This window comes from Rutidosis leptorrhynchoides, chromosome 6 (assembly GCF_046630445.1).
Source record: "Rutidosis leptorrhynchoides isolate AG116_Rl617_1_P2 chromosome 6, CSIRO_AGI_Rlap_v1, whole genome shotgun sequence".
Taxonomy (NCBI): domain Eukaryota; kingdom Viridiplantae; phylum Streptophyta; class Magnoliopsida; order Asterales; family Asteraceae; genus Rutidosis; species Rutidosis leptorrhynchoides.
The window spans coordinates 378,178,144-378,250,232 of record NC_092338.1 but is presented as its reverse complement, the minus strand read 5'-3'; the positions used below and the strand labels follow the sequence as shown (position 1 = coordinate 378,250,232).

General features: G+C 34.7%; 3 protein-coding genes across 4 annotated transcripts; all 3 read left to right on the top strand.

The window, feature by feature from the left end:
* Positions 1-38,674: 38,674 nt before the first annotated feature.
* LOC139852804 (zinc finger CCCH domain-containing protein 12) lies at positions 38,675-41,454 on the top strand. 2 transcript variants are annotated; one of them, XM_071842137.1, is made up of 3 exons: positions 38,675-38,766; positions 39,139-40,042; positions 40,973-41,454. In XM_071842137.1, the coding sequence occupies exons 2-3, from the start codon at positions 39,166-39,168 to the stop codon at positions 41,236-41,238; spliced, it is 1,143 nt and encodes a 380-aa protein (XP_071698238.1). In that variant the 5' UTR covers positions 38,675-38,766; positions 39,139-39,165; the 3' UTR covers positions 41,239-41,454. The 2 variants fall into 2 exon arrangements, with proteins under 2 accessions (XP_071698238.1, XP_071698237.1); XM_071842136.1 differs by lacking the exon at positions 38,675-38,766 and having other exon boundaries at positions 38,817-40,042.
* Positions 41,455-42,184: 730 nt separating this feature from the next.
* On the top strand, positions 42,185-43,084 carry LOC139854926 (RING-H2 finger protein ATL29-like). Its single transcript, XM_071844198.1, has one exon. The coding sequence runs from the start codon at positions 42,185-42,187 to the stop codon at positions 43,082-43,084; it is 900 nt and encodes a 299-aa protein (XP_071700299.1).
* An 839-nt stretch (positions 43,085-43,923) lies between these two features.
* LOC139852904 (uncharacterized protein At4g17910) lies at positions 43,924-49,009 on the top strand. Its single transcript, XM_071842246.1, has 16 exons — positions 43,924-44,070; positions 44,229-44,292; positions 45,588-45,630; positions 46,018-46,151; positions 46,257-46,330; positions 46,516-46,591; positions 46,708-46,797; positions 46,904-46,977; positions 47,141-47,228; positions 47,372-47,498; positions 47,598-47,702; positions 48,090-48,201; positions 48,318-48,369; positions 48,442-48,486; positions 48,575-48,673; positions 48,776-49,009. The coding sequence occupies exons 1-16, from the start codon at positions 44,021-44,023 to the stop codon at positions 48,926-48,928; spliced, it is 1,386 nt and encodes a 461-aa protein (XP_071698347.1). The 5' UTR covers positions 43,924-44,020; the 3' UTR covers positions 48,929-49,009.
* The last annotated feature ends 23,080 nt before the right edge of the window (positions 49,010-72,089 follow it).

Here is a 72,089-nt window from a genome sequence, read left to right as displayed (position 1 = left end):
AACCGTAAAGATATATAACTTGTAAACTTTTGTCGTGGGTAATGATAGATGTAACAACCGAGATTGTCTCTACCTAGTTGATAGGAAACAAAGTTTTAAGTTTGAAAATTAGTTGGTTCGAAAGTATATAATTATATATATATATATAAAATAGAGTGTATTTTAAATTCACGTAATTTTTATTTTTCATGTACTTGTTCTAAATTTTTAAAGCGTTAATCTTTTAATTAAAAAGTTGAAAAATTTAGAAAACAAAAAAAATAGAGTGTTTTGTTTTTAAGTTGTTTTCGTAAAATATTAAAAACTTTAACTTTTAAAGTATTAAATTTTATAAATTGAAATTTAAAATTTATAAACGGATAAAGACTAGGTATACCAACCGAAATTTCTGTTACAACAAATATAAATTTAAAATTGATATTTTAAAATTTAAGTACTTATAAAGTTGAAAAAAAAATAAATAATAAAAATAAATAAATAAATAGAATGTTTTTTTTTTATTTTTGTTTTCGTAAAATTTTAAAAACTTTACCTTTTAATAAATTAAATTTTATAAATTGATTTGAAAATTTATAAACGGATAAAGACTAGGTATAACAAACCGAAATTTCCGTAACAACAAATATAAATTTATAAAAGATATTTTAAAATTTTAATTACTTATAAAGTTGAAAAAAAAGGACCTAAAGCTTACGCGAAACGTGTGACAATCCACACGGAACGCGTAGAATTAAAAGCTACGCGTAACGCGTAATGCTACGCGAAATGCGTAAAGTGTAAAACCAGAGAGGATATCAGTCGACCAGCAGCTTCACCTTCACACTCTTTTATTTTTTTATTTTTATTTTTTTTGCTGTGAATGAGAGGAAGGAGCAAAAACCCCAAAAATCACACCCAAAAACTAAATTAACACTCCAAATCTTCCCCAATTCCTCCACCTTTCAACATGTCAAGATTGGTAAGGGTCCTAAACCCATTTTACCACTTGTTCTTCAAATTTTTGATTATTTATTTGTTTAGCTTTAATCCGAATTTAGAGCTTGTTATTGTTAAATTTTTCTTGATTATTGCTATGGCTATGTTGGTAGTATGTTATTAAACCCGATTAGCATGAAAATTTGATGTTCAATTGATTATTGAAAAGTTAGGGTTTGTAGAAATTGGGGAAATTGAGGAATTGCTATTGAATTGTGTTATTTTGGTTATAATTAGATGTTTTTAGATGTTTTGATAGTAGTAGAAGCTTTGAATATAAGTTTGATTGTTTGATTTGTGATTTTAATTTTCGTCTAAATTTCATAATTTTTTGTAATTGTCATGAATCAAGTATGAATTATAATGATGATTAGGAGCTGGATTATACGCAATGTGATTGAATTTGCTTAGCTCATTGCGTGTTTCCACTTATGAATTAGACTTTGTTTTTGAAACTTGATTTATGATTATGAATTTTTGATTTATTGTTGTTTGTTTTTAATTTTTAGAAGTAAACTGTTGTTGAAATATTGGTTCTTGTGGTATTGAAACAAGCTTGTATGTAAAGGATGAATTCTTTGCTAACATTAACATACCCAATTGGGACGATTCTCTTGTTTTAAAATGTTATGCAGGGATTATTTAGAATGAGAGCTGTAAACCAACAGCAAGGGGAAGAACAAGTAACACCGGAAATGGAACAACAACTTCAGAACCTGCACCCGAACCTGAGATTTCCTTATGATTTACCTAACCGATTACAAAAGGTTAAGGACTTACTTTCTCTGGTCAATAGAAACATCTCTCCAGTATACGTTGTGGATTGGGCTCCCTTCGGACACCCAGTCAACTTAGATGAACAAATAAGGAGAATTTTAAACCAAAGTTTCACAAATGAATTCGGAATGACTTTGGTTTTTAATGATTTTGAGAGGTTGTTTAATTTAAATAGCCCTGTATATAGAGATGGTGTTTAGAGTTCTATTCTACCGTTAGAATGAGTTTACACCCAGAAACTATAAATGACCCTAATTTTCTACAATTTCGACTGGGTGGGGTAGATAGAAGTATGTCCCTAAGCAACGTGACTGACGCATTAGGGATTTACATAGTTGAGGAGATGTTGGCTCCCAGTTTTAGGGAGTATATTTTTACAGGGGCTAGATATACAGAAAATTATGATTCTTCGAGAGTCTGGCAATCTTTTACTCGAAGGAATACATATGAGCCGGGCCAAGAATCATACCTAAAGATCACTGATGTTCGCTTTAGAATAATTCATAAATTTATAGCGAACACAATAAACCAAAGGTCATTTAGTAATATAGATAAAATTAATTATATCGACCTTTGGTATTTAGATGCGATCAGAGATAGGGATACATTTGTTAGTATACCCTATGGAGTTGCTTACTTTTTAGCCCATGTAGGTAAAGGGGCTAGAGGGACAAGTGACATGTCGGGGGGTCACTACATCACGTGTCTAGGAAACTGGTTCGAACGCGACCCGAGTGAATCAGAACCTCCAATCCAACCGGTAGATCAAGCTGTTAAAACTTTAGGATTGGAGGTGTATAGGACGGCAAAGGCTATACACGTGAGGGGCGGGGTAATTAGTTTAAGACGACAGGAAGTTGTTGCTTCCGCTCCTATGGAGGAGGATGAGGAACCCGCGAGGGAAACTAGGAGGAGACGCAGACAGCCATATCAGGCTAGTTCGTCTAATGCAGATATGTCTGATTTCGATATGCTACAAAATTCGTTTAATTCATTGAGTTTAGACATAAGAAACTCATATGAAACATGGGGACGGAGATCAGAAGACCAATACACTAGTTTGTCTCGACAATTAGGGGATGTAAGGGCAACCCAATTAGATCATGGTAATATTCTAGAAAACATCTGCTACGATCAGAGGGGCCAGGGAGCACAGTTAGAGTGGGCGCATCATCAGGCATATTTATACGCTGCTAACCCACAGGCTTACATACCCTCAGCCTTTCCTTCATACCCCCAATGGCAAGCACACGGTGACCCTCTACCTCCACCTTATGACCCCAACGCTGCCCTAGCCGCAAGTCAGGAAGCCTATAGGAGTTTTTACGAGGAACAACGCCTAAATGAACAGCGGCAGCAACAACAACGGGAACAGGAAGATCAGGGAGGCCTTCTAGTTTTCTTTTTAGTTTTAGAACAATTTATTTTGTATTTGTTTTTATAAAATAATTTTTATGGTGTGTTAATTTACTTTTACTTTTATATATTTTATACAAAAACTTTTAGTGTGGGGTAAAATTTTTTGTACTACTAAAGTACAACCCCATATCATTTGTGATTGACATATTTGTTGACAGGTACTTACGATGATGAGATTCGACATAGCGAAACACGAAAGTATTATTGTGATAAAAAGGATTGGATATGTTCATACAATAAGCATTTTACAATCTCCAATTGCTTAACAAAGGAAGTTCTAAATACTTTACACTTTTTGTCCTCTCAAATTTATACATTTTAATCTGATTTTATGTAATGAGGGCATTACATAATCTTAAGTGTAGGGTGGGAGTATATAAATTCTCGAGAACTTATAATTTAGTGGTTTTTACGAAAAATTTTGAAAATTTTTAAACAAATATATCTAGCCAATTTTTAAGGTAATTACGAGCAATTAAAGATTAGGTGTCAAAAACTGAAATTATTGTTTCCATAAATTAAAAATACATAAGTTTATTTGATTAAAACCTATAAAAGAAAACCAAGTATAACAGAATTTATAAACCCATATGTTTAAAACCATTTATCACATGTTTCTATGAAGTTTATTGCAGATATCATTGCTTTGGAATGTATAAACCTGAATATCCCATTGATACGAGTAATAAAGGATGAATCAAGTCCATCCTTTAAGGAAGTAAAGTCTTCCAAAATGACACGCTTGCTAACTTATGTTAGAAGATGTAGTCCAGAACAGTTGTAAGTTGATGAAAAATCTTGAAAAGTCATCCCTAAAATCGGCTGGAAATCCACTTCACCTCAGCATCAAACAGAGTTTTTGGTGGTCAGACTAATCCTAACCATGAGATGGATATGTCTCGTACAATGGGGGGCACATTGCAAATTAGCTTTTAAGACTAATGAATCTAATCCCCAGATGGATGATCTCCGTAACGATCAAACGCATCTATGTTTGATCGCGGTCAACATACATATGCCATAACAAATTGAGGTGTGCAAACTCATGGTTCACCGATGATATTTGGACACGATATAATTTTATTCTAAAACTTATGCTATTTTATGAATTATATTGTGTAAAACCATTTTTAGGACATTCAGTTTCAAGTTCCATGATACTTCAATTATGGGGGCGGATAGCTTGCTAATCGCCGACTGAGACTACGGTTTTCAGTTACCCTCAACCGAAATTTGAGGTTAAAACCGGAAAACGTGTCTAGTGTAAAAACTAGCATGCCATTTTATAAAATCATAAAACGTTTTCACAAGGTCCAATTTTCCCTAAGGATCCAAATTTTTAAACCTTAATCAAGAGTTTCTATTTTGTTTCTGTTGTCAGAATTTCATTTCATGTGGTGTGCGTGTGATCCAATAAATATTGTGTAGTGTTTCCAACTTATTCCATATAGCGTGTGTTTCATTTCGTGTAGCGTGTGTTGAGTGATTTAATGTTCGATATGGAAAAATATGTAATGTTCCGATTCTATCTAAAAAATGTAATTTCTTGAGGACAAGCAACGTTCAAGTGTGGGGTATTTTGATATTGCTTTAAACATACATATATTTCGACGCAATATCATTTATATTTCATCGGCTTTTACCGAAACGAAGACATTCAAATGCATAATTCACGAGAAAAACGACAAAAGTGAACGCGAGCTTGAAGTTTGAAGAAATGATAATAAACGACGAATTTAAACCAAATATATATCAAGATAACGTTACTCGAATGCAAGCCCAAGATGATCGAAGAGAAAGAGTTCAAATGAAAAGTTCCAAGTCGATATACGTCAACACGGGATTAACAAAGAACAAACGAAAAAAGAAAAAAAATAATAAAAATTAGAAAACTGTCGATTACTCTTACGCGGATCGTGTGGTTTTCTACGCGAAACGCGTAGGATTTTAGCTCTACGCGGAACGTGTAACATCTTACGCGAAACGCGTAATTTTGAGACCAGATTCAGATTCAATTTCACATGGGATGGTTGCTTTTGAGTATATTACTACTACTTTTTCAGGCTTTACAGATGAATGTTATAGATTAAGAGTACTTTTGACCTACTACTTGAATGTCAAGGCTATAATACGGAGTACACTAGTTATACAGAGAGCAGAAGAGAACACAATTTACACAGTAGTCAGGAGTACACAGCTCCAAAATTATATACAACAACATTTACATCATTCAATTATTTTTAGCTACTGTATTTTATTTTCAAGTACCAGTATTACTTTCAGTTCAAGGTTCAATTTTTAGGATAGTTTCAGATTTAAGGGTGTATTGTTCGTGATTAAGGGTATTATTGTACGAGTGCAAAGGGGTGTTGTTATTGTAATTTTCTACCGTTTAAAGTAAATGAGAGTGAAGATTTTCATAAGTATATCCTATTAAAATTATCGTTATCAATTTTTATCGTTATTATTATGTTTGTATATTTATATTTTTATGTTTACCCTAGCATAATGAGTAACTAATTTCCCTAGTGTTTGCTTAGATGTAGAGCCCCTAGTGAAATGGATTGTTATCATTTGTAAAAATTAAAATGTAACTTTAGTATTTTTAACATTGAGCCTAATTAAAAGAACCATTATTATGTATTTGGATATTTAACCCCTGTCACTTAATTTGTTAGATATAAATAGCGAAGGTTATTTCTCTTGATATAAATTAAGCTTCAACACTACAAGTGATTTAGACCAACTTATGAATAAGTTATTAACACTAATTTAGAAATAAGGTTCGGTGGTTTGGGTAATATCATTAGTTATATAATAGTGAAAATTGTAAAAAGGGAAACCGTTATGATTTGAGTTTTGGCGAAAGTCAAAACTAGGTTGGGTCTCAATTTAAATACTTGAGGAATAGTAAACTATCTAAATAAGATCAAATGAAAATTAGATTTAATTTAGTTAGTTGAAACTTTATATATTCGAAAGAAAATATAAAGTTGTATACTAAAACATTTTAATAGGACTTAAATTTAAAACAATCCATGGATCTAGAGGTGAAATATTTAAGTAAACACTCCCAATTATATATTGCAAATTATTATTATTATTTTTACGTATTATTATTCAGAAAAATTAAAATATAAATCAATCTCCTTCAGTCTTAATACGTACTGTTTTGTCACATCGAATACAACATACGCGGAACGCGTATACATACACGCGGAACGCGTAAGTGTAGATACAGTACTGTATGATTTTAGTTTAAATTTTAAGTTTTAATTAAATCTTTTAATATTACTTTAAATTCGTTTAATCCATAATTATTATAATACTGAAATCTCATTTGATTCATTATTACACTTAATGAATTAATCTTGTAATGTTGTAATTTTTATTAATAAGTAGTTTAATTAATTTAAGATTAAGTTATATTTTATTATTATTTTGCTAAATATAAATTCCTAATTCAAAACCCCCACTTTTTAGTATAATTAATTGTTGTTATATTCTTGAATACGCTTCTCTCTGTGGAATGAACTTGACTTGCCAGTATCTATTGCTGCACGATCGGGACCAGTTGCCCGTAGTGTGATAATATTTATTAGTTAGTTTAGTTGTAAAATTTAAAGGTCGGTTTTATCACATCAACTTATAACTAAAATATTAAATTATACATCATTATATTTCAGTTTAAACAGTACTGATTTGTCACATCATTTATTACATACGCGGATCGTGTAGATCATCACACGAAATGCGTACCTTTAAAATTATACTCGGAACGCGTATAAATCTACGCGAAACGCGTAGGTATAAAAATACCACTGTTACGAATTTTATTTGAATTCTAAGTTTTAAATTAAATCTTTTATTATTATCCTAAAGTAATTAATTTATAATTAGTTTAATTATTATAATTTCCTATAAATCATTTTTATTATTCAGTTAATTTAAATAAATTTGTATTATAATTTATTGCTCAAAACGAAATTCTAATCAATTAGTTTTATTAAAAGTTGTTATTTTATTAATTATCATTTAGTAATAAACTTATTTAGATCACAATTAGTATAATTTCAATTAATTCACTTTTAAGTTAATAATTATAAATAATATATTCGTATAAATTAATAAGTAATATAATTAAGTTAAGATTAAGTTATATTTTATTATTATTATGTAGTATTATAAATTCCTAATCCAAAACCCCATTTAAATAAGTTTAACTTCAAAGACTATTAAAAATAATTTAAACACTGTCTCCCTGTGGAACGAACCGGATTTACCTATAAAACTAAACTATGCGAATAGGACTAGTTTCCTATATGTGTGAAATCAACCTGAATTCATTAAAACACCACATATACAATAAATCAATTCGAGTAACAAAACAATTCAAATCCGTTCATAAATAAAGGTACTGTTTCAACGCATCAAACTCGAAGGTAAAATTTCATGCGACCGTATGAAGTGATCTGACACGTCCTATGTGACCTGGTACTGCATTAATTACGGGGTAATTATTATTATTATTATTTAATTAAAACCCTAATTAGGGTTAATGTTTTTAATTATTTATTTTTAGGTTTTAATTAATTTGTATTATTTAGTTTAATTAGTTTTAATAAATTATAAAATTAATACTTTTATAAAATAATAAATATAAAAATAATATTTTTATAAAAATAAGTAATTTTATCACTTTTTATATCTTTTTATATTTCGTAACTTTTTAATCGTTTATTCGTAATATTTGTATTTTTTTCGTTCGTATTTAGTTTTAAGTCATAGTTTTTGCCATAGTTATTTTTATTTCTAAACTCTTAGGCTTTGCCGTAAAATCCCTTAAGTGCTTTTTCTTTAGACTAAGATTTAGGTGCTTTAGAATTTTGCGACGCCGTTTTTATATTTTAGTACTTTTTTAAGTAATTACCGTTTTGGATATAGTATTTCTTTTAAGCATTAATATTTTTAGACGCAACTTTTAATTCTTAGTTTTTAGTTCCTTTTTAAGTTTCGACGCGCTACTTTCTTATTTTTATTTTTCGACGCCTATTATTTTTCGACCTTTTATTTTTCGACTTTTTTTTTTTGACGCGCTCTTTTTCTTTCTTATTTTTCGTCACTCTAGTTTTTAGGACATAGAATTTTCTATTTATTCTCTAAAATTTCAACGAAAAATTATTTTAAGCGGTTAAATTGATAGACATCCAAAATTTTCTGCTTCGTAGTAATAGTTGGATTTGTTAGTGGCTGAGTTGTGAGCTTCCGATTTAAAGGGTTCTGGCTCCCTGCTACATCTATTGGCTATTCGAAACGTGGGCAAAAGCAGAAAAGTCTATTATTTTGATAACTTATATAATTTTTAATTTTATAACTAATAGGATATTCAGTGAATGCACCGAGCAAAACGTTCACCACCTTTTGTACGTTCACCACCTGTAACCAGATCAAGACATCTAGCCAATATTGTCGCCGTTGATTTTTCTTTAGAATCGTCATCTAGTCGACCAAGTACTCCAATTCAAATTTCCGATAATCCATTTTTTGAACCCGACCTCACAATTGAGAATTCGGAGGATATTCAGGGACAATTCAGAGATCCTGAACCACTAATCTTACCTCCGGAACCACCAATCATTCAAACAGAGATTGTTGAGGAACAACCCATTAAATCCGAATCCTATAGTGATTCAGATTCAACAAATTCAATCATGGAAAATCTGGAACCTCTAAGTATGGAAGACCGAATGCGAGCTAAACGCACTGGCCAAGGTCACGCAATTACTCGACCTGACATTAATGCGCCAGATTATGAAATCAAAGGACAAATTCTACACATGATGACTAATCAATGCCAATTTAGTGGTGCACCGAAGGAAGATCCAAATGAACATCTTCGTACCTTTAATAGGATCTGTACACTATTTAAAATAAGAGAAGTGGAGGATGAACAGATATATCTCATGTTATTTCCCTTGACTTTAAAGGGAGAAGCTAAAGATTGGTTAGAATCGTTACCTGAAGGGGCGATTGATACATGGGATGTTTTAGTTGAAAATTTTCTTAAACAATTCTTTCTGGCATCTAAAGCCGTAAGACTTCAAGGAGAAATTATTACATTCACACAAAAGCCAAATGAAACTCTATATGAGGCGTGGACAAGATTTGGAAAGTTATTGAGAGGATGTCCGCAACATGGCTTAGACACCTGTCAAATAGTACAAATATTCTACCAAGGATGCGACCTCACTACACGAAAAGACATCGATATAGCAGCTGGTGGTTCCATTATGAAGAAAACCGCAACTGATGCTTACAAAATTATTGATAACACTGCTTCCCACTCACATGAGTGGCATCAAGAAAAAGATATCGTTAGATCATCTAAAGCAGCTAGAGCCGATTCTAGCCATGACTTTGATTCCATTTCTGCAAAGATAGATGCTGTCGAGAGACGAATGGAAAAGATGACTAAAGATATTCACTCAATAAGAATTAGTTGTGAGCAGTGTGGAGGACCACATTTGACAAAAGATTGTCTCAGTATTGAACTAACAATGGAACAAAGAGAGAATGTTTCATACATAAACCAAAGGCCTGGAAATAATTATCAGAATAATTATCAACCGCCAAGACCAATCTACAATCAAAACCAGAATTATAACCGAAATGTTCCATACAACAACCAACAAGGTCCTAGCAATCAACAAGTATCCAATAATACTTACAACCAGCAAAGACCTATTTTTCAAAACAAACCACCACAAACCGATGATAAAAAGCCAAATTTAGAAGATATGATGTCGAAGCTAGTATAGAGGATGAGAGTGTTAGAAATCAACAATGAACAAACCAATGAACCAAACCAATGGTTCACATCTCAGAAACAAACCAATGAACAAAATGCTCAAGCATTTAGAAATCAACAAGCTTCTATTCAAAATCTAGAACAAGAAGTAAGTAACCTAGCAAGGTTGATAGGTGAAAGAAAATCGGGAAGTCTACCTAGTGGTACAAATGCTAACCCCCGGAATGACACAGCTAAATCCATTACCACAAGAAGTGGTATTACACTTAAACCACCTGAAATGCCTGTAATTTCTGATGATGCTATTCCTACTCCACAAGAACCACAACCTGAGCAAGATAAGGAAACAGAACCGGTAGTTGAAAAGGTTAATGAAGATAACACAGTTAAGGCTAAATCTTATGTTAAACCATACCAACCACCACTTCCTTACCCGAGTAAAATGAGAAAAGAGAGACTTAAAGCCGAGCAATCCAAATTCTTGGATATGTTTAAACAGATAAATGTAAATCTTCCTTTCATTGATGTAATTTCAGGAATGCCAAGATATGCTAAATTTCTGAAAGATCTAATCACAAATAGAAAGAAAATGGAAGAACTCTCGGCTGTTACTATGAATGCTAATTGTTCTGCAGTGCTGTTGAATAAGATACTAGAAAAATTATCAGATCCAGGAAGTTTCACAATTCCATGTTTTCTGGGTAGTCTTAGTTCAATAGAAGCATTGGCAGACTTAGGTGCTAGTATAAATTTAATGCCGTATTCACTATACGCTAAACTAGACCTTAACCAACACGAATAAGTATACAACTAGCTGATCGATCAGTAAAATATCCTAGAGGGATAATGGAGAACATGCTAGTTAAAGTTGGTACTTTAGTATTTCCAGTAGATTTTTTTATTTTGGACATGGAAGAAGATTCTCGAGTTCTTCTTATATTAGGAAGACCATTCTTAAACATGGCCAAAGCAATAATAGACGTGTTCGGTAAGAAATTGACCCTAAGTATAGAGGATGAGAGTGTTACCTTTTCTGTTGATAGAGCCATGCAACAACCGCAATCTGCAGATGATACATGTTATTATATTCAAACTATAGATTCACATGCAGAATTGTTAGAAGAATTTCCAGAATTACAAGGAACAGGGGAATGTTCTTTAGGAGAAGGAACTGAACCAATTGATGAAACTGAAATGTTAGCTACACTTATGACTAATGGATATGAACTAACAACAGAAGAAATTCAAATGCTAAAATAAGATGACAAATATCGATACAAATCATCGATAGAAGAACCACCGATATTAGAGTTAAAGCCACTTCTAAACCATTTGGAATATGCTTATTTACATGGTGAATCTGAATTACCTGTAATAATATCGTCTTCTCTTACTGAAAATGAAAAATCTCAACTTATTTCTGTGTTAAAAGCTCATAAACCAGCTATTGCATGGAAGATTCATGATATTAAAGGAATAAGTCCTTCGTATTGCACACATAAAATCCTTATGGAAGAAGGTCATAAAACGTATGTGCAACGCCAACGAAGACTAAATCCTAATATGCAAGATGTTGTTAAGAAAGAAATTATTAAACTGCTTGATACAGGTTTAATTTATCCAATCTCTGATAGTCCATGGGTAAGCCCAGTTCAATGCGTACCTAAGAAGGGTGGCATGACTGTCATCACAAATGAGAAAAATGAGCTTATTCCTACTAGGACTGTAACAGGATGGCGTGTTTTGTATTGATTATAGAAAATTAAATGACGCCACCAGAAAAGATCACTTTCCCTTACCTTTCATTGATCAAATGTTGGAAAGATTAGCCGAAAATAGTTACTATTGTTTTCTTGATGGTTTTTTCGGATATTTTCAAATTCTAATAGCACCCAAGGACCAAGAGAAAACCACGTTCACGTGCCCTTATGGTACTTTTGCTTACAAACGCATGCCATTTGGACTTTGCAACGCTCCTGCAACCTTTCAAAGGTGTATGATGGCAATTTTTCACGACATGATAGAAGAATGCATGGAAGTTTTCATGGATGACTTTTCAGTCTTCGGTGATACATTTGAATCATGTCTAGTTAATCTTGAACGAATGCTTATTAGATGCGAGCAATCAAATCTAGTACTTAATTGAAAGAAATGTCATTTCATGGTTAAAGAAGGCATCGTTCTTGGTCATAAAATTTCAAAGAAAGGAATTGAAGTGGATAGAGCTAAAGTAGATGTAATTGCTAAACTTCCACATCCCACTAATGTTAGAGGAGTTAGGAGTTTTCTAGGGCATGCCGGTTTTTACCGACGTTTCATAAAAGATTTTTCTAAAATTGCCACTCCTATGAATAAACTCCTAGAAAAGGATGCTCCATTTATCTTTTCAGATGAATGCATCAAATCTTTTAATATTCTTAAAGAAAAACTCACTAATGCGCCGATCATGATAACTCCAAATTGGAATCTACCGTTTGAACTAATGTGCGATGCAAGTGATTTTGCAATGGGAGCCGTTTTAGGACAAAGGATTGAAAAACGATTTCAACCTATATATTATGCTAGTAAGATGTTACAAGGAGCACAAACGAATTACACAACTACTGAAAAAGAACTCCTTGCTATTGTCTTTGCTTTTGACAAATTTCGTTCATATCTCGTTCTAGCTAAAACGGTGGTCTATACTGACCATTCTGCTCTTAGATACCTATTTTTGAAACAAGATGCTAAACCAAGATTAATTCATTGGATCTTACTCTTACAAGAGTTCGATATTGAAATCCGGGATAAAAAGGGAGCAGAAAATCTCGCCGTTGATCATCTTTCTCGTCTTGAAAATCCTGAATTAGAAGTTCTAAATGAATCGGCCATACAAGACAACTTTCCTGATGAATATCTATTGAAGATAGATTATAATGAAATTCCATGGTTTGCAGACTATGCAAACTACTTAGTATGTGGATTCCTCGAAAAAGGGTTGTCGTACCAAAAACGAAAGAAATTCTTCAGTGATATAAAACACTATTTCTGGGAAGATCCACATTTGTTTAAAAGTTGTCTCGATGGAATAATACGCCGATGTGTATTCGGGGAAGAAGCTAGTCAAATCTTAAACCATTGTCACACAGGACCAACAGAAGGGCATTATGGGCCTCAACTTACAGCAAGAAAAGTTTACGATGCTGGATTCTATTGGCCTACAATTTTCAAAGACGCACACCTTCTTTGCAAATCCTGTGATGCTTGTCAAAGGGCCGGAAAAATAAGTCAACGTGATGAAATGCCACAAAATGTCATTCAAGTATGTGAAGTATTTGACATTTGGGGTATTGACTTTATGGGTCCATTTCCAAAATCTCATAATAATCTATATATTCTCGTAGCCATTGATTATGTATCTAAATGGGCGGAAGCACAAGCTCTCCCAACTAACGATGCAGGAGTTGTAGTCAACTTTTTAAAACGTCTTTTTGCAAGGTTTGGAACACCGAAAGCTTTAATAAGTGATCGAGGAACTCATTTCTGTAATAATCAACTTGAGAAAGTTCTTAAAAGATATGGAGTAACTCATAAAATCTCCACTGCATATCATCCACAGACTAGTGGATAAGTTGAAAATACTAACCGAGCTTTAAAACGTATTCTAGAGAAAACCGTAGGATCAAATCCGAAGGAATGGTCCATTAAATTTGAGGATGCACTCTCGGCTTTTAGAACAGCCTACAAAACTCCAATTAAAACCACACCTTTTAAACTCGTTTACGGAAAAGCATGTCATCTTCCAGTAGAAATTGAACACAAAGCATTTTGGGCTTTGAAGACATGTAATCTTGATTTACATGAAGCTGGACGTCTACGATTAAGTCAATTAAACGAATTAGAAGAATTAAGACATGAAGCATACGAAAATTCGTTAATCTATAAAGAAAGAACGAAGAAATGGCATGATAAAAGAATCAGAAATTCAAAAGAATTTAAAGAAGGAGACAGAGTTCTTCTTTTCAATTCACGATTCAAGCTATTTCCTGGAAAATTGAAATCAAGATGGTCTGGACCATTTATAGTCAAAAGAGTTTTCTCATACGGAACAATAGAGTTAATAAATTCAAATGGGATTGAATTTAAAGTTAATGATCACAGAGTTAAACATTACATACATGGACCGATGGAAGTTGACAATGAAGTTGATGTGTCAAGACGTAACCTTTAAAATGTAGACAATATGCTTAATAATTAACACATAATACAGGCAACTAAAACCCGATCATGTAGTAACTAGCAAGTAAATTGACCAGTTCGATCCACAGGGAGAAGTTTGTTTAAATGATTTTACTACGATTAATTATTCTAAAAAGGGGGTTTGTATTTGAAGTTGTATTTTTGTTTAACGAAACAGTAAATAAAAATAATAATTAACAAGAATGAGAATGCGGTGTTTACTTCTTTGCTTGATAAATGACAGGGATTGTTCTTTTATAATTAAAACCGTTATGCGATAGTTACAATAGAGTAGTTTATATCAATTTCACAATATCTATAAACTTAAGAACTATGTTTAATCAACAAGATTCTTTCTTGGTTAAATTCACATAAAACCTAGTTTACTAAGATCACTCTAAGTAAACTACATGATTGTAAAACCTAAATATCATCCAATTACCATCCTATATTCACATATAGGTGTGTAGATCACTAGGTGTTGAAGTACAAATTATAGCCTTTGATAAATTCACATAAATCAAGTCATAACTCGTATAATTGAACTAGAATATAAAGATAGTTACAACAATGGATTTCTTGAAAGAACATGGTGATTTAGATTGATTAACTAACTAGATTCAACCCGGTTAAACTCACGTGAAACCTTAATTACAACAATCACTTGAGGTAATTTCATAACTATGTTGCTTTGGAACTTATTCAATTACCGAATTAAACACATAACAAAATCACTTAAGTGTATGTATCTAATCGTCTAGATTACTAGATGTATTGAAGTATAGATTGTTTTCCTAGTTAACTCACATTAATATGTTACAATCTATATAATTGAAGTAATGATCTAAATATGCATAACAATGGTTCTTACGGTTGAACTAGATGATTAAATCAATCAAATATATGTATAACTAGCATAACATCAAAGTATAGAACAATCCCAAGCCATAAATCTTACATTGAAGCAAACATACAAGGCTTTTAGCCTAACATAATCATAGTAGAACTAATGAAACAGTAAATACAAGTTGAATTCATGTTAAAAAGATATAGAACAATAGTACCAATTGTGATAAACGATCCTAGCTTAATATTGATGTTGAAAGAGTGGAGATTAACTTGCAGCCTTCCTTGGACCTTGAAAATCGTCTTAAAACTGGGGGAGAACGTAGTAGTGAAGGTCTCTCAAGTAAGTAACCATTTGCTTCATTAAATAGCCTCAAAAGTTAGGTATTTTGGCCAGAAAGTGACCAGATGCGCCGCATCTCTTTGGGATGCGCCGCATCTCTTTACGTTTAGTAGATTCCAGCTCGATTCTGCACTCAGGACTGTCGGCAGGGGGTCAGATGCGCCGTATCTGGGACAGATGCACCGCATCTGGCTTGGATACGCCGCATCCATCTCAGATGCGCCGCATCTGTTGCTATTTTGGCCCAGAAGTCTTCATGCTCCGCATCTGAAACTGTTGGGAGTTATTTGGTGCAAAGATGCGCCGCATCTAAGAGAGATGCGCCGCATTTTGACCTGTTTCAGTGGTTTCGGGCTGTTTTACGCATTCGATCTTCGTTTTAACTCTGTTTTGGCTGTTGGTCTTCATTTATTCATTCACAATGGACTTTTTACAAATGTACATGAATTACAATACATACGTATAACAATTACATACAAATGGAACAACATTGGATCGAAATAACGACAATAAACATGTATAATTTTGGCGTTATCAAAATCCTCACACTTAAACCTTGCTTGTCCTCAAGCAAGACTTACAAGAAATCGAAATTTACTACAGTAAACACACTTATTTAAGTGAGAACACAAAAAATGGGACTCACACTCACTCGATATAATACACAAGACACACAAGTTATTTAGTAACACAATAACTCACGCTATATGGAAATCACACTTGGGTCACAATATATACACACTCACACTTTTATTTCACACACGAATCAAACTCACGTGTTTTGAGTGTACACACACCTTTGGAGTACACACGCGAAATGAAATCACGCCAAAGTCGAAAGGTGGATTTTAAAGTCCACATTTCTTGAAAATTTGGATCCTTAGAGAAATTAGGACCTTTGCTAAAAACCTTTTATGTTTTGAAAATTATTCATGTTAGTTTTTACACTAATCAAGTTTTTCGGTTTTAACCTCAAAGTCCGGTTGAGGGTAACTGAAAACCGAAGCCTCAGTCGGCGCTTAGCAAGCTACTCGCCCCCATGATTGAAGTATCATGAAACTTGAAACCGGATGTCCTAAAAATGGTTTTACACAATATAGTTCATAAAATAGCATAAGTTTTAGAAGAAACTATATCATGTCCAAATATCATCGGTGAACCATGAGTTTGTACACCTCAATTTGTTATGGCATATGTATGTTAACCGCGGTCAACATAGATGCGGTTGATCTTTACGGAGATCATCCATCTGGGGATTAGATTCATTAGTCTTAAAAGCTAATTTGCACTGTGCCCCCCCCCCCCAATTGTACGAGACAGATCCATCTCATGGTTAGGATAAGTTTGACCACCAAAAACCCTGTTTGATGCTGAGGTGAGGTGGATTTCCAGCCGATGATAGAGATGACTTTTCAAGATTTTTCGTCAACCTACAGCTGTTCTGGACTACGACTTCTAACATAAGTTAGCAAGTGTGTCATATTGGAAGACTTGACTTCCATCACAATTATTACATGGATGAGCATTGGATTAGATTGTTAGAACAACAAATTACTTGATGACTTTCATTTCATCCAGAATGTGGTATAGCATGATGATTATATCTTTTATATAACAAACTCAATCATTTGGTTGTTTCTTAATTTGTTTTGTGATAATAATTTCGGTGTATACACCTAGTTTTAAAATCTACAAATTTTAAATAAAATTTGAATTTATGAAGATAAAAGTTTAAAAATTTTCACCATTTTAAGCCAATTTAACAAAAATCAAAACCCGAAAGAATTTATAACTTCCTCCCCACACTTAAGTTCATGTATCGCCCTCATTACATGAAATCAGAAAAATTAAATTCAAGAGGGTTAAATAGTGTATAAGAGAGTTATTACTTTCGAGGTTTAAAACCGAAGCGTACGGGATGATGGCGCTGAACTGAATGCCAACATAAGAACATCATCCACTTCTTGTAACCACAAATCAATCACCAATCAAGTATGTGCTGAACTTAATGTCAGTCTTTGTAAAAATGCAGCATATAGCACAATGCTTACCTGTATCAAACCAAACCAAGCAAACATTTCATAAAATAAAAAAAAAAAAATGGGGTGGTACTCCATGTACCGCAAATACCCCACTTATAAAAACCTAAGGAAGTTAAATTACATCACAATCCAAATTACTATAATCCTAAGCAAACCAAATGAAATAAATTGTTTTTAAACATAACCAACATTATTCAAATCATCAAAGAAACAAACCATCATCCTCGGAAGTCATAAATATAAACCTGCAAACACAAATCAAGGGTTAGAAAAATCCCCAAAATGAGCTGCTTGGTCCAGCTCCACCTTCATTTTCTTGTTGAGTTTGTGGAGCGGGTTCCTTTCCTTTTCTTTTCCTAGTTGATGGACCTCCATAAACTTGTTCCTTCCCTTTATCCTACAAACAATCAAAATAGACAAAACAAAACCAAACAAAATAAACCAAATCGATTAGCGTTAGAAATCCAAATCCAAAACCTAACATTAGCCACCATTTATACACAAAAACCATTTAGAATAAGTTTAAACATGTTATATTATACATATCTAATAATCTCTCGAACTACATGCCAAACATAATCCTATCATGGTACGGACTCATTCCATCTTCAACAAACATTTACTAGTATGTCATATGATTAGAGACACTTTTACAAGCATAACCATACAAAACATGTTTAATTTCACCAAAACTTTCAATGACATAACATATTAAACCATAAGCATTCGCTAATAATCATGTCTAACAATATGCAATCTATGGTTTTCATACATTTAAACATTAAAGTCAAGCCAAATCAACCTTTCACCAAAAAGCCTAATGCATACAATGCTTAACTCTCAAATGTAATCTTTCAAATCGAATAAACACTAAGTTAAGGCATAAATGAGTTTAGCATTAGTAATGTATTGCAACAATTCCCCTTTGAACAACAACAAGTCAACACAAGTCAAAATCCCCAAATTAAGAACCTAGATTTTAATTTATGCAAAATTATTTGATTCCGCAAGGATTCATGGGATTTTGTTAGTGTAAACAAGTAGTTAAACATCAAAACATCTTAATTTAAACAAGTAATGGTCAAAAATTCGAAACCCCTAAATTTCATCAAGAACCCTAATTTGCAAATTGAAGATTTCAGCATGTAATCATCAAGTTAGAGCATGAACAAGGATTAGTAACAACATTACAATCATAATATGACCAAAACATGAAGATTCAAACACCCCCACACTTAGAACAAGCAAAATCCGAATTGAAGAATGAAGAACATTAAAATCATGAAGAAATGAAGAGTAATCTTACCTTTCCCATGTTAATAGTCGGATTTGTTGTTTAAAGATGGGATTAAACGGTTGATTTTGTGTTTAGAGATGAATGTTTTGAGAGAAAATGGAATGGGGTTCGAAGTTGTTAGTGAGAAAATGAGTAAAATGAAGATGAAAACCGTTTTTGTGGTGTAACACGCGAGACAAGAGAAAAATACCCCAGATGCGGCGCATCTGGGGTTCGATGCGGCGCATCTACCTCGACAAATGCGGCGCTTTTGCCTTATGCGGCGCATCTGAAACTGTCAGTTTTTTTTATGTCCACAAATGCGGCGCATCCATCACAGATGCGGCGCATCTGACCCTGGTTCATCAGTTTTTGATGTTTTTCACTGTCTAATCAGTTTGGAAGGTCCCTAAACAACTTGGTTCATATTAAAACTCGAAAAATCACTTAAAAACAATCAATCCTAAAAAAAAAACTAGACGCACTAATGAGACTATGTACAAAATGTGAAGTTTATTAGTGAGTCGTTCACTCGACTCCACCCTGATTTTAACTAACGTCGGGGTGATAAACATCACCCTTCTTTACTCTAATAGAATTATTACCGCAACCATTCTCACCACTAATTTTTGACAATAACCAAGAGTCCGAAAATCTTGACTCTTCAACCAATTTTTTCAACCAATCTTTCTCAAATTTCGATAAGTTTGACACTAATCTCTCTCTCAAATGTTCATCTTTTTCCGACATAGCATTTCTAACCCTACCATATAACTTCTTTATGGTTTTCTCAACAACACAATCATTGGGTGGTTTACTATCAAGCTTTTCTTTACTGCTATCCCCACACTTAGCTTGTTGACTAATGGGTTTGACATTGTCAACAATATTCACTGAAACTATCGATGCGGGTGGTGGGTTCATACTAAACTCAGTTTGATAGGTTGAACTCTTGCCTCTATCTTTCAAAACTAGTTTTCCTGTTTTCCAATCTGTTAAAGCACTTACAGTTGCTAAAAATGGTCTACCTAAAATAATAGGTACAAACTTATCTTCCTTCATGTCTACAACTACAAAGTCAGCTAGAAACTCAAGTTCACCTGTTTTTACTACTAAGTTTTCAGCAATCCCTATAGGTTTATTAACCGACTGATCAATGAATCTAATGCCTGAATTGGTCGATTTAAGTTCACCTAAGTTCAAACACGAGTAAATGGAATAGGGCATGAGATTTATACTCGCACCTGAGTCAGCTAATGATCTAAGAGTTTTAGATTCATTAAGTTTACAAGGTACTATGAACGGTCCAGGATCACCTAACTTAGGTGGCAACTCATTCTTCTTCACAATAGCAGCACATTCTGCTTCAAGGAACGCGGATGATGCCTGCTCACACACTCCTTCTTTTGCCATCAAATCATTCAAGAATTTCCCATAGTTTGGCATACCTGCAATAACATCAACCAAAGGTACATTTACACAAATATTATCCGTATTTAAAGGCTTACAATGATTCTCTTTTGGTTTTTCGGATGCAAGTGCTTGCGGGTATGGAATGGGTGGTTTGTAGTCTTCCACTTTAGGTGCTTGCTTCACCGTATCTTTTGCTTCTTCCTTGATCATCTTCAAATTATCATCAACCCTAAACTCGGAAGGCTCGGTGGTTTCCATTTTCTGCACTTCCGCATGATTTCCCGACATCAACCTCATCAAATAATCACCATACTCGGGAGTTATGTCACCAACTCGGATCCCTTCATCTTCACATGTTATACTCTTCACACTTTCAACTCGGATATCATCAATCTCTTGATAAGGAGTGTAATCCGCCATATTGGATAAATCAGAAAATATAAACTCATCACACTCTTCATCATCATCTTCACACCCAAGAGTAAAAATAGGACTATGCTCCGGTGTCTTGAAACTTGCTTCATCTTCACAGAAACTATAAATAGCATTCACTTATGAATACGCTGGAGCTTGAGGATCCTTCTTCTTTAGTGTAACCGGAGGGTTACTTGCACTTGGTGGTCTAGGTTGGTTCATGCCATGACTAGGATTCACTTGCGTATTTGATGGAAGAGTGCCCGGTAGCCTCTCCCCTAGTAATTGTGAAATCCTACCCACTTCTCTTTCAAGAGTTTGAATCGTAGTTTGTTGACTTTGTATTTGTTGTTGTACAAGATTTCCACTTTCTCCTTGTTTCACCATGAAATCCCTAAGTAAATCTTCTAAACCTGGGCTAACATGAGTTTGATTTTGCTGTTGTGGGAATTGATTTTTATTGTAGGATGGTTGATTTCTGTTGTTAAACCCTGGTGGTCCATTTTGATATGAAAATTTTTTCAAGTTGTTTTGATAACCCGAATTTCTTCCTTGGTAATTATAATTGTTGGACCCCGAAGCTCCTTCTCTTTGATAACCATTAGAACCTTGATTCCCAGAGTAACCAATGAAATTAGCTTGCTCCTCCATTGAACTTCGATCGCAATCCTTAGTAAGGTGCGGTCCTTGACATAATTCACAACCTACTTTTATAGCATGCATTTCTTTAGTCATCTTCTCAATTTGCCTTCCTTGATTTGCCAATTGAACTTTTAAAGCAGCGATTTCATCATTGCTTTCAATACTAGCAACCGTGGTTGATCTAGAGAACTCCATCTCTTGATGCCAATTATGAGAATGTGCTGCTATATCGGCAATGATTGTGTGAGCTTCTTCGGGTGTTTTTTTCATGATTGAACCTCCTGCTGCAACATCAATATCTTTTCGAGTAGCCACATTGACTCTTTTATAGAATATTTGGACCTTTTGGAATGTATTCAACCTGTGTTGAGGACATACTCTAAGTATTTTATTGAATCGGGTCCAAGCTTCATAAAGGGTCTCATTAGGCTTTTGCTTAAAGTGATTTATATCAGTTTGTAACTTTGCTGCTTTTAAAGCGGGGAAGAACTCTGACAAAAACTTGTCCACCATATCATTCCAATCTTCGATATAACCTTCTGGTAACGAGTCTAACCAATCTCTTGCATCATCCTTTAACGACCATGGAAAGATTTTTAAACATGCGACATCATCGGTGACATCCTTGATCTTGAATAGCTTGCATATGCTTACAAACTTACGAAGATGCTCGTTAGCATCCTCATTCGGAGCTCCACCAAATTGGCATGTATTAGTCACCCTGTGGAGAAATTGACCTTTTATTTCAAAACCATCAGTCATCGTAGGTTGAACAATTGCGTGGCCTTGTCCTGTCCTTGTTGCCTTCATCAAAGCATCCATCGTTTGATTTGTAGCAGTCATCTCTCCCTCTTCTTTAATGACTGGCTCGATGATAGGTTGAACAATCGGTTCAGAGTTAGAATCTAATGAAAGTGATTCTAAACCCTGAGCAAGAGATTCTACTTCTTAAGCCCTTAAGCGTTCGTGAAGTTCTCTTTCAGGCTCATGATATGAAGGAATTAAATTAGAGTTGGAAGAACGTAGATTCATGCACTAATACCTATCCTGCAATCACAACACCACAAACAAACCAATTGCAAAAATACAAGCTTACAATAAAAAGTAACTTTTCTAGGAATTGAATTCCTACAAAAGGATCGAATAATTCAAAGTTTATTAAAATCTTTTAACAAAACCGCTCCCCGGCAGCGGCGCCAAAAAAGTTGATGTGTCAAGACGTAACCTTTAAAATGTAGACAATATGCTTAATAATTCACACATAATACAGGCAACTAAAACCCGATCATGTAGTAACTAGCAAGTAAATTGACCAGTTCGATCCACAGGGAGAAGTTTTTTTAAATGATTTTACTATGATTAATTATTCTAAAAAGGGGGTTTGTATTTGAAGTTGTATTTTTGTTTAACGAAATAGTAAATAAAAATAATAATTAACAAGAATGAGAATGCGGTGTTTACTTCTTTGCTTGATAAATGACAGGGATTGTTCTTTTATAATTAAAACCGTTATGCGATAGTTACAATAGAGTAGTTTATATCAATTTCACAATATCTATAAACTTAAGAACTATGTTTAATCAACAAGATTCTTTCTTGGTTAAATTCACATAAAACTTAGTTTACTAAGATCACTCTAAGTAAACTACATGATTGTAAAACCTAAATATCATCCAATTACCATCCTATATTCACATATAGGTGTGTAGATCACTAGGTGTTGAAGTACAAATTATAGCCTTTGATAAATTCACATAAATCAAGTCATAACTCGTATAATTGAACTAGAATATAAAGATAGTTACAACAATGGATTTCTTGAAATAACATGGTGATTTAGATTGATTAACTAACTAGATTCAACCCGGTTAAACTCACGTGAAACCTTAATTACAACAATCACTTGAGGTAATTTCATAACTATGTTGCTTTGGAACTTATTCAATTACCGAATTAAACACATAACAAAATCACTTAAGTGTATGTATCTAATCGTCTAGATTACTAGATGTATTGAAGTATAGATTGTTTTCCTAGTTAACTCACATTAATAGGTTGCAATCTATATAATTGAAGTAATGATCTAAACATGCATAACAATGGTTCTTACGGTTGAACTAGATAATTAAATCAATCAAACATATGTATAACTAGCATAACATCAAAGTATAGAACAATCCCAAGCCATAAATCTTACATTAAAGCAAACACACAAGGATTTTAGCCTAACATAATCATAGTAGAACTAATGAAACAGTAAATACAAGTTGAATTCATGTTAAAAAGATATAGAACAATAGTACCAATTGCGATAAACGATCCTAGCTTAATATTGATGTTGAAAGAGTGGAGATTAACTTGCAGCCTTCCTTGGACCTTGAAAATCGTTTTAAAACTGGGGGAGAACGTAGTAGTGAAGGTCTCTCAAGTAAGTAACCATTTGCTTCATTAAATAGCCTCAAAAGTTAGGTATTTTGGCCAGAAAGTGACCAGATGCGCCGCATCTCTTTACGTTTAGTAGATTCCAGCTCGATTCTGCACTCAGGACTGTCGGCAGGGGGTCAGATGCGCCGCATCTGGGACAGATGCGCCGCATCTGGCTTGGATGCGCCGCATCCATCTCATATGCGCCGCATCTGTTGCTATTTTGGCCCAGAAGTCTTCATGCTCCGCATCTGAAACTGTTGGGAGTTATTTGGTGCAAAGATGCGCCGCATCTAAGAGAGATGCGCCGTATTTGGACCTGTTTCAGTGGTTTCGGGCTGTTTTACGAATTCGATCTTCGTTTTAACTCTGTTTTCGCTGTTGGTCTTCATTTATTCATTCACAATGGACTTTTTACAAATGTACATGAATTACAATACATACGTATAACAATTACATACAAATGGAACAACATTGGATCGAAATAACGACAATAAACATGTATAATTTTGGCGTTATCAGAAGTCAATCACAATTTCAACACCACATCTAACTAAGTGTGGGGAGGTTCGAATCCTTTTAGGGTAATATGTATTTCTGTTAGAGTTAGATATTCTGTTTTCGTGTAGTTCTCGAGAATAGAATCCGAATGGTCTTTCCCTAGCAGACCCTAAAGAACTAGTCTTCTCTCCCCATTCTAAATTTTTATTTTTTTAGGTTTTACGAGATGAAGAATTCCTGTGAACTAAACCATGGTCTAATGCTACACACTTTGATCACTAAACGTAATAATGACACACTCCCGAGTGACCTGGTATCAGTAATAAGAGCCAAATTGGACGGAGTAAAAAAAGAACTCAGGAACGATCATAATAAGTTACATTTTGGTAAAGGAAAATCAAAATTCGCAGCGAAAATAAGAGCACGACACCTTGAAAGATGTCACAAATGCGGAAAATGGTCACACAAAGGAAAATGCTCGATGAATCAGACATATTCCAATACCGAGTTCGTTACTTTATGTAGAGAAGGACTGTTCATATGTTTCGAAGAAAAATCGTTGAATGCTCGAGGTTATGCCTATGTAGCTATGGAAAACCAATTAGTCCGACTATCTTATGAGTGGGCTAAAGCAGGTCACTGAGAATTCTATCTCACAGGTAAGTATGTACAGTTTTTATTTTTATTTTTATTGCTTTTGACCTTTTGATAATAAACGATAAATCGTTCGCTATAAAGTATTAAATTGATACTCAATAAAATCAGGTTTTGCGACCGAAATTATTGATATCATACAAAAATTTATTACATCACTGCGAAATTTACCGTTTATTCTTAAGGTATAAATATCTTGAATCAATCAACCCAAAATATTTCAGAAATTCGTCAGGAGTAAAACTAGGTAATATAGCCAAAATTACTTTACCGAAAAGAGGAGCGTATATTTTTGATAATATTTGATTGATTAAAGTGGGATAAAAGACCAAAAAGATTTTTAATTTTTATTTTTACTTTGTTTTTAAAATTAATTTTAAATTAATATTGTAAACTTTTTAAAATCAATATATTTAAGTTTGTAAATATTTGAAAAATTAATATTTTTAATATAAGTTTGTATGTATAAAAACAAAAATATAATATAAATTTGGTATGAATTTTTAATTTTAATAGTATAAATTTTTTAATTTTATGCATTTTAAATTTAAGTTTGGTTTGAATTTAAAAACAAAAATTTACTTTATTTCACTAAGTTAAAAATTGATTTTTAAAATTCGTCGTGAGTTGAAAACTAGGTCGTTGAACCGAAATTGCTCTACCCAAGGGAGGGGCAAGAACTTTTATTATCATTATTTTTAATCTTATTGAATTAAAGTATGCCAAAAACATTTAAAAAACCCAAAAATCTTTGCTTTTAAAACTGCGCTTAAAAAATGACAAATTTTAAAATTTTGTCGAGGGACGGACTAGGACAACGATTCGAAACGCCCTCATCCTAAAAACAAAATTTTGATTTTTAATTAATTATATGTTTTATTAGTAAAAGTTTCATAAAAAAAAAAGGGACCTCATGCGATCGCATGAGATTTACCCTGTAACCTCATGCGATCGCATGAGGCTGGAAATCAGGCCAGAAACAAAAAGGGGAGCGAGCTGCTCTCTGTCTCACTTCTCCAACACACATATACACGAACACATACACATATTATCACCAAAAATCACCATTTTTCACCCAAATTCAACCAAATTTCTCACAAAACTTCGCTCTAATCATGCATAGGTTCAGATTTTTCAACAAAAAGGTAAAAATTACACCCCTAAACTCTTAAATTTTCTAGTTTTTGTGATATTTATCAATATTTTACCTAATTCAATTTTGTTAATTTCTAGTGTAATTAGAGTTAAATTGTTAGTATATTATGCATGTATAACCTAGATTGATGCTATTTAACATGATTTGAAGTTAAAAACTTCAAAATTTTTAGAAATCTAGGGTTTGTGTTCTTGAGCAATTTGGGGCTTTTTGATATAAACAGGTTATGGCCGATTTTTGTCATGAATTGTTGCTAAATTAAGTAGTGTAACATGTTTAGGTAGCTAAATGATCCAAACTTTGATCCTAAACATGATTTTTGAGAATTAAAGTGGACTTTTTAAGTCTAAAATTCATGAACTTGATTAAATTGATGTAAATGCCATTTGAGACTTTTTTAATTGCTAGTAATGACTATTTTGACATGTTATTTGAGTTAAATGCTTATGAACTTTGTATACATTTTCATATATGCTTATTTGAAAAAGTGTAGAATTGATAAAATTGTGAAAATGAGCATAAGTTTAATTTTGATTAAACATGTCATTGTGATTGTTTTAAGTTGTTATTTTGCTAACACTAATGCATATTTGGATGCACAAATTTGATGTTTAATGTGTTTTGCAGAAATATACTGAAACTGGAGGTGCATCATCATCATCTAGACAACCACAACCAGAACCTGAACCAGAATATGAGCCGCAATACGAGCCAGAACCCGAACAAGAACCACAACAGGAACAACAACATCAACCTGATCAATACGTACCTTATTATGATCCGCTACAATTTGTTGATGCCTTCATAGTATTTTCGATGCATCCGCCAGTAGAATACCCAACGATTCCTGAACATACGTTGCATCCTAATCTGAGATTCGATAGAAGCTGGAGAGATTACCCGACATATCAAAGTAACAAATTCAAACTGATACCTAAAAATGTAGAAGTGCCAAGGGTAATCGATTGGGAGCCTTTGGAAAGGGTCCAACTTGCTAACTCAGTTAGACAGCATTTGATCCAAAGGTATGGCAGCTCTTCTTTTCACGATTGGGAACGTCTATTCACCATTCGTAGACCAGTATATAAGGAATGGTGTATTGAGCTTATGAGTACTATAGCGTTAAATGCAGATGTAGATAGATTAGATGATAAAAGTTTTCTTAGATTTATACTTGGCCGTAGGATTACAGGATGTCCATGCTGGACATGGTCAGGGCTTTGCAGATATATACTCCTAGTGAATTACTACTACCCGATTGTATGAATTTGATTTATCGTGGTGAAAGGGTAGATAGGAATTTTGACGCGAATGCCGTCTGAAGGCGTATGTCAGATTATAATGTTTTTACGCTGGGATGAAAACACTCCTACTTACATATTAACAAAGCCGAGCATCGTATAATTCATAGATTTTTGGCTAACTCAATTACATAGAGAGGTCACAATAAGGAGAAAATGACTTTACATGATTTATTTTACCTAAAGTGTATTCGAGACCCAAGAGGCTTTGTTAATATCCCTTACTGTGTTGGTTTTTATTTGTCTAAGATGGTAGAAGGAATACAGGAAGGAGGAATAATAGGAGAAGGTATTTTTGTTACTCTCATTGGAGAGTATTTGGATGTAGATAGGGACCAAGGGGGTCCACTTTTAGAATGTAGGGAACAGGTTGAGCCTGTATGATTGAAGATCTATCAGGGTGCTAAGGTATTAAAGAGCAGACGCAACCAGGCAGTACCCTATGAAGGTCGTCATCCACAGGTAGAGAGAGGATCAGATGAAGAAATGGAGGAAGTGGATGACATTAGGGAGGCTATGACTGACGTTTACCAGCGTGTAGATGAGGTAGATATGACAAACGGGGAGAGATTTAGTCAGATGGAGCAGTGGCAAGCCCGGAATGATTACGAGCATTCCAGGCAACGACAGCATGATAGATGGGACTATCATTAACGTCAGATCATGAGCCGGCTGTCACCTCAGGATCCCTACGTTCCGACCCGACCCGCTTACTATCCTCCACACCAGCCCGAGATGAGACCACTATTTACTCTCTACGACCCTAACCAGGCATACCAGTACACCTATCACCAACCATGGAACCCGGACGATGACATGAACTGGAACCCCTATCCAGATTGATATAGTTCCTGTTGGTGATTTTTATGATTTTTATCTTTTTATTATTTTTATTTATTATTTATGTTTAAACATATGATATTGTGATACATTAATGTATTGTTTAAAATTTTTATTTTTTTGTACTAATATTTCATATTTGATTTGAAAGTGGGATTTTAAGTCCCATTTCAAATTACCATGCATGTTTATATTTGTATGTATTTTATTTCATATACACAATAGGGTAAAACAACGCATTTTCAAAGACTGGCATTAAGTTCAGCAAAAGCTACTGATTTTGACGACAAAATGAAAAAAAAATGTGATGTAATAACAAGACGGAATGAACAAATGATGTGCACCATTTATCATTCAACAAACAAACGCCAATATGTTATTAAGCTCTAGTTCTATTTATCAATACATGCAACTACAGAGTCGGTTTACCCAGAGTTCTCTTTTAGCAAACACGTCAAACTAGGATTTATTGGCTTAGGGTTCCCTTTCACCAAAGACCTCTTTCGTTTGTGACTTAGTAATTGATAATGCTAAAAATGAACATATATTTCATAGCATTATCCCTCAAGAAAGACAAGCTTTTAGTTGCAATTATTCTATTTACAAGTAATATTCGTTTAAATAATAAAAGGTGAAGACAAAAGACAGATTTGACGAATTGAAGACGCAAATGACCAAAAAGCTCAAAAGTACAAAGTACAATTAAAGTGGTTCAAATTATTGATAAGAAACGTCTCAAAATTACAAGAGTACAAGACGCAAAACGCAAAATACAAGATATTAAATTGTACGAAAGGACGTTCGAAAATCCGAAACCGGGACCAGAGTCAACTCTCAACGCGCGACGCAACGGAGCAAAAATTACAAGTCAACTATGCACATAAATATAATATAATATTTAAATAATTCTTAAAATTATTTATATATTATATATATTTATTAAAAACCGTCGGCAAGATGCAAACAACCAAATGTGGCTGGATCCAGCTGGCCATGCGATCGCATGACCTGAAGGAGCAAAACTCATGCGATCGCATGAGCCCCTGTAGCAGCTGACACCCTATAAATTTCGCGTGTTTTGGTCGATTTATATATATATCTTTTTCTTCTTCATTCACTCAATGATATATATATATATATATATTAATTTTAATTTTAATTTTAATTTTAAATTCTAATAATAAGGGTATGTTAGCGAATGTTGTAAGGGTGTAAGTCGAAATTCTGTCCGTGTAACGCTACGCTATTATTAATCATTGTAAGTTATGTTCAACCTTTTTAAATTAATATCTCGTAGCTAAGTTATTATTTTGCTTATTTAATGCCGAAGTAATCGTGATGTTGGGCTAAATATTAAAATTGGGTAATTGGGCTTTGTACCATAATTGGAGTTTGGACAAAAGAATGACACTTGTGGAAATTAGACTCTGGGCTATTAATGGACTTTATATTTGTTTAATTAAATGATAGTCTGTTAATTTAATATACAGATTTACAATTGGACGTACCTATAAATAACCATATACACTCGATCGGACACGATGGGCGGGATATTTATAAGTACTAATAATCGTTCATTTAACCGAACACGGGAATGGATTAATAGTCTATGGACTTATTAAAACATGGGTGAATTATGTACAAGGACACTTGGCGTAATTGTTAACAAAGTATTAAAACCTTGGGTTACACGCAGTCGATATCCTGGTGTAATTATTAAACAAAGTATTAAGACCTTGTTACAGTTTAAGTCCCCAATTAGTTGAAATATTTGACTTCGGATATAAGGATAATTTGACGAGGACACTCGCACTTTATATTTATGACTGATGGACTGTTATGGACAAAAACCAGACGGACATATTAAATAATCCAGGACAAAGGACAATTAACCCATAGGAATAAACTAAAATCAACACGTTAAACATCATGATTACGGAAGTTTAAATAAGCATAATTCCTTTATTTTCATATTTAATTGCACTTTTAATTATCGCAATTTAATTTTATCGCATTTTTAATTATCACAATTTCATTATCGTTATTTACTTTAAACTTTAAATTAAGTTATATTTATTTTTAATATTTTACATTAGGTTTTAACTGCGACTAAAGTTTTAAAATTGACAAACCGGTCATTAAACGGTAAAACCCCCCTTTTATAATAATAATACTACTTATATATATTTTTGTATTTTTACAATTATAAGTTAAAAATATAGCGTTAAACTTGGCGAGTTCCCTGTGGACGAACCGGACTTACTAAAAACTACACTAATGTACGATTAGGTACACTGCCTATAAGTGTTGTAGCAAGGTTTTGGTATATCCATTCTATAAATAAATAAATATCTTGTGTAAAATTGTATCGTATTTAATAGTATTTTGTAGCAAAAATATAACTATTTTGTATACACCTCTACGCACATCAATAATTAGCTAATTATAAGATTAAGATTCAATTGGTTACGCTTTCGCTCCACACAATTCACCCCTATTTTGTTCAATCTATGTTATCCGGTTTACCCCCTTGGTCCAGTAAGCACCCAATTGGTTAAGACAAATCAATTAGAAATTAGTTCACTAAATTGAAACAGGGTTCCCTTTGTTCAAACAAGATCACTAATCAAGCCTAGTAATAATAATCAAATCCCATAAGAATGGTTCTTAATCAAAACTCATAATTATCATGCATTAATCAAATTAAACATTAAAGTATCATCCAAACACATACGAATATTCAATCTAGACAAACATTAAAGTGCTTAGCCAACAATCATGGTTAAAGCCAAAATCACAAATAAACAATTAAGAGTATTCATTATTTTTAAAAGAATTAAACCTAACGAAAAATGTGTTCTTGAATGATGAACGGATCGAGACGCGTTTCCGGAATGATTAAGGTGTTAGAATGTTCTTGGGATTCCCCAAAAATCACCCTTTTCGTCAAAAAGTTGCTGGAATTCGTCTGCATGGAAGAATGAATAATTAGGGTATTTTTCGGGCCTTAAATACCTGCCAAAATTACCTGGGCCGACATACCGCCGCGCTGCGGCCCTCTATTGTCGCGCCACGACAATACACGTGAACTGGGACCTTCTTAAATCTGCTTCTGATATTGAAAATAAGCAAACGCCGGGCCGCGGCCCCATTTGTCGCGCCGCGACCCATAACTAATTCTGAACCCTTCTTTAACCCCTAATCTGATATCGAATCCTTCTGATCTCCGCGCCGCCGCCAGAAGCGTCGCGCCGCGACATAACACATGAACTGATATATCGTTTTTTTTTTTTTTTGCACTTTTTCAACACAAATACTAACTCAAAACCAAAATACCCGATATGTACTTAGCGTTTTAAACCTCGGTGCACCAATCGATTAACAAAATGCCTCAAAAACTCCAAAGAATGCAACTCTTCTATATTTAGCTCTTCAAACTCGGACATTCTCAATATTATCAAAATAAACACCAAATCGTATCCGAACGGACTAAAATGTGATCGATATCGCTAAGGAAAACATGTATAAAATATGCGATATCAATACTAGATATGTAAAATCTAATTTAAACTAGAACTTGTGGTTGCAAAATCCATTGTCTTCTTCATAATTTCTAGTTTTTCTCTCGTGTTTCTAATATCTTATACCGATTAAAAAACTTCTTGTTGTTTCTTCTCAAAGCTTATTATTCCCTGACTTTGAAATCCAACCAAAGTCGCATTTCGCACATTGCGTTGTGGACGCAACGTGGAGGGGGTGTTTTATCGACCATGCCTTCGGATTGGTCCAAGATTTCTCCAAGATAGCAGTTGGGGGCGGGTTACGTAACTGCGGGAGATGATCGCGTGGGTAGTTTAGTTCCCCCGATGATCCCAATCTGTTGTTCAAAAAAAATATTAGTTAACTTGTTGATTAATTCACAGTCTTTATTCATAACTAGTTGGGCGACCTGGCTTTGCGCCGGTTCTTCATCTTTGATTAACATTAATTACATATCTAATTATTGAGAAAGTAATTATTTATCATTTTTTTTATTTTTCGTTTTGTCGAGGAAGAACCAAAAATAGTTATGTAATTGTAATAAGCGTGAAAGTAATTATTCATCATTTTTTGTTTTACATTTCGTCTTGTCGAGAGAAAAGATCTAAATGTCCAATCAATAAAGTGAGACGTACATCAATGATTGGTACAAACTATTTAATAAAATAGTAAAAACTATTTATATAATATTTATATGTATATATCTATATAATAACAATAAAACAGTTATTAAAAAATGAGTTACGTAATTAATTTATAATAAGGAAAAAGATTAAACAATAATAAAGTGGAAAATTATGTGATTGATTTAATAATAATAATAATAATAATGATAATAATAATAATAATAATAATAATAATAATAATAATAATAATAATAATAATAATAATAATAATAATAATAATAATAATAATGAATAGTTATTAGATAGGAAAAATGATGTTATCGATTTATAATGAATGGGAAGTTTAATGGTTAAATTATAAAATGTGAAAAGTTTGTGATAAGTTTATAAAAGCTACAAAGTGAACTATTATAAAAAGTGTGTTTGAATTATAAAAAAAATAAAAAATTTGGGGTGGATTTGTGAAGCTTATAAAATTTACTATTCATTTGCCATGTGGTCGATTTATAATGAATGTGAAGTTTAATGGTTAAATTATAAAATGTGAAAAATTTGTGGTAAGTTTATAAATGCTATAAAGTGAATTATTATAAAGAGTGTGTTTAAATTATAAAAAATAAAAAGTTTGGAGTGAATTTGTGAAATTTGCAAAGTTTATTATTCATTTCCCCTATATCATTTAGATATATAGATTAATAATTCTTCAACTTCTTTATCTCATAACCTACCCCTAAATCATTATAAATTTAATTACTTTTCCAATTTTAATTTTTGGAACGAAAAACTCACACACCCATTAAATAGTCCACTACATGACTCGAAGTCACTACTTAAAGGTTGACGAGTTACTTCATTACCTCTCGGGCATAAGCCTTCTGATAATTACTTACTCAATTTTATACTGTCAAAGTTGACTTATGCTACTTATATAATTTGAAATTCATTTAAGGTGAAAATGGTCGATAGATAGGGTGTGTTCGGTTGGTTTATGGTTTATTTAGTTTATCCAGTTTAGATAATACGATTTTCAAGAATATTTTTGACACCAATTATCAACCTATATTTATCAAGACCAAACCAATCGAACGGATAAGAAATCGATCTATATTTGTCAATTTCCATTAAACCAAATTAAATCTCATATATTAAAAAATGGATACGTATTAACGTGACATAACTCTCAACTATGATGTATTACATATTCATAATTGATAGATTAATATTTTCTTGAGCTTTCTTAAATTAAAAATCTAATTTTATAAAGATAAAAGTAATGAGGTGATGTTCTATTCTACTCTTAATTTATGTATGTAAAACAAATTGATAGGTGAAAAGTAATGAGTAAAATTATAAAATGTGTTAGAAATACAATGTGATAATGATATTTTTATCAAACTATGTGTTTTTGGGGGAATATTTGAAATGCCCCGTTCATATCGATTATAAATGTTTCATATTAATTGGTTTCAATGCGAGGTTTTGACCTCTATATGAGACATTTTTCAAAGACTGCATTCATTTTTAAAACAAACCATAACCTTTATTTTATCGACAAAGGTTTAAAAGACATAGCGTAGATTACCAAATAATGATAATCTAAAGTACAACGTTTACATACGACCATTACATAATGGTTATCAATAATATGTTACAACAAAGGGTTTTCCGAATGCAGTTTTTAAACATTATCATACAAGCATGCTGACTCCAATTCTTGTCTTTATTTAGCATGCGACAGCAGAAGCTCTTAATAATCACCTGAGAATAAACATGCTTTAAACGTCAACAAAAATGTTGGTGAGTTATAGGTTTAACCTATATCATAAATCATAATAATAGACCACAAGATTTCAATTATTTAACCACACACATATCTTGTGTACAAAACATGATACACATAACCTGTGTATAAAAATCATTCATATGATGAACACTTTGTAACCGACATTAACAAGATGCATATAGAATATCCCCAAAACAGAATCCTTTCGTCTGTAATAATAATTCGAAGTACTAAAGCATCCGTAACCCGGATGGGGCTTGTTGGGCCCGATAGATCTATCTTTAGGATTCACGTCAATTAGGGGTCAGTTCTCTAATTCTTAGGCTACCAAGCTAAAAGGGGTGATATTCGGTATTCGTAATCCAACATAGAATGTAATTTCAAGTACTTGTGTCTATTTTGTAAAACATTTACAAAACTGCATGTATTCTCATCCCAAAAATATTAGATAGTAAAAATGGGACTATAACTCACTTTCACAAATTTTCAATTCGTCGGAAATAAGACTTGGCCACGGGTTGATTCACGAACCTATAACAAAATATATACATATATATCAAAGTATGATAGAAATACATTCACATCACAATTTTATTTACATGTTGACAAATTAAGTTATTTAAATTAGCAGTCCAACGTTAGTAGTCCACAATTAGTAGTCCACAATTAGTAGTACATAGTATACACGTGTTGTATAAGACTCAATCATGACCCACAATACCGCTATTGTCATTGAAGTTATCTCGACGTATTGTGTATGTGGTGTCTTTTGATTTATCCGACGTATTGTGTAACCATGACATGTTAGGATACATGTATAATACAAGAAAAGTTAGCTAAGATATGGTTAGTATAGATTTTATCAAAATAATCTCGTATTCATTTTAGCCATTTTTAACCAATATTGTTTTGCCCATAACTTCTTCATTACAAATCCGTTTTGAGTGAATCAAATTGCTATGGTTTCGTAACGAACTCAAATTTTTAGAACTAAACTAAAAAATTAGTGGTTTATAGTTGGAGTTATAGGTTAAAAGCCCATAATTGAAAGAGGTAGTCATTTCCGTTGAAAGAACGACATCTTGATGACCATTTTAAAAAACAAACTTTTACTTTGAGTTTAACCATGATTTTTGGATATGGTAACATGTTCATATGAAATATCATTTTCTCAGAAGAACAACTTTTAAATCAAATATTATGATAGTTCTTAATTATCCAACCCAAAACAGTCCCCGGTTTCACTACGACGGCGTATGTCCAGTTTTACGGTGTTCTTCGTGTTTCCAAGTTTTAAATCATTAAGTTAGCATATCATATAGAAATAAAACATGTGTTAGGTTGCTTTTAAAAGTCAAGTTAGAAGGATTAACTTTGTTTGCGAACAAGTTTAGAATTAACTAAACTATGTTCTAGTGATTACGAGTTATATTTTTGAATAAGATAGTTATATATATATATATATATATATATATATATATATATATATATATATATATATATATATATATATATATATATATATATATATATATATATATATATATATATATATATATATATATATATGAATCGAACGATGTTATGAACATCGTTACTACCTCAAGTATAGTAGGTAAACCTACTGGAAATGATGAGAAATAAACTTGAGCTTCAAAGGATCTTTGATGGCTTGGAAGTTCTTGAAGTAGAATAATGACACGAAAACAAGTTCAAGTAAGATTACTACTTGAATTAAGATAGTTATAGTTATAGAAATCGAATCAAAGTTTGAATATGAATATTACCTTAAATTAGAAAGATATCCTACTATAAACAACAAAGGTTTCTTAATCTTAGATGATTACTTTGAATGGATTTGAAAGCTTGGAAGTAATCTAGTAAACTTGAAAGTGTTCTTGAAATGTTCTAGAGTAGTTGTTTTGTATGATGATTAAAGGTTGAATTTATGAGCTAGATTGATGTAGATTTTGATGAAGATGATGAAGAACACTTAGAACATCAAGAGAGAACTTGATAGAGATGTGTTTGATGCATGTAAATTGAAAAGTGAATGTGTTTGTGGTGATGCTCATTCACGTGAATATGGCTTAGTCATATAGGCTCCATTAGTTTGTAATTATGCTAATTATTTGATGCTAGATGTTAAATGATGGTTCCCACATGTTTGTTGACTCAGTAAGGGCTGCTAAGAGCTGATCATTGAAGTGTATATACCAATAGTATATACATCTAAAAGCTGGATATCATACGGGTACAAATACCGAATGAATACGAGTAGAATTTCTTAATGAAATTGAATGGGAATGCAACTGTAACCATATTTGTTAAGAATAAGTATTTTGATATATGTCTTGAAGTCTTTCAAAAGTGTATTAATACATCTTAATATATTACATATATATACATTTTAATTGAGTCGTTAAATCATCGTTAGTCGTTACATGTATGTGTTGTTTTGAAACCTTTAAGTTAACGATCTCGTTAAATGTAATTAATCCATTGTTATATATATATATATATATATATATATATATATATATATATATATATATATATATATATATATATATATATATATATATATATATATATATATATATATATATATATATATATCGTTTTGAAATCCTTAAGTTAGTAGTCTCATTTATATGTATATGGTTATTGGTAATATACTTAATGAGATACTTAAATATCATAATATCATGTTAAACACATATATATGCCCATATATAATTTATCATGTCAATTATGAATTATAACGTTCGTGAATCATCGGACAAACTGGGTGGTCAAACGTTTACATAAGATCCGTTTCAATTAATCAAGTCTTAACAAGTTTGATTGCTTAACATGTTGGAAACATTTAATCATGTAAATATGAATCTCATATAATATATAATCATGAAAAAGTTCGGGTCACTACAATATTAAATTGAGATGGATGAAGTAAATAATATGTAAGGACATCAATACATTATACAAAGCTCTTAAAAGTCAATGATCGTGCAAAATTTTAAGTAAAAAAATACTAATACGAAAATGAAAGAATATTAATTAGCTCGCTTAAATGGATGTTGATTTTTTTGGCGTAAAAACTTAATAACAATAACAGATCGAAGATCAACAAGTATAATCGTTACAAAAGTAATCCAAAAACGAGCCCTAGTCAACAAAGAACTAAAACCTAAACGAGGGTACTCACTGACAAGGTGAAAGTAACACTGATCCACGAAATAAAAAGTGACTAAACACTGTAACAAATGTATATAATTGAAACCGGCTATACTAAACCACTTCTACATAAGTCAGACAAACAACAAATAAAAAGGGAGACGATCGAGTGAAACACCCATCGCCCACTAAGAAACCACCAGCAACCACCGCCAGGCTACCGAAAAAACTACTGGTCAACAAACCGACATCCACCAAATCCTGCAGACCTCTGGCAAAAAAAACCCAGTCGAAAAAGATAATCTGACGACCACCATCCACCACTCGCCATAAAACAAAAATTCAAAACAAAATCCCCACAACCCATTTGCAGCACGAACCAGAGTGACAAATGTGGCACTCGCTTCCTGGAACCCGCGCAAAAAGATGACGAAAAATAAGATCTCTGACATCACATTCCAAATTTCTGGGAGGTAAAATCCACAGCAACACACCACCTACACCCAGATCTGACAAACTTTAAGCTTCACGAGAGAACCAGAGATCGAGAAAAGTTGGCCAAACATACGGTAACTGTAAAAACCAAAACCGAGTCGGAGTCAAGATTAGAGCCACTAGCGCGAAATAAGGCAGAAAGAGGTCACCAACAACAAAAAAACCACCAACGAGGATCCCGACATTACAACAACCACCGACACAAGAATAGCAGTGATGTGGCCGTTGACCGGGCGGAAAACCCACTGGAAAACCGGAAACGAAAAAAAAGAGAAAAGAAAACCGACCACCGGCGAGATGTCGGTGGTTGGAGAAGGAGGAGAAAACGTTAGGGCGTCAAAACGGCAAGGAGAAAAGAAATTAATGGTGATGACGGCAGTTTATTAGGGTTTTGAAGTACATAGATAAGAAAAGGAACCAAGGATATCTAAGAGAAAATACTAGAGAGAATTGTGTTAAATAGATCTTGATCTTTAGATATAAGGTGTGTTTGGACGAAAGTAGCTGGAGCTGGAGCTTATAACTGGAGCTGGAGCTTATGAGCAGGAGCTGAAGCTGGAGCTTATTTTTGAAGCTGGTAGCTGGAGCTTATTATTTTTTATAAATGTTTGGTAAACTAGCTGAAGCTTATTTTTCAGTTCATAAGCTCTACTTTTTTTCATAAGCTACTACAAGTAGCTTATTTTTTCAGAGCTTATGATTTTCATAAGCTCTATTTTTTTTGTCTACCAAACAAAGCTTATGACTTAGAGCTTATTAAAATCATAAGCTCAAGCTCACATAAGCTTCCATAAGTTCCAATAAGCTACGAGCCAAACACATCCATAAACGAAGATAAATAAATAAATCTGAATTTGAATTGAATATGACACCCTAACCAAAGTTGCAGGCAACAAAGTAAACACTTGAATCTTGAGGGTTAAAAAATGTGTAATCATCTAAATCAAACGCCAACTGGTTCCCCTTGTCTTTATTGAAGAAGCTCTTGTTGCTCAATCTTTCCGAAAAAAAATTGCACAACACTTGCCGAAAACTGTAAATTAACAAAGTTCGGTTAATTTAATCACTTTGATATATCAACAAATGCCTTCATCTGGTACTTTTTCTGTTTCCCATACCCCACTTTCTCTTAAAGCTCTTTAATTTTTAACTATGTTATGTTTAAAATTCTAGTATTTAGATCTATTCAGCCATAAAGATTGTATCTTTTTGTAATTTGGCTAATTCCCCCTTAGGGTTTGTTTGCACTTCTGTATATTTTGCAGTTAATTTGGTATATTTTTATTGTTCGTTTCCTGCGTTACCCTGTTTGTTGTGTGTAAAGTTCAAAACTTTTCGCTCGTTTGCGTAATTATTGATATTCCAGATATCAATTTCTGGTTATATAGTTTATTATCCTCTTTTTCGTTGAATTAGGGTTCTATCCCGTCCCTTTAGCTTTTACATTAATTAAAGGAAACAAATTTAGGGTTTATTTTTGGCAAGAAATCTTGAAATGGATTATGGTAGAGAAAGTGGAAATGTTGTTCAAATAGTTACTGGAGGTCCCAGAAACAGTGGTGGTGGCGGCGGTGATTACTGGGGTGATCAACCTGTTTGGGCCACCGAGGATGAATACAGAGTTTGGGATAGGGAAACATCTGCTGATACTTCTAATTCGAACTACGATGGTCGGCAATCACAAACTAGATCAGGAAGTGAACCGCCAAATAAGAAACGGAACGGTCAGGTAGGTGATGCACAGGCGAGTAATCGGTCAAAGGCGATTGGGAAAATGTTTTTTAAGACAAAGTTGTGCTGCAAATTTAGGGCGGGTACATGTCCGTATGTGACAAACTGTAATTTTGCTCATAGTATTGAAGAATTGAGAAGACCACCGCCTAATTGGCAAGAAATTGTGGCGGCTCATGAGGAAGATAAGGCGGTTACGAGTGAACCACGAGAAGAGTTTCAAATTCCGTCACTTGGGTCATCTAATTTTACGGTTGATAATCAGAGGTCCTATAAAGGTCGACACTGTAAAAAGTTTTATACTGAAGAGGGATGTCCGTATGGTGATAGTTGTACGTTTCTTCATGATGAACAATCAAAAGCTCGTGAAAGTGTTGTGATAAGTTTAGGTCCTGGTGGTGGGTATGGTGGAGCTACTGGTGGTGGTGGTGGTGGAGGCGGCACTGGAGTTAGTGGTGGCGGTGGCGGAGGTGGTGGCGGCAGTGGCGGAGGTGGTGGTGGAGGTGGCGGTGTAGTGGATGCGACAGGAGCTAATTCGATGTTGAAGCCTTCGAATTGGAAGACGAGGATATGTAACAAGTGGGAACAAACTGGTTATTGCCCATTTGGAAGCAAGTGCCATTTTGCTCATGGTGCTGCAGGTATAGTTCCTTTTTATAAACAATTTTTTAATTTATTGATGTCATTCTTAGACTAAATTTTGTATTTAAATCTGCTTATCTACCTTTATATGTGGTAAATGGGTCAAATTAAACTGATGATTTTAAGGTGATCTTGTTGAATTATTTGTACCACAAATGATGACAATGGAACAAATGCATTAAAAAGTATCCGTGGAAGCATAATTAAAATGTGATTTGTACATAACATAAGACTTGTGAAATAACATATGGAAAGAGTTACACAACCCACCCATTTTGCCACCTGTATGGTACAACTCACCCATTTTGCCACCTATATGGTACAATCCACCCATTTTGCCACCTATATGGTACAACTTCATACCTATTTTGACTGATTATGGTTGTATATATTGCTTTATGCTAAATACTCCTCCAATTAAGGTAGCTTTACACTGATTATCAAGGTTGAAAAAGACACGAGTTGAGACGGTTGGGACCTTAGAACGTTGAGACGGGGGTCGAGACGGACGTTGACTTTTATATAGATAAATATATATACACATATTTCAAAGCCAAAATACCTTCATTGACAAGTTTGTACCTATAATCGCTGTTATTATTAATATGTTACATAAAAGTAACACTAAACTACGTCAATTTTGATCGATTTGACCGATTGTTGACCGATTTTAACCGAATTTTTTGAGTTTTGACCAGCGTTGACCCGACCTTTCCAGCATTTGACCCAACTTTTGACCGTTGACCGACTTATTAGAAGACGGCACGAGGTCGAGACGGGCTAGTCATCAAAACGCCGCAACGGGCGTCATAACGGACGTCGTTTATACAACACAGTTGATTATGAATGATATAATAATATATGATGAATGCATTTATTCCACTTTTAATTGTCTTCAAATATATGGATTATAATGCTTCTTTTGGCAGAACTGCATCGATATGGTGGTGGGCTTGTTGATATAGATTCCAAAGATTCTCCTACTTCCATGGACCCAAACAAGCAAGCTTCAAAGACACCTGTTGAGACAATTGTAGCTGGTGGCCAATCAGCCGCTCATTCAGACGGTTACCATGTCGGGGTTCCTTCTCGGCTGCCAGGCGTTATTCCAAGAACTGGCCGGAGGTTTCAGAAATGGAAGGGCCCCGATAAAATTAGTCGTATTTATGGGGACTGGATTGATGACATCGAATAAGTTCTGGGCATGATTAGATTATATTATTGTGTTTGTTATTTTTCTAAGTTCCGCTTTAAAACTGTTATCGACGAGAACTGTGTTTGTACCTCTCTTTCCCTAGACTGCATGGTTCTAAATGCTTTTTTTTTTTTTTTTTTTGGTAATTATGTTGTTGTTTGCATCTTAGATTATGATACAGGTTACATGTACTAGCTTCACCTTCATCACAGAATTTCTGCCTATTAAGGGCCTGTTTACTTAGTGACTCTGTTTCTTTTTGTACTAGTATTTTTATAGCTTATTCTTAATTCTCAAAGGGAAACTAACTCCAAACATAGAGTTGTTACCAATGTTTTCTTAGATATGTCAAAATGAAACTCTTTGCTAATTCGTATTAGGATAATGTCAAATAAACAATGTATACACATATTAATCTACTAAAATACTTTTTTTTCCCCCGGGATAACCGTTTAAATCGCGTACATTAGAGATAAAAGTATTAACTTTTAATCAGGTTGCTTGAACATTGAAATTTTATCCGTTTTACTTGTTTTTTTATCTACTAAAAAGATGTCATTAGCCATAGTTTAGTAACTTAAAGCAGCATTACTATGTAGGATGCTTAAAAAAACCAAATGGCCTAAAATGCAAAAAGTTCATTAGGACACTAAATTCATATAAGTTCCTCATATGACTCGTTCAAATGGGATGATATGCACCTTAAAATTAGAAGAGAAACTAACCCTACACATCACCCTCTTACCAAATATATTTGAGTTTCTCACTCTCCATCTCCTTTTCTTTATCCTGTTGTCCCACAAACTATGCAACATGCAAACCAAAAATTTCATAGACTCTTTTCACATTTCACTTAATTCACATTGTTATTGTTATTCATCTTTTCCTCCACCAGGCCGGAATTTTAGATCTCCGGCCAACCTACAACCACCTCGTGACTCAGCCAATGACGACAGAACCTGCATCTATTGGACCGCCAGCAGAAACTCCAGCATCCCCTCCCGTTACCATCATTTTAACCACCATTATCCTCGTCATATTCTTTATTGGCTTCTTTACAATATATTTTTGCAGGTGTTTCATGCAAAACGTGTTTTACACATGGAATTCGCGTCATAACCCTTCTGGGGTACATATAGGCGGTCCAGGGGGTGGTGCACCTCCTGGACTCGACCCTGCAATTATAAACACTTTCCCTACGTTTATTTACTCTAATGTTAAAGAATATAGACGTGAGAAGTATGGGTTAGAATGTGCTATATGTTTGTGTGAGTTTGAGGATGATAACGTCCTCCGACTTTTAACAAAATGTTACCATGTGTTCCATCAAGAGTGTATCGATCTTTGGCTTGAGTCACATAAATCATGCCCCTTTTGTCGACGGGGCCTCGAAACACCAATTAACTCACCCGAAAAATCCCCTTTGTCGCAAAATAGTACACCCATGCATGAGATTCATGAAAACGAGATGCTTGAAGACACATTTACTATCAATATCAGAGACGAAAATGAGAGAAACAACAATAATAACACCAAAGAAGAAAGCAACAAAGGGAAGCATGTAACAATTGACGTCATCAATCAACAAGATAAAGAAGATGGTAAAAAAACCGAAAGATTCTCAAGAAATCACTCAACAGGACATTCAATTGCTAAAAATGGCAAGGCGAGTGAAAATGAAGATCGGTTTACACTAAGATTGCCTGAACACATACAAGCGAAACTCGTTCATGGACATAACATGACAAGAAGTTGTACCGAGTTTGGAGAACTCAATACTAAAACATCCGCAGGGAATACTCGATTTGGTGAGGTATCAAGTTCTAGTAATGTACATAAACCATGAGTACATATGAAAGCCTTGAAAAATCACATTGATTCCCACGTTCAAATCGATTGAAGGATATCATGATCAACAACTTTCAAGCAACCTAGATGATATCACATCCCTTCAAGGAAATTTTGTTTATACGAACAATTAGAAAGTTAGTAGGATTAGTTAGGAACATGTAGTATGAGATACTTTGTTTTGTTTCTTGTTGTTTTCTATATGAGATAACCTTTAAACTTGATGTTAACGTTAACGAGTTAAATTGAAGTGTACATGTACTTGGATAAATATGCTTATGCTTTTATATTCTACTAGTTTTCAGCAAATATGCTAGTGTAACATTAATATGTGGCCGTGACCGGCTTCTTGTAGCGAGAGATCAGAAGTTCATTGCACACAGGGTTGTCCCTTAACCCTTAAATTCCACCCAATGGTGTCTTTCGCACATCACGTTGCGGGGATGTTTTGGGGGGGGGGGGGGGGGTGGTTGGTTACCACCCATGCCCTCGGATTGGGCCGGGTTTCCTCCTAAGCAACAGTTTGAGCGAGTTATGCAAAGAGATGAATACGTGGGTGGTTTAGTCCCCTTGATGATCCCAAACTGCTGTTAAAAGAATACGATTATATAAATTATAAATGGAACTACATATTCTTTAAAAATTCGTATTAAAATGTGCGACTTGACTTTCTAAAAAAAAAAAAAAAAATTTCTAAGAATATATGTATGTTCTTGCTAACTTCTTTCTTAGTGTAAACTGAGTGATAGTTCAAGGATCAAATGTGTAACTTTAATCTAAAATAAAATATAGATTGGGGAAATCAGTAGCTCCGGTTAGTGATTTTCAACACTTAACCGGAACTGCAGGTTGTGATCTCAAATTAAGTTTTTTGATGATTTAGATGCTAGTGGCGATCTTATCACTATAATTCCAATATTTGTCTACTCAAAAAATGGATACTTCAACGAAATCATTCAATCCAAACAAGCATTTAAAAGAACAGTAAATAATCTTCTCTTTTCTATTGTCTATATCTTTATGTCCTTAACTAATACATATGTTTTTAGGGTTTTGAACAAATAATCAAAATCCAGAAGCTTTTTTGTTGTTGTTGGTGGTGTTAATTGACATATTAATGTTGGTTTTGTAATGCTTATCAGATTTGTTACCAACTTAACTGGATCATCCGTTCTTGAACTTTTTGTACTTTCTGCATTATTTCCAGTAAGTTTTTTATATTTTGTTTGATAATTTAATTTGATAATCTGTTTTAGTTGCTGCACACTGTCAAGTTTTAATTAAAAATAAAGCACTGATTATTGCACAACAGGTGCTTGATAAAATGTCTCAACCAATAGTACAACTGTTCCTGCAGGATAGTAGAACAATTAATTTTTTTACTTTAGTCCACTGAAATAAGAACGGATGATCAAATGTCTAAACTTGCTCCTCGAGCAAAAACAATGGTACATGTCAAGTGTTTGACCAACACGTGAACCAATGCATGATGCCTGATCACATGGCCTGGTCTGAAGCCCGTGCCTGGTTGCACGGCCTACTCTAGAGACCCGGTGTCTAAACTGACTTTCCTCCCTTGCGCAAGACTAGTTAAGATTCTTGTTGTATTTAAACACATTGTAAACTTCTCTGCCAACGCCCTTGCACTCATCTGCACCTTAACATGTTACTTTTTTCGGTTAACACATTAACTGCTAAACAGAAGAAAAATGAAATTTACACGCAATCCAGAACCACTACACATTTTTGAGATTCAAGCTTCAATGACAATCCATAAACGCAAATGATATTCAGTCCACAAACATTCAAATCCTATATGTAGATTCTGGAAAACCAAATGTCTCCGCGATGGTAGCCTAGTGGTTGAGGAACATTCAGCATAAAGCGGAGGTCATGGGTTCAATCCCAACCCCATGTCCCTCTAAGCATGGGTTACACAATTTTCCTCTCACATGTTGGCCGTGGGACTGGTCAGTGTGAGGCCGCCTGAGGGTTGGCTTTACCCCCTTTTTTCTGGAAAACCAAATCTCATAAATCCTAAGTGGACGTCCATGGCAATGATGCTCACTAGAGATGGTGAATATTTTACATTTGCATAATATGTTTTATCGTATTTTCACTACAAAGATACACCGACATTTATGAAGAAGAATAAATAACTCTGTGTCACACCCAACCTATAATTAATCGTATAGGTAATAAGCTGCAAGTTTGGATGCTTGGGAATCTCCAAAGGAGACTCAAGTTCAATCTCCACTAACTACACTTTGGGTCCTTGCCTTCAAATTTTTTAATTTTTTTATTATTTTAAACTGTAAGTTTACAATAATACTTTCAATAATAGAAAATAGTCAGGCATTTAGGGTGCATATCTAGTTTACTTCTTGTATTGATTATAGATTTCTAGCATATCACATTAAAACTCTCTTTTTGTTTATATTATTTTTGGTTTTCTCTTGACTATAATTATTGATTTCTGTATATGTCTTTGACTGAATCAGATGCTTATTCTATTGAGACATACCATTGGTATCTGCAATACAGGTATATTACTACTAGAATTATGAATATTATGTCGCAGTATTTGACAATTAATAAAAAGCAATGAAACAAAACTTACCATAATAATTATGGTGGGATGGTGTATGAAACATATACCATGTGGTTGTTCCCTACATTGTTAATTTTATGCTGCGTATACTTAGCACATGTACTAGATTATAATCTTGTGTGTTACACGGGCATATTCAATAAAAATACATCGAAGCTAGCTGTTAGAAATATCAATTATACACACATTTTTTTAATTACCATGTAAAAGTTTATTTTGCCCTTTTTCTACTTCTTTGTTTGTATTAAAGTTCTACATTGTGCAGAATCCCCCGACAGATTCGATGCTATCAATTAGTTTAATTTCATTTGCATATCCAGATCATGTTATAGATGATAAACTATCAAAGAAAAAGGATACGTCAACTGTTACATCAAGAAATCCAAGGGTCTACATCATCGCAATGATAGTAGATTTTCTCTCTATTGTTCTTCCGTTCACTTTGTTGTGTACAGTAAGTATCTTAAATCTTGTGAGAAATGCAATTTTGCATTCATTTATCAGCATTATAAAATAACTCGAATTTAAAGTACTTCTGTATGTAATTTTGAGTTAACAGGTTCTAGCAGATTGGACATATATGAGTGGAGTCCTTTTTTTATTGGTCCTGGTTTTCTCTGTTGCATCTAAGAAGTAATTTATGACTGCTATCTTGTTAAACTTGTTTTCTTATATAATTGCAATTGATCGTGTGTCCAACTCATAATTATATTACTATTCAGTAATCAACCGAATTTTTGAATTTAATATTAAATTTAAATTTAAATAATCTTTATAATTATATGACAGAGTCTTGATTGTATTTGCCATCCATGTAGAAATGGATCTTCATCAGATGTGGATGCAGGGGGTCATTCTTTTAGGGCATACGTCTCATCATACAGAGTTTCTATGGTAACCTAACACAACTATATTATGTTTATGTATTATATTTGGTCATTTATTGCTATAAAATTGTTGTTGAAACTTGTTGAATTTTCTAATATTGTATCTATTATGTTTTGTGCCAGATGCTTATTACATGTATCTGTATTTTAGCTGTTGACTTCAAAATCTTTCCTAGAAGATATGCTAAAACTGAAACTTATGGCACTAGTTTGGTAATAATTTTTTCGAATCTTAAATATTTTATTAAAATTTTGTATTGTTCTTTAGTATGGTACTTGTTATGCTAAATTTTATCTGTATTACTTTGGGGAGTATCAGATGGATATTGGAGTTGGTGCATTTGTCTTTGCAAATTCTTTTGTTTCACGTCAAGCACGGGGTATCTCAACAATGTGAGTCAAGCTAGTTTTTGATTAAAAAATCATCTTTTTTAGTTTCTGATACACAAGACATGTGATACCGTATAACATGTTTAAACTACCGCAGGCCGTGCATAAACATGACTTTATTCTTTTGCTTTTTATATGCGTATTTACCAATTTCGTGATATTTTAGGGGTTTGAAAAGTGCACTGTCCTCTACTAGCCCATTGCTGGTTCTAGGGTTTGCTAGACTTGTTTCTACAGCTGGTGTTGACTATCAGGTGAAGGCTCTTATGAATAAAAAGGATGATTTTTTTAATAATAAAATGGATTTGTTTCTGAAATTGAGGCAATTATTTCGATAAGTCAAAATAAATGCTATCTTTTTTTTTTTTTTTCCTTTTTTTTTTTTTTATTACTATAGGTTCATGTGGGAGAATATGGTGTTCACTGGAATTTCTTTTTCACACTTGCGGGTGTAGCCGTCTTAACATCAATTATTAACGTGTCGCCAAAGTATTGTGGGCTTGTAGGTTTCCTGATATTAATAGGTGTGTGATTTTAATCACTTTATTTCATTTTTAATGTCTATAAATTATATGCTCATTGTCATGTCTATACGTTTATTTTATAAATTTTCCAATTTTCAGGGTATCAAGCTTGCCTAATGAGTGGTTTGAACGTGTATTTGCTTTCTCCTGAACGGAGTACAGACATTATTAGCCAAAACAAAGAAGGAATCTACAGCATTTTTGGTGAGGTATTTTATATAGCTTGTTTTGATCAGTTCAATATGTATATCTAATTGGGGCAAATTGCATTAAAAGGTTAAGTAAGCACTTTAGCTGAATTCTCTATATTATTGATTGAACTTTTGTTTCAGTTATAAAAGGTAACAATTTTTTTTTTTAAATGAAATTTAAGGTAACCACACTTAAAAAAGTCTGATTTGCTAAAGCTGATGCGGTAGTCTGATTTGCTAATCCGTTCATTATATAAAGTTGGAAATAAAGTTAGCTACCTAATGTATAAACGCCCTTGATGTACGTTACTGTAATATGCAATTTGCCTCTATTTTAATTTCAAAGTCAGAACTATAGGTTATGTTTTTAATAAATGATGGCCAATATCGTCTTCTTCAGGTTATTGGGGTCTGCATCTAATTGGCGTTTGGTTGGGGAACAATCTTCTTTTTGGAAAGAAAACTAATAATTGGGCAAGACAGCGAGTTTGGATTCTTTTTGTTTTCTTCTGGTATATTTATCTTTCTATATATATAATATATATATGTATAATAAATAATAATAATAATAATATATTATATATAACTTAATAACATGTATATTTATCTATCTTTATTATTATGTCAGGTGTTTAACATTAATTTTGGACAGATATGTTGAAAGGCCGTCACGTAGAATGGTTAGAACATCCTATTTCTTATGATATACGTTTTGAAATAATCAAAAATACTAACAGGAAACTTTTCCGCAGTGCAATTTGACATACGTTATGTTAGTATTGGCCACGAATTTGGAGGTAATTATCGTATCTGTTTATATAAATAAATGCTAGTAGCAATTAGGTTGGCTTAAGCTTCCTATCTAAGAAGCCATTAAATTGACAGGTGCTGGCAATAATGATGCTCTCGGATTATATCCCTGGTCGTAAAGTATCACTATTGGAACAAGCAATCAACCGTAACTTGCTCGCGTATTTCATTCTGGTGAGAAACAAAACCCTTTTTGGGCTTTACGTATTTGAAATTCGAAGTTGGTCATTAAAGGAACAAACAATTTGGTAACGTTTCAATGTTTAACTTTCGCAGGCTAATTTGCTGACTGGGTTGGTGAACTTGTCGATGGATACCCTATCTGTGCCGCCGCTAACAGCAGTATTAATCTTGATAGCGTATGGTTTTATCATATGTGCTGCTGCTGCATTTGCAGATTATAACGGTATCAAATTGAAGTTTTGGTAAAAATAGAAAAGAAGTTCCTGTTGGTTTTATCTAGGTGTAATTCTGATTTATCATTAATACAAAGGTTTGATCTTTATCTAATTTGTACATTTTAATTATTTCCGTCACCACGGTTCAGTAGGTTGTTCATTAGAAGCGTTCTCACTTTCGGTTTCACTTTTATCTGTATTTCTTTCACTAAATGCTAAAGTTAATGGCTTCCCTAACAACTGCATTTTAAAGGAGTCAAAGGATAAGCTCTTTGAAATGTATGTTTACCAGAGAGTCATTTTTTTAAAAGATGGTGATGTATCCACACACACACAAAAAAAAAAAAAAAACTGATAGATCCACTACAAATTGTGCAGTAGGCACTTGTACAATACAAGCACCTAATGCACATTTAAAGTGGATTACTGTGGTAACATTTTGTTTTAGTATGCTTTTTTAAAGCTAATATAGTTATAGTTATAGTTATAACCTACACAGTATTTTCTAGTTTCGTTAAGGGTGGTTTAGACATTTCACTATTTTATAACCTTGATTTCTTGAACCATTTCACATGTGCATCTTTTTTCAAAACAGAGAAAGATGTAATAAAATCCAAAAATATTACCTTACCATTCAAGGCAGATAATGCAGATTCTGCTTCTTCTTTAGATGCAAAAGTCACATATTCATATCCTGCAGACCTTCCTTCAGTCCTTTCAAAAACAACCATTGTAGATACATGATTTAAATAGGCACCAAAGAACTCTTTAAGACTGCTACTTCTTACCCTTCATGCGACACTTGACACGTACAACCAGGGTTGGATGCTCTCAGTGATTGGAGTTTCGTTTGCTATAAAATAAAGTAAAAATAATTGGAACTAAAGTTGTTGATATTAACCTATTATGTCGTTTGTTGATCTGTATTCATAAAATGATTTTAATGATGTGTTATGCTATTTTCTAATTCAAATTTTGTAACAATTTTTTTTGCCTCCGTCGGTAAAGAATTCTGATCCGCAACTGAGGTGGATGTACGTGAAATTTTTTTATTTTCCTTCGCAAATTCTGCCCCAATAATCCTACCCATTCCTTTTTATTTTTGGAACGGGAAAAAGCTAATATTAAAAACTAGCGAGAAGCTAGTAAAAAATTACAATGCGTTTAAGGGGTTTTGCAACCACACCGACCAATTAATACTACATTTCTGAAAACAAGAATACAACCAATTAAAAGCCGAAACAACTATGCTATTGTAAACATGGGACTTTTTGAAATTTAAGTCGTTGAAGACATAGCTGTTGCAAAGGCGCCAAATATTCCATAGCACCGAAATGACAATAACTCTGAGAATGATGCGCTGTCTTCCAGTAATAGGAACCCCATCAACCCATAGCCAAATGTCTTCATTAGAATTCCAATGAGGAAACATAATGTTCGTCCATTGGCTAACCTTATTCCAAATCTGAATACTGATGTCGCAGTCAAGAAATAAATGGCATTCATCTTCATCCATACTGTCACAAAAGTAGCATGTAGTATCATCCAACTCGATGTCTCGAAGCATGAGGTTGATCTTCATAGGTAAACAAAGAAGGTTCAAGCGCCAAATAAAAATGTTTTATAGGAACAAACTAACACCATTTCGTAGGTCGAATGGAAGAAGCAATGGAACTCTTGTCGATCATCAGACGAGCACAAGAAACCGAAAAAAATATGTGAAGTCTCCCGACCCATTCCTGCACGGAAACATAACATTTTTCTCATATGTGTAGGGTGTGAAAAGGTACCGTAACCTAAAGAAGTTCTAATCCAAGCCAAACACATGGTGGGCCCTGGGATCTTAAGCATCGGGTACCACTGAGCTACAAGCTCATTGATTAAAAAAAAAAAAAAACACCTTAACCTAAAGAAGTTGGCATACATTTCATTAGATCATGTAATGTGGTGGTTGGATTCAAGTTTGGAAACTTGTTATCATCGGATAATAATAAAAACTTTTGTTGTAAAGATATAAATCATTGAAGTTTCATCATGATAAATTGGGGTATTATCTTTTTACCATTATATTTATTATGGTTAAAATACGCATATAGTTTTGTATCAATCGCCATATATGTATCATAATCGTAAACTACTAAAATACGGAGTAATGTTTAATATATCAATTGAACTATATACTGTTGTAAATGATTTCTCGCAGCAATGCGCAGTAATCCCTGTCTCATTTGATCTATTTGATGATTTGTTCGCTAATTTATTTATATATTCTCATTTTTTTGTGATAAAACAGAAAAACACAATAGATAAATTCTAAAATCAAATTGAGTTCTAAAGTCTACTTTAGTGAAAAACAGAAAATAATATATATCTATTTAGGAGAAAAAATGTTAACGATATATAACCAATGAACTTTCATCGAAGATGAAAGAACCTATCAAACTATACAAACATAAAGACACCTACTAGCCTTACACAAAAAAACCGAAACCTAAACCAAACCTAGACTAACCAAGTGAAAAGAAAAGCCGAATCACGGAAACAAACTAATAACCACTTAAACAACGAACCTAGCAACAATACATGCGCCCAAATCAAAGGAGCGCCAAACAAAATTCACGAAATAAAAACTCACCAAACCAAAGCGAAACAATCAAACTCGAGGAAGGCCTAGCTTATCCACAACCAAAGAAGCCTTTTTCCCCCTGGACCCCATCGTTGAAAAAAAAACATTTAATGGTCATTGATGGCTGGTGAAACATTTGGTCAAACGAAGGAACCATGGTAGATTGTATTTGTATTAATTGTGAGCCGGTAGTGTACATGTTTTTTGATGTTAACATATAATTTATAATAACACATTGACATTGTAATTATAATTGACTAGATAGATTTCGGGGTTGCGTCAATTGCATTTGGATATACATTGCTTGGTACATGTTTGAAGTATCAGACAATATTAATGTACAAAATGTCTACATATGTTTACGCAACTAATATTATCATAATAAGTCTGCAAAATAGCTATGCATATATAGATATAGCTTATGTTATCTAGTCTATAGTCAACTACTTATTACATACATATCTAATGTTGTACATTTTTAATTTCTGAAAATAACTTTCATTTTGTTGTTTCTTTTTCTTCTTTATCTCTATCAAAACCAAATAGTGACATTATAATGCATTATAGTGTTTTCTTTAACTCTCTTCAAGGAAAACAAATAAACGCAATGTTGGATATAGTTTTGGTTAGAAGAATTGGATATGGTTGCATAGTATTTGTGAAGGATGTTATCCCACATAGGTGGGAAGAAAAAGTTGGAGGGGACTTGCTTGGTTATAAAAGAGGGGTTAAGTCTTCATTCCAAATTGCACCAATCAATACACTTTAAGTATTTGATTATTTCTTTCTTCCTTACCCTTATTTGAGAGTTGTATTAGTTAAATATTTTGGAGAGTGTAGTTGGTTTAAGAGAGTCGTCTATATCATTGTAACAATTTGTGATATAGTGTATTTCTCCTTTTGGGGGCCGGTGGTTTTTCTCCTGTTTTGGAGTTTTCACGTTAAATCTTGTGTTGTGTATTGTTCTTATTTCTTTACTGTTATCATTGGGCTAGGTGTTGGGATTTAGTGAGGCCATATTTACCCAACAACTGGTATCAGAGCGTCAGGTTTGACGGGGGTCTCGGTTATAAGAGTCGGAGTATGCTCTGTGGTTGCCACGGGAGTGGATCATCCAGGGTATCTGGTTAGACAATATTTTTTTGATTCGGAGTAAGTGGTGTCTAGAATTTTTAGTGGACCGGGTGTTGGATTTTCCAATTTAACGGATCTTGTGCGCCACTCCACTACATCTGTCGGCCAGTCGAAACGTGAGCAAAATCAGAGAAAGTATTGTTTATAGGATAAGGATACGATGTCGAAGTTCAGTCCAATGAGGTTTGATGTTGAGAAATTTGATGGGAGGATCAATTTTGGCTTATGGCAGGTTCAAGTCAAGGATGTGTTGATTCAGTCTGGTTTACAGAAGGCTTTGAAGGGTAAACCCACCCTTGTTCCTGGCAGTGATTCTAGCAGTAAGTTCGATGAAGAAGAATGGGATGATATGGATTGAGGGCAGCAAGTGCGATTCGTTTGTGTCTTGCAAAGAACGTGCTTGCAAATGTGCACGGGTTATCAACGGCAAATGAGCTTTGAGTTAAACTAGAGCAGTTGTACCAGGGTAAGGGCATCTCAAATCGGTTGTGTCTTAAAGAACAATTTCATACTCTGCGTATGGATGGGGGTTCAAAGATTTCAGATCATCTAAGTATTCTTAACGATATTGTTTCGGAACTGGAGGCTATTGGAGTTAAAACGGATGATGAAGATAAAGCTTTGAGGTTGATATTATCTGTATCATCGTCCTATAAGCACATGAAACCTATTCTAATGTACGGGAAAGAAACGTTGAAGTTTGAAGATGTTACTAGCAAGCTCCTATCCGAGGAGAAAAGATTGGAAGGTAACGGAGTCTCTTCATCAGAAGCTACGGTACTGTTGTGTTCGGATAGGCAGAAGAGAAACTCTGGAAAGAATCTGACATGCTGGAAGTGCGAGAAGACTGTGCATGTAAGGGTTAATTGTCCAGGTGGATCTAATCCGGCAAATGGCTCCAAAGATGCTAACATTGTATCCGTCGTTACGGAGAGTGACGAATTCTTCTGAAGTCACGTCATCCTCATGGTGTGTTCGCGTCACCATGGAAAGGGATGTTCGTTAGCGGTTCCACAATTGCACATGGGCACTGGTTTGGCATTGGTGCAAGTTGTGTGGTGGAAACTGATGTTGTAGCTGATGAAACTTTCAGGGAAAGCCAAACAGGAAGATGCACCATAACTGCTCAGCTGGTTATACTACATGTGCCGACCTGAAATGCTTGGAATGTGATATTCTAAGTGTGATACTCTTTATGGTGGGGTGTGATAATTCTGTTTAGAGTTATGATTGTCTATTATGACAATGATTGTCGGGTCTTGACAATGTTCGATGAAGATGCAAGTTTTGTCTCTTGGGAGATAATGTCAATGGCATGAAGATGAGGATCTTGAAGTTTTCGTCGAGGAAGCGTCTACATCGGTTATCCTTGCAATATGGAAGCATGGTTATCTTCTTCTATCCAAAAGGTGGAGATTTGTTGGATATAATTTTGGTTAGAAGAATTGGATATGGTTGCATAGTATTTGTGAAGGATGTTATCCCACATAGATGGGAGGAAAAAGTTGGAGGGGATTTGCTTGGTTATAAAAGAGGGGTTAAGTCTTCATTCCAAATTTCACCAATCAATACACTTTAAGTATTTGATTATTTCTTTCTTTCTTACCCTTGTTTGAGAGTTGTATTAGTTAAATATTTTGGAGAGTGTAGTTGGTTTAAGAGAGTCGTCTATATCATTGTAACAATTTGTGATATAGTGTATTTCTCTCTTTGGGGGCCGGTGGTTTTTCTTCTGTTTTGGAGTTTTCACGTTAAATCTTGTATTGTGTATTGTTCTTATTTCTTTACTGTTATCATTGGGCTGGGTGTTGGGATTTAGTGAGGCCATATTTACCCAACAAGCAATAACCCGCACGTTGTGGTAGAATATATTAACATCTTTTATAAAACTAGTGTTGAACGAGAACTGAAAAACAATTACGAACAAAAAGGAAAAAAAAAAGGAGGGGCAGGAGGGCTCGAACCCATGTAATTTTCCTTACCAACTCATTAACCTACCACTTACTCTAGTCATGCATTTGATATAAACATTTTGTTTATCATGTATATATATTTGAAGTAGAGCTTTTTTTTAAGTAACATTTTGTTTATTATGTATACGTGTATATATATATATATATATATATATATATATATATATATATATATATATATATATATATAATAATCAAAATTTTTTTAAAAAAACAAAACTCTGTTTCGAATATAATTAGTTGTGTTTTGTTCGTGTAAGATCCTGATTTCCCAGATGATTGGGACGCCGTCCAAAAGGGTGGGACGCCGTCCTGTTTTGAAGGGCTGGACGCCGTCCAGTATTCTGGACGCCGTCCAGATGAACTGGCAGACCAGCTGTCCTATTTTAGATACTTTAAAGGGGTAACTTGGTAATTTCACATGGAGGACGACTTTAAGACCCCAAAGATCAGTTGGTGGGTGCCTTTACTCCATTTCCATCTACCTTATCCTCTTCCACTTCAAGTTAGAGAGAGAGAGAGAGAGAGAGAGAGAGAGAGAGAGAGAGAGAGAGAGAGAGAGATTCCTTGTGTGAGAAAGCTTAAATCGAGAAGAAAGGAGCTTGTTTCGGGTTTAAGCTCGAGTTTTAAAGTAGTTCATCTTGTCACTAGCTACGTTGTGATTGTGGTGGTAAGTCCTAATCTTGACTTCCTTACTTTAAATTAGTTCAAGGGTTAAGGTTTGGGTTAGTGATGAACATAAAACCCATTTGATAGCCATTTGGGGGTCTTTTGGGTAAGTTTGGGTCATGAGGACTCAAAGATAACTAACCTAGGGTTTCAAAGTGTTCATTGGTGGTTATGAGTCTTAAATGGTTAGTTAATCACTAGCACACTTTGATATTAAGTAGTGGATGTTATTCGGGTATGTTGGTGACCCAAATGGATGTGTTAACCTTGAAATGAGTCAAATGAGTCTTTGATGACTTAAGTTGTTTAATGAGTGCGAAAATGTGATAACCTTGTGTTAAAAGTGTATTAAAACCATATTTGACTAGTGTTTTTGACGAAGTTGACCTAATATTAGGGTTAAAAGTGTAAATGGGTCGAAATTACACTATAGGTCAAATGACACTAGGATGGTGAGTGAGTTAGTTGACCAACTTGATTGCGTGTTTGATTATATGCTTAATGTAATAGGTACGTTTACGTTGAAGGTTTCGAGCTTGGTTTAACATTCACCAAAGGCGTTGAGGTGAGTGGAATAATTATACGTGTATGTATATAGTGTATCTATTTGTGTGTTATGGCATGAACCAAAGCGCCGATAGTGCCATAACATGTACGAATGCGCTATGATTTGAACCAAAGCGTCGGTAGCATCATGGCATGTATGTTGTAGTGTGAACCAAAGCGCCGGTAGCACTAAAGTATAAATTGTTAGGGTGTGAACCAAAGCACCGGTAGCACCTTAGCGTTAATTATTAGAGTGTGAACCAAAGAGCCGGTAGCGCTTTAACATGAGTACGACTCAAGTTATGATGTGAACCAAAGCGCTGGTAGCATCACGACTAATGCGTATGGTGTGAACCAAAGCGCCGGTAGCACCATGATGCGTGTATGGTTAACCATATTGTTGTGTATGTGTTGTAGTATAGCATATTTATACTGTTCGATTATATGCTGATGGTTATGCTAGTTGCGGTATTGTAGGTTTGTAGCTTTGTACTTGTGATGGTAAGCTAATTATATTACTAGCATGTATGCGGGTTGTGTGTAAGTGTTGCAAGAGGTATATTATATATGTATATGTATAACTATTGCATTCACTAAGCGTTTTGCTTACCCCTCTCGTTGTTTACTCTTTTTAGGTTCCGGCGTGGACAAGGGTAAGGATGTTCGGTTGGATTAGTGGCCTCCCGCTTTGCTTTGATAGGGGACGCATTTGGAATGTTTAGCTTTTGAAGTTTGGCCAAGATGTGGGTAGTTTAACCCCAAACACCATGCTCTAGGTGCCGTTTGGAATTTAAACTCTTATGTTCGAACTTGTATTTTTGAACGAAATTCGTAAAATGGCCGATGTGGGCCCGATGTTGTAAAACTTGCTTTTATTGTGGAAACCTCTTAGTTTTAATTATGTTAACATGTTGTGAAAAGGGTTTCGTTAACAAGTGTCGGGAAGCGAGTTTTCCGCTCGAGTAAGTTGGACCATGAGGTCAGAATCTGATAGTTCATTTGGACGCCGTCCAGATGTTTTGGACGCCGTCCTGGTTTTCTTTGCTGGACGCCGTCCAGATAACTGGACGCCGTCCAGATAACTGGACGCCGTCCAGATAACTGGACGCCGTCCAGATGTGTTGAAACGGAAATTATTATTTTTTGGGTCGTATTTTGGTATAACGAGGTTTGGGTCGTTACAAGTGGTATCAGAGCATGGTCTAAGGAATTTAGTGTAACAGACTGAAACTCGGGCCAGTTGTAAGTGGACTATTTTTGCCCTTAGGGTTTGTGCTTAGTCTTAAGTGCTTTTTATTTTAATTATTTTATTAGTGTTTTAATATAATTGTGTTGTGACCAGTTTGTGACAAGGGTCCCAGAACAGGTTTGTTTATTTTAATTGGACCTCGTTTGGGTTACCTAATCTTGTGCGAAAGATATCAGATAACTGGTAAATACCCGTGTGTTGTACAGTGTGGGAATTAATCCCAATTATGTGACTAGTGTGCTGTATTTTCTCCCCATTTCTAGAAAATTCACCAAAAACACCGTACCTTCATTCCTCCCATCTACCAAACCTTAATCCTTAAACATTGATCTTGAGCTCAAATTGGTGTTAGAATCGCGTTTGTTATCGTTTACCGAGTCTATCAAGGTAAGTAACATGTGTTTTTGTGTTCAATTCGTTGTTAAATTCATGGTTTTGTGTGAGTTTTGTAAAAAGCTTGAATTTGTGTCAAAACAAGTGATTTAAGTGTTGTTATGGTCAAATTGTTGTGGGTTTTGAGTCTATAACAAGTACTGAATAAGTTGTGGTCGATTTTGGTGTTTAAAATGAGCTCTAGATCGAGATTTGGGGATTTCATCGTGAAGTCCGTAGCCTTTGTTCAGTTTCTGAGGAAGATGAACACAGTCGGCCGACTGTCGGTCGACAGTCGACCGACTGAGGGTGAACCGACCGATTGTTGAGTGAACCGACCGACTGAGATTTACCTTCGGCCGATTGATGTAATACCAAGTGAATCGACCGACTGGTTAGGTCAGTCGACCGGTTGTGTCTACAGTCTACCGACTGTCAGTGTCAGTCGACCGACTGTGTGTAAATTTTGAAAGTGCATTTTGAAAGTGCATAAGTGTTAAGCATGAAAATTTTAGCGGACGCATTTTTTTTTTTACTAATTTGCTATAATTCACTGTCAGTGTGTCTAATCTTGATGGGAACACTATTCTAACTTGGTTTTTGCTGTTCTCAGGAGATAAGGACAAGGAGGAAGCTCAGAAATAATAACTGAGCACTTGCTGGTAATTGGTGAGTGGGTCTATCTCCGGATAGAGTTTAAGTAGCATATCATGCTATTGTGGTTGACCCTTTTTACCATGCATAGTGTAGAAATTGCCATGTTAGAATAATATAGTATGCCGGATGTTGTATGTGAATTATGTGTATACTGTGTGAATGGCACCAGTCAGGCCTAGGGAGACTGTGGACTCGAGACCGTGCTTAGGTGAGGTTAGGGTCCGTATGAGGTCAACCGTGCCTAGGGGAGGTTGGGTCCATAGGCTACTGATTGTGAAGTATAATGTGAATGATGCACCCACTGCATCTGGATAACTATACTATGAATTGAGTAGCATGGACTATCGGTAGACTCAGGCCCGATCAGCTGGGAGTCGTGTGCTCGTACAAGCCGCCGATCCTCGTATTGTCTTATTGTATGCTAGTTGGTAGTTAGCATGTGTTGTTGTTAGTATATAGCTTGTGTGTGACTTAAGCTATATCTGTTAGATAGATTACATTCACTTAGCGGTGCGCTAATCCCCCACATAATTACCCCTTGCAGGTTTAGGTACTGCTAGTCGGGATGGGTACTGATGCAGAAGACATGTTTGACAACCCAACTCTGATGTGGACTTTTGTATAAATAATGTTTTGTAATAACGTAACACTGTTGTGTAAACTTAAATGTAATTACACGGATTAATGTAATGACGTGACTTATATTGTGTTTGTTAATAAAATCTTCCGCTGTGTATTAAAAAAAATGGCCGGTGTTACAAGTTGGTATCAGAGCATGGTTTGGCAGCAAGTACGTGCGCGTACTTTGTTCCCAAACCCTGAGGCAAGTCAAACATGTCTGTTGTAACAGACTGAAACCCGGGCTAGTTGTAAGTGGACTATTTTGCCCTTAGGGTTTGTGTTAAGTCTTAAGTGCTTTTATTTTAATTATTTTATTAGTGTTTTATTATAATTGTGTTGTGACCAGCTTGTGACAAGGGTCCCAGAACAGGTTTGTTTATTTTAATTGGACCTCATTGGGGTTACCTAATCGTGAGCGAAAGATTTCAGATAACTGGTAAATACCCGTGTGTGATGGGGTATTGTGTTTTAACACAAATATAAAAGCCTTGACCAGCTCATTTTTGATGTTTCCAGAAAATTCACTTCATCACTCCCGTACCTAACTTTCACCTCCTCAAAAACCCTAATCACTCAATCTCGATTTGGTTCTTAAATTGAGTCAAGAAACTGATTCTTTGTGTTGTTGTGAGTTTATCAAGGTAAGATTTGTCAAATTCCATGTCCTAATCAGTGTGTAAATTGAGTTTGAAGGTGAGTTTTGTTAAAAGTGATTTTTGAGTCAAAAGTACTTAAATTAATGTTGTTTGAGCATAAAAGTTGTGGGTTTATGTTTCTAAATGTTTAGTGTAAAAGATGTGTTCGGTTTTGAGGTCAAAAACGTGTCCAAAGTTGAGATTTGGTGATTTTGGGTTGAAACTCGTCACTTTGCTGCTGTTGTAGCTGATGAACTACCTTCGGCCGATGGTAGTTGACCATCGACCGATGGTGAGGGACAATCGGCCGGTGGACAGGACCATCGACCGATGGTGTATGACTTCTGACCAGCTGATGTAATTTTGACGATCGGCCGATTGGGTGTGACCATCGACCGATGGTGTGTTGACGATCGGCCGATGGATGGGACCATCGACCGATGGTCTTAGGCAGTGAAATACTTACTAAGGTTTGAGTTCTAGCCGTTAAGCTGCCCGTTTGTATTTTGGTGTTCATGATGTAAATTTTGAAAGTGCATAAGTGTTAAAGTGTTAAGCATGAAAATTTTAGCGGACGCAAATTTTTACTAATTTGCTATAATTCGCTGTCGGTGTGTCTAATCTTGATGGGAACACTATTCTAACTTGGTTTTTGCTGTTCTCAGGAGATAAGGACAAGGAGGAAGCTCAGAAATAATAACTGAGCAGTTGCTGGTAATTGGTGAGTGGGTCTATCTACGGATAAAGTTTAAGTAGCATATCATGCTACTGTGGTTGACTCTTTTACCATGCATAGTGTCGAAATTGCCATGTTAGAATAATAATATCGTTGCCTGATGTTGTATGTGAATTTTGTGTACACTGTGTGAATGGCACTAGTCGGGCCTAGGGAGACTTGGGACTCGAGACCGTGCCTAGGAGAGGTTAGAGTCCGTATGAGGTCAACCGTGCCTAGGGGAGGTTGGGTCCATAGGCTACTAATTGTGGAGTATAGTGTGAACGATGTACCCCCTGCATCTGGATAACTATACTGTGAATTGAGTAGCAGGGACTATCAGTAGACTCAGGCCCGATCAGCTGGGAGTCGTGTGCTCGTACAAGCCGCCGATCCTCGTATTGTCTTATTGTATGCTAGTTGTTGGTTAGCATGTATTGTTGTTTGTATATAGCTTGTGTGTGGCTTAAGCTATATCTGTTAGATAGATTCCATTCACTTAGCGGTGCACTAATCCCCCACATATTCTCCCCTTGCAGGTTTAGGTACTGCTAGTCGGGATGGGTGTTGATGCAGAAGACATGTTTGACAACCCAACTCTGATGTGGACTTTTGTATAAATAATATTTTGTAATAACGTAACACCGTTGTGTAAACTTAAACGTAATTACACGGATTAATGTAATGACGTGACATATATAGTGTTTGTAAATAAAGTCTTCCGCTGTGTGTTTAAAAAAAAATGGCCGGTGTCACATCTGTGGGAGTGAGGGCTAAGTGAAAATAGGATATATGTGTGTGTTAGTTGTGATTGAACTAACTGATATCCACTAAGCTTCTGTGTGAGCTGTTTTGTAGCACAGGTATGGCTGATAGAAACGCAACTGGCCCATCCAATCCCGGAACATTCAGAGCACCATAAGAGGGTGTTGAGTCTGATGATGATCAGAATAGTTACATCCTTCAGTTAGAAAGTAAGTTAAAAGAGGCTGAAGATAAAATTAATGAGCTTGAATTGTCGAGGCATTCTGGAAATGATGATACACCACCTGGATTCCCAACCGCGCAATCCCAAACGATACCTAATGTGCACCAGAACCAGTTTCAGAATCAAAATCCCAACCAATACTATATGCCACCGCAAAACACTTTTACTTACCAAAATCCCATGATGATGAACCCATACCAAATGCAAATGTTTTAACAACCTTACATGCAACCACCCAAAAGATGTACTTATAAGAACTTCCGTGATTGCAAACCCTCTGAGTTTTCTGGAAGTACTGATCCGACTGTAACTCTCAATTGGTTGCGAGAAATTGAAAGGGTATTTGAAGCGTGTCAGTGTGAACCTGAACTGAAAGTAACATATGCTAGTCGAATGTTGAAAGGTAGAGCTATGATTTGGTGGGATTCTTTGATTTTCAGTATACCAAAAAAGCAAGTGAGTATGATCACATGGGAGCAGTTTTATGGGAAGGTGTGTGAACAGTATTGTAACCCGTTTGATATGAACCGAATCAAGACTGAGTTTCTTGAAATGAAGATGACACCTCAAATGATGATCGATGAGGTAGTAAAGAAGTATATGGATAAACTGAGGTTTGTACAACAATGGGTGCCAGACGAAGCGTCTCGTATCCAGCATTTTGTTAATATCATTTTGCCAGAGTACCGAACTTTTGTTAGAACAGTTACATCATTGTCTTAAGCTGTTGTGATGGCTAAGATGGTAGAAAGTGATGTTGAGGCCGCCAGAAATAGAATGTTTGGTAATGTGCTACAACAAGGTAGGCAAGTATCTGGTCAATCAGGATCTAAATCCAAGAAGTCTAGTGAGTTTAAATCGAAGGGTAAAAGTGGTCAGAGTAGTTCTGGGTCTGGATCAGGTAAAGGAAATTGGTGTCACACGTGTCGATCTTCTCATAGTAGTCAGTGTTCTGAGGCTACAAGAAGATGTTTAAAGTGTGGTGTTGTTGGGCATGAGTCTTCAGCATGTCCATATCCGAATAGTGTGTGTTGGAGTTGTCACAAACCAGGGCATTGTGCAATTAGTTTTCCATCGAAGAGTGGTAGTTTCGGGGCAGGGTCAGGGGCGCATTCAGCATCAGGCGTAGGGTCAGCTGCCTCGAGTGGGCAGAAGAGGAAGAACCCTCCAACAGCAGATGCTAGAGCTTTTCAGATGTCGGTTGAGAATGCTGTGGCAATCGATGAAGTGATCACCAGTATGTTTCTAATCAACTCAATACCTGCTCGCGTATTGTTTGATTGTGGTGCCAATAGGTGTTTTATGTCCCTAGATTTCTGTGCTAAGTTGAAATTACCAGTTACTGTGTTACCCAAGCTGGTTAGTGTAGAAGTAGCCGATGGTAAGATCACACCCGTCACAACATATGTGTCTGGGGTTTGTATAGAGATTGAAGGGAAGTCTTTCCCGGTGACTTGTTTAGTGTTACTTATTCCTAGCTTTGATGTAGTATTAGGAATGGATTGGTTGAGCTCGCTTAGGGCTAATATTAAGTGCGGTAGGAAAATGATTACCTTTCGTTCGACCGATGGAACCCGTGTTGTGACCCGAGGGGAGCGGGGCGAGTATAATTTTCCTTTGATAACCATGATCAAAGCGAAAAAGTCGATGGCAAAGGGTTGTGATTCGTTTCTTACATATGTGATTGATGCGGAGAAAGAAAAGAAAACAGTGGCCGATATTCCAGTAGTATCAGAATTTCCCGAAGTGTTCCCAGATGAGTTACCAGGCCTGTCGCCGGTAAGGGAAGTCGAGTATAAGATTGAGTTGATTCCTGGAACAAATCCAGTTGCAAAAGCTCCATACCGATTAGCGCCGTCTGAAATCCGTGAAATGATGTCACAGATTCAAGAGTTATTAGATCGTGAATTTATCCGACCGAGTTCTTCACCGTGGGGTGCTCCGGTATTGTTTGTTAAAAAGAAAGATGGGTCAATGCGTATGTGTATTGATTATCGTGAATTGAACAAAAGAACAGTGAAGAATAAGTATCCATTACCTCGAATAGACGATTTGTTCGATCAGTTACAGGGTGCTTCATTCTTTTCTAAGATAGACTTACGATCCGGATATCATCAGGTTCGTGTTGCTGAATCAGATATACCGAAAACAACGTTTAGAACTAGGTATGGTCATTATGAATTTCTTGTCATGCCATTTGGGTTGACGAATGCGCCAGTAGTCTTCATGGATTTAATGAATAGAGTGTGTCGTCCGTTCTTAGATAAGTTTGTGATTGTGTTCATAGACGATATACTAGTATATTCAAAGACAGAGAGTGAACATGCTGAACACCTGAGACAGGTTTTGAATTTGTTGAAACGTGAGCAGCTATTTGCAAAATTTTCAAAATGTGAATTTTGGTTACGTGAAGTGCAGTTTTTGGGTCATGTGATTTGTGCTAAAGGTATAAAGGTTGATCCGATAAAGATAGAAGCGGTAATGAGTTGGAATTCTCCGATGACTCCGACTGAGATTAAGAGTTTTCTGGGATTGGCTGGTTATTATCGCAGGTTTATCAAAGATTTTTCTAAAATAGCAGGTCCGTTGACTAAGTTGACTCGTAAGGATGTAGCCTTTCGATGGACTGATGAACAGAAAAAGGCTTTTCAGATTTTAAAACAGCTACTGTGTCAGGCACCAGTGTTAGCTTTACCAGAAGGTTCAGACGACTTTGTGGTATACTGTGATGCATCATATGCTGGGTTGGGTTGTGTATTAATGCAAAGAGATAAAGTAATCGCTTACGCCTCGTGACAGTTGAAAGTTCATGAGAAGAATTATCCATTGCATGATCTTGAAATGGCTGCAGTAGTGTTTGCTTTGAAACTGTGGAGACATTATTTGTATGGAACCCATTGTGTTATTTGTACAGATCACAAGAGTTTGCAGTATATCTTCTCACAGAAAGAATTGAATATGCGTCAAAGAAGGTGGCAAGAGTTGATCAAAGATTATGATTGTGAAATTAAATATCATCCGGGTAAGGCAAATGTGGTTGCAGATGCGCTAAGTCGTAAAAAGTCAAGTGAAAATGTGAAATTTCTTCGTTTAAATATAACTTCAGATTTGATTAACAGCTTAAGAACAGTTCAGGCGTGTGCTTTGGAGGACGAACATATTAAATCTGAACAAATGATCAAACGAAAATTGGACTTAATTGATGACTTACGTGGACTAAAGACTTTAAACAATCGTATTTGGGTGCCTAAGCTTGGAGATTTGAGGGATTTAATTATGACAGAAGCTCACAAATCCAGATTGACAGTACATCCGGGTAGTAATAAGATGTATCATGATTTGAAAATAGTGTATTGGTGGCTGATAATGAAAACAGATATCGCTCGATATGTCGAAAAGTGTCACATTTATGCTCAAGTGAAGGCAGAACATCAGAAACCTTATGGTTCGTTACGTCAGTTACAGATTCCAGAGTGTAAATGGGAACATATAACGATGGATTTTGTGACCAAACTACCAAGAACTCAGAAACGACACGATATGATTTGGGTAATAGTGGATCGTCTAACTAAAAGTGCTCATTTTCTGGCTACTCGTGAGACAACTTCGTTAAGTGAGTTAGCCTATTTGTATGTGAAATAAATAGTTAGTAGACATGGTGTGCCGTTATCGATCGTTTCAGACAGAGATTCCAGATTTGTGTCAAACTTTTGGAATAGTCTTCAACAGAATCTGGGTACACGTGTGAATTTAAGTACACCTTATCATCCTTAGACAGACGGTCAGAGTGAAAGAACGATACAGACTTAGGAGGATATGTTAAGGGCTTGTGTGTTAGAATACGGTGGTTCGTGGGATACACATTTACCGTTGGTCGAATTCGCGTATAATAATTCATATCATTCGAGTATAGGGATGCCGCCCTATGAAATGTTGTACGGTCGTCATTGCAGAACTCCGACTTGTTGGTTAGAAGTCGGGGAGAAACAGTTTGCAGGTCCCGAAATTGTTCAAATGACAGCTGAAAAAGTTGCAATTGCGAGAGAATAGTTGAAAGCCGCTAGAGATAGGCAGAAAATGTATGCTGATCTGCGTAGACGTTCGGTAACTTTTAATGTGGGTGAATGAGTGTATTTAAAATTTTCTTCGTGGAAAGGGGTTATTAGATTCGGTAAACGTGGTAAGTTAGCGCCAAGATTTATTGGTCCATTTCCGATCAGTGAAGTGTTGAACGATCAGACTGTGGTGTTAGATCTTCCGCCAGAGTTAGCCGGTATTCATAATACATTTAACGTGTGTTATCTTCGTAAGTGTAAAGTCGATGATGAAACGCAACTTCTTCCTTTAGAAGATTTAAGGGTCGATTTGAATAAGAAATTGGTGGAAGAGCTGGTCCGTGTAGTTGACCAAAAGGTGACTAAGTTGAGAAATAAAGAGATACCGATGGTGTTGATCGAGTGGAAACACAGTTTGGGTTCTTATCTCACGTGGGAAATGGAAGAGTTGATGAGACACCGCTACCCTCATTTGTTTGACCAAGACCAGATTCCGAGGACGGAATCTCCTTAAGGGGGGTGGATTTGTAACATACTGAAACCCGGGCCAGTTGTAAGTGGACTATTTTTGCCCTTAGGGTTTGTGCTTAGTCTTAAGTGCTTTTTATTTTAATTATTTTATTAGTGTTTTAATATAATTATGTTGTGACCAGTTTGTGACAAGGGTCCCAGAACAGGTTTGTTTATTTCAATTGGACCTCGTTTGGGTTACCTAATCTTGTGCGAAAGATATCAGATAACTGGTAAATACCCGTGTGTTGTACAGTGTGGGAATTAATCCCAATTATGTGACTAGTGTGCTGTATTTTTTCCCCATTTCTAGAAAATTCACCAAAAACACCGTACCTTCATTCCTCCCATCTACCAAACCCTAATCCTTAAACATTGATCTTGAGCTCAAATTGGTGTTAGAATCGTGTTTGTTATCGTTTACTGAGTCTATCAAGGTAAGTAACATGTGTTTTTGTGTTCAATTCGTTGTTAAATTCATGGTTTTGTGTGAGTTTTGTAAAAAGCTTGAATTTGTGTCAAAACAAGTGATTTAAGTGTTGTTATGGTCAAATTGTTGTGGGTTTTGAGTCTATAACAAGTACTGAACAAGTTGTGGTCGATTTTGGTGTTTAAAACGAGCTCTAGATCGAGATTTAGGGATTTCATCGTGAAGTTCGAAACCTTTGTTCAGTTTCTGAGGAAGATGAACATAGTCGGCCGACTATCGGTCGACAGTCGGGTGAACCGACCGATTGTTGATTGAACCGACCGACTGAGATTTACCTTCGGCCGATTGATGTAATACCAAATGAATCGACCGACTGGTAAGGTCAGTCTACCGACTGTCAGTGTCAGTCGACCGACTGTGTGTCCAGGGCAGAATGTTTTACCAAAGTGCCTTTTTCTAGCCGTTATGCTGCCCGTTTGTAATTTGGTGTTCAGGATGTAAATTTTGAAAGTGCATTTTGAAAGTGCATAAGTGTTAAGCATGAAAATTTTAGCGGACGCATTTTTTTTTTACTAATTTGCTATAATTCACTGTCAGTGTGTCTAATCTTGATGGGAACACTATTCTAACTTGGTTTTTTCTGTTCTCGGGAGATAAGGACAAGGAGGAAGCTCAGAAATAATAACTGAGCAGTTGCTGGTAATTGGTGAGTGGGTCTATCTCCGGATAGAGTTTAAGTAGCATATCATGCTACTGTGGTTGACCCTTTTTACCATGCATAATGTAGAAATTGCCATGTTAGAATAATATAGTATGCCTGAGGTTGTATGTGAATTATGTGTATACTGTGTGAATGGCACCAGTCAGGCCTAGGGAGACTGGGGACTCGAGACCGTGCTTAGGTGAGGTTAGGGTCCGTATGAGGTCAACCGTGCCTAGGGGAGGTTGGGTCCATAGGCTACTGATTGTGAAGTATAATGTGAATGATGCACCCCCTGCATCTGGATAACTATACTATGAATTGAGTAGCAGGGACTATCGGTAGACTCAGGCCCGATCAGCTGGGAGTCGTGTGCTCGTACAAGCCGCCGATCCTCGTATTGTCTTATTGTATGCTAGTTGGTAGTTAGCATGTGTTGTTGTTAGTATATAGCTTGTGTGTGACTTAAGCTATATCTGTTGAATAGATTCCATTCACTTAGCGGTGCGCTAATTGTGATGACCAGGGAATTTCTGACCAAATTTAAACCTGAATCTTATTTGATTTCGATACGATGAGCAAAGTCTGTAATGTTGAGTGACAAAGTTTGTAAACTATATTTATATGCATTTGACCTTCGACCATTCCCAACGATTCACGAACCATTATTTGTAATTAAATGTGTATACATATAAATATAAATATAACTATATGAATATATATAATAACTTAAAATAATAATATTTTTAACTTGTAATTAAATATATTAATATTACAACTTATTAATTTTATTAATAATATTACTATTAGTTATGATAATAATAACAATTATATTCAGACTTGTTAATTAAGTTTAGTATATTATTATTATTATTATTATCATCATTATTTTAATCATTACTAATATTATTTTAATATTATTATAATTACTATTTTAACAAAAATAAAAATAAAAAATAAAATATATACATATAAATTATATCAACTAATATATACATATATAGTTTATCATATAGAAACTCTAAAATAAATTATTATTAACATGTTATAAAGAAAGATAAACACAAATTAAATAAAATATGTAAGTTAAATATATCTACATCTATATAACAAATAATTTAACAAGCATATTATTAATAATAATATATATTTATTCGATTACGATTATGTGTGTTAATATATATATAAATGATATAGGTTCGTGAATCCGAGGCCAACCCTATACTTGTTCAATGTCGTTCTATGTATTTTTACTACAAAATACATTAGGTGAGTTTCATTAATCCCTTTTTAAATGCTTTCACAATATATATTTTGGGACTGAGAATACATGCGCTGCTTTTATAACTGTTTTACGAAATAGACACAAGTACTTAAAACTACATTCTATGGCTGGATTATTAAACCGAATATGCCCCTTTTTATTAAGTCTGGTAATCTAAGAATTAGGGAACAGACACCCTAATTGACGCGAACTCTAAAGATAGATCTATCGGGCCCAACAAGCCCCATCCAAAGTACCGGATGCTTTAGTACTTCGAAATTTATATCATGTCCGAAGGAGGATCCCGGAATGATGGGGATATTCTTATATACAAATTGTGAATGTCGGTTACCAGGTGTTCAATCCATATGAATGATATTTTTGTCTCTATGCATGGGACGTATGTTACGAGAAATGGAAATACGAAATCTTGTGGTCTATTAAGATTATGAAATGATTATTTATGTTAAACTAATGAACTCACCAACCTTTTGGTTGACACTTTAAAGCATGTTTATTCTCAGGTACGAAAGAAATCTTCCGCTGTGCATTTGCTCATCTTAGAGTTATTACTTGGAGTCATTCATGACATATTTCAAAAGACGTTGCATTCGAGTCGTTGAGTTCATCAAGATTATTATTAAGTCAATTATAGTAAGATATATTACGAAATGGTATGCATGTTGTCAACTTTCGATGTAATGAAAGATTGTCTTTTCAAAAATGAATGCAATGTTTGTAAAATGTATCATATAGAGGTCAAGTACCTCGCAATGTAATCAACTGTTGTGAATCGTTTATAATCGATATGGACTTCCTCCGGATGGATTAGCACGGGTCTTCACAGTTGGTATCAGAGCGGTGGTCTTAGCGAACCAGGTCTGCATTAGCGTGTCTAACTGATAATTCGTTAGGATGCATTAGTGAGTCTGGACTTCACCCGTGTCTGCATGTTAAAAGTTTTGCTTATCATTTAGTGTCGAAAAATTATTTGCTTATCATCCTTAAAGTCTAGACACGTCTTACTACCTCTATTGCATAGACAGTGTATAGATAAATTCATATCTTAGCGTATCTGTTATTGTTACCATTGCCTGACAGCTTCCGTAGATTCCTCCGTAACTTATAGGATTTTAGTATTATATATGCATATGTAAATTATGTATTGCAGGGTACTAATCTACATCCTATAATCTATTTCTTATCAAAAATCCTTCATCTGATCATACGAGATGAATTCCTCAACCAGTTCGAGTCCCTCAGATTTCGATAGCTATTCCGATAGTTATTCCGACAGCTATTCCGATATGGAGTTTCATCTAAACTCCGAAAGCAGTGTCACCAGAATTAATCAACCAATTCATTTGATGGATTTATAGCCTACTTAACCGATGGAGACGAGAAAAAGGCGATCCTTTTCACCCACCAACCTGCACTTTTGACAAAGAACCTGAAGCACTTACCGGCGAACCCATTCGAAACACCATTTTCACACTCATTTCCAGATTATCTCTCCACGATTACATTCTATCTAAAATTCTAAACCTTATTCATCCGTTCGTTCCGACTGACAATCATCCCGGAATAATAGAAGAAGTCAACGAGCTTCGCGCTCAAGTAATCAATTTAGAAAACATGGTGCAAAACTTACCAGCTTCAGCAACATCACCGGCACCAATAGTACCATCAACAACCCAAGTGTCAACATCACATGTCTCAACATCTCATTCTGTACCTCGAGTATAATCATTGTTCTACGTATCGTTCTACGTATCATTCTACATCGATTATCTTCGTTCTTCATGGCGATTAAGTAATCTCTAAATGTTTTAGAGATTATGTATTCTAGTTCTAACGGTAAACCAAATGAGTTTAATATCATATTAACTCAACGAATCCATGATTACATCTGAAGAAAATATATATGTATATATGTTTTCATAAAGATTGTAATTAAAAAAAAAAAAAAATCTTTCGTAAAAAGTGTTAATTGTGAAAATAATTTAACGGGTAGGTAATACCCGAGGAATATTCACATTTCTCATCAATAAGTTACACTGTACCTTCTTCGAAGCTGATTCAACAGTCGTTCACTATCCTACTTACATTCACCGTTATACAAATCCATTCACCACAGAATAACCATTTTCATCCAATTTCATATTTGGATTTTGATTTATCAGAATCCAACAAGTGGCATAATGAAGAAAACATTGGACAAGATAAAATTTGTTAGAAACAAACAAATTAACTATGAGAAATTTTGTTAAGAATCCACGCTAACGAAATCCTAGCTAACTGTTCCTAGCTAACTGTTAATTCTGTATTACATTTTAATTATCGCAATTTATTTATCACAATTTAATTCTCGCAATTTTAATTCTCGCAATTTTATTTATCGTCATTTAATTTCTATTATTTACTTTACGCACTTTATTTATCGCCATTTAATTTCTGTTATTTAATTTACGCACTTTAAATATCGGGACACGTATACAAGGTTTTGACATATCATATCGACGCATCTATATATATTATTTGGAAAACCATAGACACTCTATATGCAGTAATGATCGAGTTCTCTATACAGGGTTGCGGTTGATTCTACAATAATATATATAGTTTGAGTTGTGATCGAGTCTGAGACATATACGGGTCACGACACGTATTAATTAATTCGAATATTATATATTAAACTATATATGAATTATTGGACTGTCGACTGTGGACTATCGACTGTGGACTAATAACATTGGACAATTAAAACGAATTAAAATATTGTATGTAACAAATGAAACTAACCAATTCTTCAAGTTTGCCACTTGATTTCATCTTAAATCTCATTTGTACCTTGACGATTACAATCTGCGTTCAAACCTTTCATGATTCTTGAAAACACCTCAATCAAAAGGATGAACCAACCGCACTTTATCTACAGAAGAAAAGATTGATACATATAGTTATACACCTGAAAACACTCGGAACCTGAGTAAACGTTTAACACGTATCTCTGCTAGCTCTTTTGGCGTTGTTATTACCGAAAATAACTTTGCAATCCCTTTCCAAAAGTAGCAAATTTTGTCACAGCTCCAGCAAATCAACTTCGATTTTTCGTTCGAAACAACCTTATTATCACCTTGATTTATATGTATGTTCTTTTATTGTTACCGGGGAACCTTTTATATTCCATCATATTATCGTCAGCGTTTAATCATCTAAAAACACAATTCTCTTGAAATCACCTCGGATCGATAACCAATGATTCAGATATGATAGCAGTAAATGTAGAGGAATCGGCAATCAGTACTTTGGAAACTCACAGCATATCTACATCAACAGTTATATGTATAACATTTATCTTCTAGAATAATGACCTTCCATTCTGAAATTTTGAAAAGCACCCAGTCTACAAATCAATACTCTGAATATTGAAAAAGCTGAATGAAGCAGCAGAAACCGTAGACAACCGTAAATGATCTTAATAGCCAGAAGTTTGATAATAAAGAATAGTATGTTGGAAAAGCTCAGAAAAGTTGGAACTGGAAAACGGATTGAGCTAACCATGAAGGAGACCAAGGACAAATACAAGGACCAAACCCTATATTCAAAGGATGCAGGTAATTCTGGATCCGTTGAAATCTTTAGAGAATATCTTGCTCCGAAGTCATGTTAAAATCTTGCGGAAAATCTTTCTCCATCAACCATCGAACTTAGAAATTCCAAAATATCATCATCAATATCTTCGATATTTCTGAGGATATTTTCATAAATATTCTCGTCTGAAATTATATACCTCTTCATGCTTCCTGTGTATCATTATATTGGAAATATTCAATAGAAAATTTAGTACCGAAAAGCAGATTATGCGAAACTACGAAGAAAGCCGTGGACAAATCACAAAGAATAAGTTTGACTTCAAAGAATCCAAATGATTCAATGTCCGCTAAAGTCTTTAGTGAATATCTTGTTCCTTACTCTAAACCCTTGCAGATAATAGTTTCTATCATCCTCTGATCTTAGATATTCCGAGATATTATCGTATCTTTCA

Coding starts and splice junctions, on each gene's coding strand:
- LOC139852804 (XM_071842137.1), top strand. CDS start 39,166: ATGGATTATGGTAGAGAAAGTGGAAATGTTGTTCAAATAGTTACTGGA. Junction 40,043..40,972: donor TTTTGCTCATGGTGCTGCAG/GTATAGTTCCTT, acceptor TTCTTTTGGCAG/AACTGCATCGATATGGTGGT.
- LOC139854926 (XM_071844198.1), top strand. CDS start 42,185: ATGACGACAGAACCTGCATCTATTGGACCGCCAGCAGAAACTCCAGCA.
- LOC139852904 (XM_071842246.1), top strand. CDS start 44,021: ATGGATACTTCAACGAAATCATTCAATCCAAACAAGCATTTAAAAGAA. Junction 46,592..46,707: donor CATCATACAGAGTTTCTATG/GTAACCTAACAC, acceptor GTTTTGTGCCAG/ATGCTTATTACATGTATCTG. Junction 47,229..47,371: donor CAGCTGGTGTTGACTATCAG/GTGAAGGCTCTT, acceptor TTATTACTATAG/GTTCATGTGGGAGAATATGG.